The 60,948-nt window shown below is 42.4% G+C and overlaps 1 protein-coding gene across 2 annotated transcripts; it reads right to left on the reverse strand.

The window, feature by feature from the left end:
- Positions 1 to 29,412: 29,412 nt before the first annotated feature.
- Positions 29,413 to 58,112, reverse strand: bcl11bb (BCL11 transcription factor B b). 2 transcript variants are annotated; one of them, XM_029496089.1, is made up of 4 exons: positions 57,627 to 58,112; positions 57,194 to 57,506; positions 49,082 to 49,462; positions 29,413 to 33,071 (listed from the first exon to the last, which is right to left on the reverse strand). In XM_029496089.1, the coding sequence occupies exons 2-4, from the start codon at positions 57,255 to 57,257 to the stop codon at positions 31,006 to 31,008; spliced, it is 2,511 nt and encodes an 836-aa protein (XP_029351949.1). In that variant the 5' UTR covers positions 57,258 to 57,506; positions 57,627 to 58,112; the 3' UTR covers positions 29,413 to 31,005. The 2 variants fall into 2 exon arrangements, with proteins under 2 accessions (XP_029351949.1, XP_029351948.1); XM_029496088.1 differs by having other exon boundaries at positions 49,082 to 49,465; positions 57,627 to 58,111.
- Between the last annotated feature and the right edge of the window lie 2,836 nt (positions 58,113 to 60,948).

A 60,948-nucleotide genomic window follows, 5' to 3' on the forward strand; every position in this document is an offset into this window, starting at 1 on the left:
ATTCCTGACCTTTGCTTGCTTAAAACATGGATAATGACAACATCAGTCAAAATGATGCAAATTTGGAAAATAAGGATTTAAGACGTAATTTTGTTAGAGTAAACACAACTCATCCTTTTTTATCATTCATTCTCTAATCTTCTGCAGCACTTGCCCCACGCAGTGTCTAAATTGGCTTGGCTGTGATGATGCCCTTTGCAATGCAATCTCTCCAATTTGATGGCTTATCAAATTACTAACCCAAAGGAAATTAATGGTATCATCTGTGTCAAGTCATTGATGTAGTTTCACTTAGCCTGAAACACTATAGTCCTAATTGAATGATTAGATTCCTCTAGATTTTCTATCCATCTTTATACTAATTACAATTTAAAAGGAAATCCAAGTGCCTTCCATATCAATTTAACAAATAAAACCAGGTAAAAATGAAAGAAAAAAGATATTTCAATCACACAGAATTTAATAAAACATAATTGTAATTGGCTATAATTGGAGTGGAAGTGTTCTGAAGACAAGCATAGTTTCATGTTCTTAGATATATTTTATTTTAATGAGATGTAATAGATTTTGGAAAGAGCAGAGTAATAATAATAAAAAAAAAAAAAAACTAAATCTTGATGTGCCACTAGGGGGGGTGGTGATGCTTTTTGAGCCAGGCAAGCACATGGATTGGTATGCACTGAATGTGCATTCAAATGTTGTCTCTCATTCACACACACATGCAAGCAGATTTACTTTCCCACAAGAGAGAGAGAGAGAGAGAGAGAGAGAGAGAGTGAGAGAGAAGGAGGCTCAGTTTTAAGGCATCAAATAAAGAGGAAAAGTAGGAAAACGTGGTCACATGACTACCTACATGACTTCTACAGCTCTATCTCGACTAACTTTGGCGTTTAGTTTCACCCTCTGCCTGCTAATACCATAATCCCCCCATGGTGACCTCCTCCTCTCTGACCAGTTCTGACAGCTCCTGCTCGGCCACCTCTGCCCCGGCTCCTCCTCTCTGATCACTCAGCAAGAGTCCCCGCCATAACTGACTAATGACCCCATATCAATATTTGGCTGTGGTCACAGGCTTTCAGTACCGTTGTAATTTAAAGTGGATTAGTGTTCGCCTCAGCACGTTTCTTTTGGCAGCCAGCCAGAGGGACTAGCTTTTGATAACAGGTTCCTTCTTGAGTGTGTTTCTAGTGTAAGTGTGTATGTGTGTGTGTGTGCACATGTCTGCTTTGTGTGTGTTTGTCTGAACTACATAAGCTGCCCATTGCCCTACGGGACTGAAACACCAAAGCAGCAAAAAGGCTGCAGTTTTTGTTGATGAGGAGATGGGAAGACACACACAGAGGCGCTGGCTGTCTGACTTACTGCCCGAGCCTGTTCATGTGAAATGCTGAGGTCTTCATGCTTGTCTCCCACTGTGAACTACACATGCAGGTGGAGACAGCAACATCAAAAGACTCACTTTGAACACTTAAAAATGGCAAAAATTTGTGAATTATATATTTTCTGAGTCTGTTGAATATCTTCTTATGCATGACTTTATTTCTCTTGATCCGGGGGACCTGCGACACCCCCAGTTGGAGATCCATTGTTAATTCAGCAAAAATTAAGCATTCGTCTGTGTTCATTACTGTCACTGACATATTTCAACCGAATCGAGAGTCATGATTTTTTCCCTCCCGGTCTTTTTATGTCTGCACTGCTGTGTCTGATCAGACACAACCAGGTCCAGACTTGTCAGGATACAAAGTCTGTCTTTTTGCTGTACTGAACAAACCATGCAGCTCTACTGAGCCAATACCCAGACAGACAGAAAGACAAACGGGGAAAAAGACTCTGTCTGTGTCTTACCTTGTCCCTGCACCATTTTCTGCATGCAGAGTGTGGAGGCAGTGTTTATCTCGCTTGCTGGTGGAATGTTTGTGTAACTGAACGCTACGCTGATCGAGTTCAAATCACGGCAGGATAATTAAAACATGTTGATCCCTTCAGTCATGGGAAAGGGGCAGATTTATTAATGATACACTTACCACAGCCCGCGGACTCCGTGCACAGCTCAGAAATGGTAATATTGCATGGAATCGTTGGTTAGATTGTCATTTACCTGCAGGCCCGTGCCAGTGTGAGAGGTCTTTCATGTAAATGAATTTGTCTAGAGAATGAGAGAAATGAGAGACAGAGGGAGGAGTGAGAGATGAAATTAATAGCTCCAGGTCATGGGGATAATGATTTCTTCATGGACCCAGTCAGAGTCAAATGGCCTGGGCATCTCGTCTGTTTCTTTCTTTCTTTTTTTTTTTTTTTTTGAAAGGAGGAATGAATATAAGGGTGAACATTACATTGAACAGGGGCATTTACTGAATATGTAAACGCATTCGGTTTTATGACAGGACCTACATGCCAACAACGCTTCCAAATGACCCACTTTGTATTCACGCAATGTAAATTTGCCACTGCGTGGTTAAATCTCATTCATTGAGTGGTGCACCCATATGTTGAACAAGAGAACATGTAATTTGCTCATGATATCAAAATATTATGACATGTACGGGTGGAAAATGGCTTCCACAAAACTAATGAAGCCTACCTGGTCAAGTTCAGCCCAGCCAAACACGTTCGTCCCATTTCAGCCTGATTCAGTCAATTTCAGGCTTAACTACAAACTTACAAGTAGCCCACAGCAGACGTACCCCCTCCAGCATTAACTGTGAACAACACACACATAAAGATGCAGGTGTGTTTTTCCACCCATGCTCATTCATATCTGAATGGGGGTGGCCGCGTCAAAAGCTGCTGGTCAATCTCTTTGCACGTCTATTGTGAGGGGGGCAAGTCTGACAGAGTAAACCAGCATGGACACATGTGAACATAAAGGGCGTAGTGGGGGTGTGAGCAGGAGGGAGAGAGGAGGGGACAAGGAAAAAGGGCCCAGGCCAGGGCCTAATGGTGGGAACAGTGTGGAGGTGAAGCCGTCTTTTTGTTCGTTGTGGATAAAGGAGGCTTTTGAGAGGCAGTGCGTGTTTTTGTTCCACGGAGGGCCATCAAAGCTGCAGGCCATGCTTGTCCTGGGTTGCGTTGTTGGGGTTGGGGGGGGGCGGGACAGGAGTGTGGACACAGGCAGGAGACAGAGTTACTTGCTCCAGGGAGGGAAATATGCTACTGTGAGGGTGTTGGAAGGAGGACACCGTATCATCTGTCTATGAAGAAAAAAAAAAAAAAAAGAAAGAAGAGGGGGTAGATACAGAGTAAGACAGTGCTTTAGAAAGAGACAGATGGAAGGGGGGTGGGGGGGGGGTAGGGTGTAGAAAGTGAGACAGAAAGAAGGAAAGAGAGAGAGAGAAGGAGAGGCGTGAAGGTGCTTTATGAGGTACTTAGTGGCTCATGTATCCAAGTTGCTGTCATTTCAGGTCATCCATTGTAGTGTGTGCAGCTGTACACACCTGATTTCCCTTAAAATACTCCTGTTGTGTGATTTTCTACGATACACATCAGTTTTAAATCATCCAAATAACTGTGTGTGATTTTTGAACACAGCCTGCCAATTAAGAGGGGAATGAGCAACAATATCTTCCTGTGACAGTGACCTATTGTTCACCATGACGAAGAGAAAGCTTGGAGCGATGAGGGCTGAACTCTCAGTGCTCCCTGACCCGTCTGACCTTTCCAACAGTTCAACTTCCACAGACCAGCACTGATTGATCTGCCCTTAGGGCTCTTAAATTGCTCCCTGTCCATCCACTGACAGGGAACAAAAATCTGTCGTTCCTATACTGAAACCTGATCTTCATATAAACTCAGGAACATGACCTTCCATTCTCACTGCATCATCTTACACAGAGTCAGCACCTCAAGGCCTGAAAAGTGTGACTGCATTCAGTTTAAAACACGTGGATTTATTCATTTATTTTGCAACTGAGGAGAGTGAGTTATTTCTGTGCACAGCAAAACCAACACATTTTAAATTCATACATTCATTCATAAACACTGCAATCTTTTTTCTTTTTCTTTTTTTTTTGCTAAATTCTCTTTGTTCGTTCCTAACCAGGTTATTGACTTAATGCATGGAAATTAATCCATCTTTCCATTAGCAAAAAAAATTCTGTGACACTAATTAGAAATTCTTCCATTACATTACTTAGCTGTCCACTGAAAACACCCTTTTGCAGTAGGATTAAAATGATTCAGTGAATGGATTCGGCTGCCCCCCCAGTTATAGTACAATTACATGCTCTACATTGCACAACACCAACAAGCAGAAAGTCCTTAGAAGTGTCTTCTGTCACTTTTTGCTTTTAAGTCACCTTTCTCTTAATCGACCTCCTCTCCAGTCTTTTAGGTTCTGATTGTCAGACATCTAATCTCTAGAAAAAGTCCATTAAGGTGTTTAAGGTGTTTGACTGTAGAGCAGATGGTAACTGATGGCATCAGATGACATTTCAGAGTTGTGAAAAGGAGGAGAGATTTCTTTACGGACTGTATGGAGCTGATGAGATAACTGAATGGATTGCAGCTCTTTTGCTGAGGGAGCACTATATTCCATTGTCTGCTTTTGCAAAATCCAAATAAATAAATAAATAAATAAATAAATAAATAAATAAATAAGTTAATTAATTAATCAATTAAAAAAACATACATTGTTCCTTAGTTGCCATTTTGAGAATTTAAAACTATTTTGTATCATATAAGTAGGATTCAGAACTTTAATAGAAATTATCTGGTTCAATAATCAATGCAATCTGGGCTGGGCTGAGCTGTGCTGGGGTAGTTCTAGTGTTAATAGTTAGTCTCTGCACTGGAATGTCAGCAAAAATGAGCCAATGATGCCCTTTGCAATTGCACAAACCAAAGTTTTGTTTTCAGTCTTTACAGAACAACAATTATTGCTAAATATGATTACGAACAAGTTGATTTTGTTGAGGTTGTTGCTTAATAAATGGCTTGTCAAATACAAGGTGAGACCATCAGAGCAAGAATTGGCAGAACTAATTAGTCCACAATATGCTTTTCTACATTTTACATGGCAGTATATCACATTTTGATATACTGTCGCATGGCCAATTAGTGTCTCATAATGCTCAGTCAGGCACAGAGCTCAGGGTCAGAGGTCATGTTCACGCTAGTCTAGGAAATGACTGAGACAGGAGCAGAGGCAAAGGAAGCAGACAGACTATTTCAAAGCTCATTTTATTGAGATGGCTCAAAGATAACAGGAACCTCCATAATTATTAATATAAATAGCAATCAATACTGCAAAATGACAGATGATATCTCACATCAACACTGTCTAGATAGACTGTAGATTTAAAACTGACCTCCTCAAGGCATTGCTTATCTTACATTAGATTCTATCTTCAGATAGGTAATGCATAAATGTTCCTTGAAAAGACATTACCTTGCATACAATCATTTGAAAAAGGTAAATGAACTCTAATAATAGCCTTTATCTCAGCGCTAATTGCCATAATCCATAAATCATCCTCAAAGATTATATCACCTCAGGGCTGTCAAGTATCATAGATGCATGATAAAGCATTAAAATCAGTTAATCACCTCTGACAAAGAATAGAAAATGATTGAATAACTCCTCTTTAAAAGGGACTTTGATTGGATAGGCCTGGACACGCAGTGAGGGAGAAAAAAAGGCCAAGTATTTTGAGGCTTTAGAGAAGGGAGAGATCTGGAAGGTGCGTCGTCCAAAGCACAGCTCATATGGCACCGTTTGCAGATAGACAGTGAATGCATCACAATCGAGCCATCACACGCCAGTCAAGATTTCATACATTCTGCGCTGGTTCTGGTACCTACCAAGACCCTCCATTAGCCTGCCCATGTGTTTACATTCCAGGGGTCTGTTCACAAATGATTTGAATGTATTTTTTGCTGGCTACGGTTATTTATCACATGCAAAATGGGCTGGGACACGGTGATGTATGCTATCAGCAGTGACAATGATAACCAGGACAATAATTACACAAAGCCCAGCTCATCCATCACAGTCACTTATCACTTAAACAATCACGCATTAGCGAGAAGGAAGGGTGGAGTGGGAAGGGAGGATCCTGGATCAGTATTCACATTTGAAGTCAATCCTTTTTGGTTGCTCTTTAAACAGATTCCATGTTTGAAATATTGTCTATTAATTGTTATAAAGACAATCTGACCACAAGGTCCATTTGAAAGCTGCTCTGGAGCTTTCCATCATTTCCATCATCATTAGTTTGCTGAGAAGCACTTTAGAGATTTCTCTCTTGTGTTGGGGGTTGAAGTGAAGGCTCAAAGTACATTCCAGACCTTGGATAGAGTACTGGAGAGAAAAACACTATGATGTGAAACCATGAATATGCAAAGAAAAAATTAGGTAACGTTCATCGAACATCGGCTTTCTAGTTCTAATGGATGATAAGTCATTTAATTTACAGTTCGTAATGATGAGGATCATGTGATGCTATCAAAAAAACTTTTGGCATTTTGACTTAATTCATTTTGTGATTGGACCATTCTCAATTTGTTTAAGGTCAAGATAGTAGTTTGAAGCTTCACCTTTTGATTGTGAAGTGAACTTGGAGTGTCTTTCTCCTATTCCTTATTTGCTTTCTGAGCCTTAAGCATGATTTACTTATGAAGTCAAAAAAGTTGAATCTACAAAACATTTGGTTACAAATCAAAACAATAGTGAAACAAATAGTATATATATAGTAGTAGTATGTATGTACGTATATGTTATACTCACTATATCAGTACAGGGTTACACAACATGTAATTTAGCCGCATTATAGACTCGTTCATATTGTGTTTTGCTTTGGACAGAGTATTGGATGTCCCCAGCATGTCTGGGCTGACAGTGAACTTGAACCCTAAGGCTCCCGGAAAAAAGAGAGTACAGGGACAGCTTGAGCAGCATAGGGACGGAGCTTCCCCAGTACACAGAGGTCAAAGGGTACATAAACAATGAGAAGGCCCTCTGGGTTGGGCTGATGCACTCTTTAGGTAATGAGGTTGACACCTCCTGGAACGCATAACCTTTGAACCTTGAACTACGATTCATTTGCCTGTGGGAGAAAAGAAAAATTTCACTTGAGACGCTGGATACGCTCATGCCCATGGTGAAAAGGAGCTATAAGAGGAATTTGATCTTTAGCCCATTGTTTTGTACCGGGAAAGTTACTTTCATCAGTTTAATAGTTCTTTAACAATATAATATACAGTGGTTGTATGACCTGTTTAAGCATTTTGGTAAAAAAAAAAAAAAAAAAAATTATACTAAAAGGAGTGAAGAGCAAACATCTGCTGCATGCAGGAACCAAATGAAAAGCACTTTACACCAGTGTTTCAGTCCCTTGTTTATTGCTGTAGGATTGTGAATATGTTTCCTTTGAACATGATGGATCATTAAAGTAATGGTGTACTGTGGTTTTGTTCTTTTTTCGCTTAGATGTTTCTTCTTTTTAATACAAATTTTTATCTTTGTCTGTGTCTCTCCTGAGAGCTGCCATTGCTCTACTTACCAGGAAATACTTTCTAGATATGCAAATTTATAGTCATGAGAGGAATCTGTGTGTGTGTGTGAGTGTGTGTCTGTGCATGCATGTGAGCTGAAAAAGAGAGAACGAGATGCATGGCTGGAGATCTTGTAATACCAACCAAGTACAATCATTTAAGTAACTCATAGCAACACATGTTGTGTGTCTCTGGGCTTGGCCTACACTAAATGTGCGTTGGTGTGTCTTTGTGGGTGTATTTGTGCAGATACTTGCACACTGCACCTAGGAATCTTAATGGCATTGTGTCTTTGACACTGTGTGCTGTTTTGACTTCAAGGAATAGTTTGACCTTCAATCCCTTGAGAGGGATATTCACTTTCTTGTTGCGAGCTAAATAAACCAATCAATACCATTCCCATATCAGTGGGAATCTGTTAGCTTAGCTTTCCACAAAGACTAGAAGAAATTGAAAAGACAGTTATATGCTTTCTTGAAGAAAAAACGCGAGAATATTGATATCAGCCATGCCAACACCTATTATACCTATTTCCACACATTTTTTATACATTAGACAACCTGGCTGATTAGCATGTTTTTGTAGGAAATTATTTTATTGTTGGGGAAAGCCAGTAGCTATTTCATCCATTTCACTTGTCAGATTGTCAGCCCTTTTGAGTCATGTTTGCAGTTTGAGCTAATATACTTGTGGAAACACATAAAAGAGGCTGAGATGGTGGTGACGCCTCTGACAGTCGTCTCTGTGGCCAACACTACATTCACGGTGCAGAGCCTGAGAAAATCAGGGTAAAGTTTAAGGACAGTGGGTCAAATAAAAGGTACAGTTGCACTGTAACGAGTTATGTAACTCCTGGAGTTGATACAGAATAATTTTAATGTCGAGAGTACAGTAATGTCTCTCAATTACCAGTGACTTGACCCAGATTACAAAGTATCACTGCAGGTATGAAAATCCCCCCAGTTCATCATCTCGACACATCAGAGACCTCCCTTTCTTTCATGGTGTGTGGTCTCCTTCTGAGTTTGCTCAGCGCCTCTTTCTGAGACAGACTGCGTCACACAGGAGTGACACAGATAAATGTGTGTGGTGATTGTCAGCTGGGTCGCAGTGGTCATCTCCCTAGCTCGCCTATTCTTATAGCTTTCAAGTGTTTCTGACACACACCACCAAATGTGTGTCAAGTACAGTACACTGCCCTCTTGCTGCTGACCTGGAGTCATTGAAAGGACAAACCCCAGTATTCAGTGACATACATTATACCTATGTAAAGGAGTACTGCACAATTACATAAAACTTAGTTCTTTTGTGAATGCTGGCAGTAAAAATTTGCATTATAACAACATCCAGCGACCACTGTCACCACCTTCCACCGTCTTCATCGCTGTAAAATAGCCAACAATTTATATTATGTTGAAGTAAACCACATAAAATCACCAAGATGAGGAATCAGCTTTATATTTGATAGAAGAACCAAGAATATTTTGAGAAATGGTCTACACTTTGATATCCTAGGTATTTAAAGTAAACCTTGTGACTTTTACTTGCTTTAAATGGTAAAGTGGATCATCTTCACTGTGCCCTGCCAAGGCCGTGGTTATAGCCAGTCATTACAGCGAGGACCTCACTAAATCATTCAATCAGTGGAAGCAGCAGGTGGCGTGGACAAAGGGCAGGCATTTAATCAACACAATCCTCTGACCCACGCATAGCAGGAAGTAGGTTCATAGGAAATAATTACAATCCTCTCACCAGTGGGGTTCAGAGCATTAGGCTTAGGTCCAAAATGTCTCAAATTATGTGTTGGTAATTCAAGTGAATTAAGTGAAGTGATTTTTATTTATCCAAATCAGATCTTTGGTATTTCTGAAATTTGTCCTGGTGTAATGTAAAAACCAATGAACACTAACCCAACCCAATCTATACTATATAGCATTCATAGTGACCTTCTTTGTCTGCTCATAAAACTGGAATCTTCAGCTACCTCCCCCTTTTTGCCTTGATATGTCACCTGTTGAATAGCCTAGTCCGGTATGTTTCTGGCTCACATTTCCTGTCTGATGTTAAAGGAATTGTTTATTTTTGGATTATCCATATGTTCGCTGCCTTGCCAATAGTAAAATAGGCAGATTGACACCATTCTCGTCTCTATATGCTAAATATGGAGCTTGAGTGAGTGGGTGAAGCTGCACAGAAAGACTGCAAGCAGGAGCAATCAGGACTCTCCCATCAAATTAAGTTTGAAAATATGCCTACCATTGCACGGAAAGTAACATGTTTTATCTTGTTTGTTTATTGCAAACAAAAATGTTAAAACAAAAATAGGAACATTTACAGTGTGCGATTTCTCTTCATGGCCCATTGACTTCCTTAATCCTTCTTACTATGAAGTTGCCAAGCAACTAGGGGTCTGTTGCTGCTGTTTTTTTTTGACATGAAGAGATCCAAGCTAGCTGTTTACTTTTGCTTTAAGTCTTAAACTATGCTGAGATCCACTAATCACCCCCAGTCTGGCTCTAACTCCATATTCTGTATGTGTTCATTGACCCGCCACTCGCAAAAAAAGAAATTAGAAACGCCGAAAAAGATGAAAGATTATGATTATGTTTAAAAGATAAAACCAAGGGAATAGTATGAGCCTATGGATTATGTTACCTCGAGTGGCCCAGCATTATCAGTGACAAAAGAGTCTGTGACACTCTCGTCAGAAAGTCAATACCATGATAAACACTGCCCTTCACTTGAGCCCCGGTTCACCACTTTAGCAGCCAATTGCCTCGACAGTCATTACCTGACTAGTAAATCACCACAACCAGGATACAAGTAAATAACAGAACCCTTGAATGAATAACTCAGCAAAAGAGGTGAACAGCGGCAATAGGAAACGTGTTGTCATGTATTTTTACACAAACTCATTTTAAGTGGGACTGAGCATATGTTATAGAAAATGAGCCTGTAAAAGGTTTTTGTATTTCCCCCCCCCCCCAATGGCTCTAGTAGTGAGTGTCATTCAAGATGTGGCCTTTCCACACTCATAAAGAACACATAAAACACACATTGTGCTCTCGTAAAGCACTTACAGAGGTGAGATTTATGTGCTGGGGTCTGGATTTCCAAATAGAGACCAATGCTGTCTCTAAAATGTTTGTGATTTACACTGCAAACGTGTTGGCATGAATACCAATGTGATTGCTTAAAAACTGGGAGATGATGCCTGATTTGAATGAGCTGAGCAATTCCAAGTGTGCGGTAAAAGGAGGGTCCCCAGTTCAAGCCAACATTTCTCTGAAAACATGCAGGGTTCGCCACCCGGGAGCCCTTCTTCTGTCCCCATTGTCGCACTGAGAGGCAACCTTACTCCTCCCATTGGACAGGCTAAATGTGAGTGCCATCATGCATACAGTCATTATACACTCCTCTGCTCATACAAAACTAAATACTCTGCAGCTACAAAGAAAAGAAGTCAGCGCAGCTCAGACACACTGGTAGAATGAGCACAGGTGATCAGCTCTGCTTTAGCAGAGAAAAGACTCAGTTCCCTCTCCAGCAGGAGGTGTCACTAACTTTGCTAATGTGTCTTTAATGCGGCCTGTTACACCCTTGGATGTGGATATCAAAACGTTTAAATCGACCTGCTCACTGGAGGCAGAAGTGTGTCTTGTAAAATGAATTATTGATGCCGTGTGAGACTCCTCTCTGACTGGGAACAATGTAACTTGCGCTGGTGAATTCATCTGAGCGCTTTAAAATCAAGGTCTCGTAGTTCGCTTTCATGTTCTGACAACGGTTCAGTCTCCCAAGCCACTAGACAGTCCTTGATAGCCGGTGATGTCCAAGTCTTTCTGAGAAGCACCGCGGTCCTGTCGGGACAGAACACATTATTGTTGGGATACCTGCATAGTTGCATGATTGGTGTCAAATAAACATGGTGCTGAGCTACAGTGCTAGAGGTCTTTTTACCTGTAATTATGGCATGGCTAGCTTTCCACTGTGGGACGGCTGCCAGCTTGCTTTGGCTTTTATGGGGCTTCTGGTCCTTTCTTGTGGTTGTCATGCTGCAATTAAAACTGTCTCCAATCGCTGGGTGGCAAAAGGCGCTGAGACAGACTCTTGTCTCTCTCACACTTAGACACACATATGCATGTGTACTCATATACACACACACAAACACACTGTGGAGCCTCTGGCTGGGGGCGATGGGAAAGTGTATGATATAGGAAAAACATAGTTAATTACATTTGACAGGTATCTATTAAAGTGCATTCTTAGACCTTAGAGGCCTTCACACATCTAATGGAAACACACATTCAACTGCTGCCCATGAATAATAGGACTTCCATGCCAAAAGCTTTGGCTTTTTTTTCCTCTTTATCTCGCCAGCATCGAGTGTCTGTCAGCGAATAGACAAATCACCACTAATCAAACCCACAAAAGTATAAACCGAGGTCTCACACTGGTATTCAGACGCTTTTTAATTGGTTATTCAGGGATTCTTTTCACTTTTAAGTGAACGAGCACTTGAATCCCTCCTCCACAGAAGCACCAGCTCTCCTGTTTATTACAGACAATAGTAGTATGATTGTAATCGTGGCACTTTCCCCTGATTTTACAGTTAAAGAAACAACGTATGCATTGAAGATACACTTGAATTATGACCTGCAGGTGAAATGCCCAGATGCATGGGTATCTGTCCGACATGCTAGAACACTGCACGGTAAGGATAGTGGCTTGTCTGGATATGTATCTCTATCTTTCTCTCTTTGTCTGTCTTCCCGCCTACCTCTCTGTCTGGGTTGTGGGTTCACCCCGTCTGTCTCCCCATTCCTTACTGGTCTTTTATCTAATCTGCCTGGAGACTCTGTCACATCAGCTGTCTTCAAAATCCTATTTAGGTTCTTGACACAAAATATTCCAGACACCAACAAAGCAGACAGAAGGTTGACACTGGATGAAAATCATGAGGTACTAATTTGTCCAAATTGACGTAATTCATGTGGATACTGTAGTGGATAAATAACAAACTCAGATCCAATATCCGTCCTCGAGACATCGGTGCATTGACTAGTGTGCTTGAGATTTTAAAACTGAGACTAGATTAGCAGTGGAGGAGCAAAGCAAATGTTTAATGTCACTGGGGCAGTGGAGGAAAAGAAGGAGGAAAAGAACATTTTGGGAAGCTTAAGAACTGTAGAGGTCAACGTCCTGTAGACAAATCACCCATCACATCAAATAATAATTCCTAAAATGTTTGGCACGACTTCTTTTGGGCAGAAAAGATTGTCTGGTTAGAGAAATAACTGTGTTAAACATAGTTGGCTACCGTATTTATACACCTGGCTCCTCATGGGCCTGAAGGGAAATATTTGGTGTAACATGAAGTGCTATCAGACAAATGTGTGCATGCTCCTGGCTCTAGGCATTTTCTGTGAACCCTGGGAGATGTGTGCAATGAATGTTCAAAGTCTTGACAGATTTGTTTTTGCTTTTTCTGGATAGAGTAGATTGATTGATTTATTGCTTTATATGTCTGTTGATTAGTCTCAGATATATCAGATAGTGAACCACTAAGCTACTGCACCAAGTGGGTGTGCCAGAATTGTATTCTTCCTGATATACAGATTAGTCTGAACCACTTGATCTGTTCTCTGTATTTTCTGTTTCACTAAACAACCCCCCCCCCCACCACCACACACACACACACACACACACACACACACACACACACACACACACACACACACACAACTCCTCTCATTAGAAGGGCTCGAGGATCACACAAAGCTGAGGAGAGATTATGATGATAGTTTTCGAGCATGCCCCCCTTTGTCTCTGTCCACATTCTTCCAAAATGAAAGATGGCAATAATTTCCTCAGTGTGATGCCTCAAGTCTTTTCACATCCACCTTGAAGAGCAGGTCTGGTTCCCAGCCTAAGGCAATAGGCGCAGGTTTGTCTTTTGCAGCAATTACTGTCCATCTCAAGATGGCTGAAAAACAGGGAGTGCCCGTTTCTTCTGCAATGAAGGCTTTGGCATGTACAGGCCAAGCTTTTGTAGAACAACTGACAGTACAAGTTTTTTATGTATTAGTTATTGCTTCAAGCAGCCAGGCGGGATTCACTCTAAATATTTCCACAGGTCAGGCAGAAGGCGGTGTGTGGGTATTTAAAAATGGCTTGTACATCAAAGTGTGGCAATCTGAGAGTGACATGTGAGTCTGGAAAGTGCTAATAGCCTTCCCGTGCTGATTCCATCCAACCTCCTGCCAATGTCAGAATCCAGCTGAATTTGCTCTCCAAGATGTTCTTCTGAGGTGAAAGCCAGCAGTCAGTTGTAGCTCCACTGGTAGCCATTTCCGATGCTTTGGTAGCGTAGCATCAAAGTCACGGGGCACACATATATTCCGCAGGATTAGAGTAGCGTAAAAGGACAGCCCCAGCCCATTCACTGTTGGCACGGCCGCCACTGCCTCGGCACAAGTGAGTTTTTAATGCATTCCATTTAACTTTAATTACTCCAATCTCTGCGAGGGCACACAGGAAGAAAAGGCCCGGGCGTTTGTGCCGAGCAGATTACCCCACTGCCCTGCCAAGTCCGCGGCGCACTGCATCCTAAGATAGAATTCAAATTCAAATGTGGGCTAAAGAAAGTGCAGCTGTCACCCCTCTGGCCTGCGAAGCCCCAACCGGATCAAAGATGAGCTGTCCTCCTCCCCTGCCCGTGTAAAAATGAGCTGTCCTGGCCGTGCCAGTGTCTCGTCCCCCTGGGGCACCTAATCCTCCTCTCCTGACTCCACACTGACAGTCTGAATAAAGGCATTAAACCCCGCAAAATAATTACCAATTAAAACGGATGGAGAAGTCATCAGGTAGTGACTGGGGGGAGAGCAGGCAGAGGCGGCAGAGAGGGATGGAGCTGTGGTAGGTTTCTCTCCTCCCTGCCAAGAACAACCTGTATTTTCTCCTTTATGGGTTATGGTTTTGCAGTTCTGGATGAGTGAGTGACCTTACAGAGTGGTATCAGACCAGGAACAGACTTCTGAAAGCTTCTAGGATGTGGAGGAAAGTTTGTGTGAGACATCCTAACTGTACACAAGCCAGAAATCAGTGCAGGAGTTTTAGAAGCCCGTTGAATTAATTAGTAGTAGTTATTTTATCTTGGTTATTGCTGCGGCATAGACCTGAGATATTGTTGAAGTGCAGAGATCACTGGGAATGCCGTCATGTCTTTCAGCATATGGATACGTGTTGGCATGTTTGCAGGTACGCAAGAGTACATTTGAAAGTGCGGCTGTTTCTGGGTGTGAGCGCAAACCACATGTGGAGGTGCACAATGAACCTTATCTATTTGTGTGTTTACTGGCCACTGCGCTATAAATGAGCATGTGTGTGCATGTGCGTCTCTACCTGTAGAAGAGTGTTATGGGGGTGTTTGCAGACTAGCGTGCCATGAGGCCCCGGGCACTAATCCACCAGCGCCACACTGCCGAATCCAGGTAAAGTGATCCTAAAGCCTTCTTACCCCTCTCCCTCCTCTGTTCTCCTTACTCTCTTTTGAGCTCTGTCTATTAGCAGTGGTGGAGATCAGACTAGTGAATATCCACTCAAAAGACCAGTCTGGACCTGGACCCACATTTTGACAACTTAATCTCCTCTTTGACGGGAGGCAGAAAAGGAGCGAATTGCTGTTTGACAAAAGGGCGCTGACTTGACCATGCTCTTTTGAAATTCCTTCCTCTTGTATGGGAGACGACCTGTATTTCTCTGGCATAAACAGGAGACATAAACGAAAGACTACTACGCTATCGCTCACTTGTTTATCACCTCTGCGTGCTATCACCGACGGAAACGTACTTTTAAACCTAAATATTTGTCTGCGAGAATCTCTCTATCGTAGGACAGATGGGGAGCAACCATGAAATTCTACCTCAGCTCTAACGATCAATAAAAGAGACAGACTATAAATCAAGTTTATATTCAAATGTTTATCACTCTGTTTCATAACCCTGATTGAGCAAAGTGGGTCATTCCAGCAGCTCAATGTACTGGCTCCTTAGTCCAAAATTCACTGTAGCACTCCAGTGATTTTGATCACTTTTGACCTGGGGGGTGGTTTGCATTGCTGATATGACTTGCCTTTTGGTTTCAGTATATGTGCCAGAATCACCCTGGGCTAAGTACACTGGGCGTGTACACCACTGTGGACGTTACAGAATGCAACGTGCATACATGTGTATGTGGAAGTGTGTGAGAAGAGTGGAGAAGGATTTTTTTTTTTTTTTTTTTTTTTTTGGTCTATTCTTTGGAACCCATAATTAGACCTCAACTTATACTCCTAGGCAAACACATATTTTCTTTATGCATACGTAGTGTGCGCGTGTAAACTACATTTACCTTCAATATAAATGTAAAGGTGATCCCTTGTGGGTGTTTTCATCTCTCCTTTACTCTCTATGATTAAGCCAAGGATCAATTTAAATCTGTTCTTTTTTCATCTCAATATCCCACAATCATCATGTTATGGTCAAATTAGAATCTTGATTTACAAACTGAGCGTTGCTGTTCAGGGGCCAAATCGGCTCAAAGGTGCAGCTTTTATCGCAGAGTGTAGCCTTAGGTTTTTTAAGGCTTAAAATTTGATACCCTGATAAAACAGCTCTGCTGTATCCAGGTCTCCTTTTCAATGTTTTCAATATTTTCGCCTTTTCAAAACTTACATCAAATATTGTTGTGATTGCAGTGAAAAGGAAAATAAGCTATCATCATCACTTAACTAAGACTAATCCTCGTGGTTATCCTATTGTTCATCATCAAATACATATATTTCGGATTTTAACATATTAATTAAACACACACTTTGTTTGCACCTTTTAAGTGGCATTTTGCATATTTTGTAGTTTCAGAGCTTTGCTGTTAAGTGAATTGTCAGCTCCACTTCTTCTGAGCAACTCAATTATACACTCACACATTTAAAATGACTTAGGTTGACGCTCATAGCGGGAAGCCTTACACGCTGTAACCTTTTGTCTGTGATAAACGTTTGAAAAATAGTCTTGCCAGACAAACTGGTGGAGCAGCTTTTGTGCTACTGGGAAGTTGACATGTGAACGGGCTTACAAACTGTAACATGCTGTGGGCCTAACAGCCAGAAGAAGCGGCACTTTCAAGGACAACGATGAAATAATCTGTACAAAGGGATAGAGGGGTGGACAAAAACACAAGACAAGGAAAAAAAGAATGACAGATTAATTTAAACACAAGTAAAGTATTTACAGGTATCGTTTAAAAAAAAATCTAAAACAATGGCTTTAAAACACAGAGACAGATAAATGTTTGATTTATTTATTTATTGGTGTTTTTTAAGCAAATTGGAATCATTAGCAGGAACAGAATGAAATAACAATGGATGAGAAGTTAGTTACTAACCCTTATCCAGAGATGGACCCGTGGAGTACAGAATTGCATCACCAGAAAATAGATCAATATGATACTGACCACCTGGAATATCTTTGGTAAAGATTGCGATTAAGGTGGAGGTCTATATTTAAATCCGGCACTAAATTAGACAAATAGAAAGCTATGAATTACCCTAATTCTGTGTAACCAATTTAAATAACGTAGAAAGAGTTAAATGAATTTGATAGTTCAGGACATATTACTTCACAACATTTTTACCATCCAATGCAGATGTTATGTCATTTGGAACTGTCAAAAAGGGCAGTAACATATCCATAAACTAAATTTAAAACCAGACAGGATGTTGAAAGACGTGCTCTTTAACTGGCATTTCTCCAAAATCTTAGGCATGCATGGTAAAATAGATACTTTCAAAGTAAGCCTTGTCACCAGCCGTAAAAAGATGGAATCAAAAAATTATTTCCTTCCTGTAAGTTGGAGTCCAGCATGAAGCACCTAAAAACAAAAATGTGATAATCGAGTCAGCTTGAAGTGCTCAGGGAGATTAGTAAAGTTTGGCCTTAGATATCAGCAACAAATCACAATCCAACATCGACACACAGTGACTGAGAGTTTAAAAACTGCTCACATAGTTACTCACAGAAATGTTGTTCTACTAATGCTGGTTGGTGGTCAAAAACTTCAGAACAGCTTGTAGTTAACGTTTTGTTGCAGGAATACAACAGCCTTAGCCTGACAAAATTTTAGCAAGTCATTATCATGGGATCAGCTAAGACTATTTTCCAGTCCTGTCATCCATTAAGATTTAAAAGAAAGTACTCCAAAATCAAAGATGCCACTTAAGCAAACACATCGATGTGCTTAAAAGTGTTTTTGATGGAAGATGAGAAACTTTTTGACACGCTAAGGTCGAAGGACAATTTGATAATTTAAGGAGGGCGAGGATTTCTCTTTTCCCAAAAAGAAAGAGTTCTATATAAAAGAAAGAGAGGCCTTCTGGCCTTGTCAGCCATCATTATTTGAAACCCTACTTTGGTCTTAATGCATTTCTAGTCATCAGTCAGGGCACAATATGTCAAAATCCTCTTCAAAAGAGTACACACACATTGTTCAAGTAATTGCCCTGTGAAGGACAAACAACTAGCATGTAAAAAGGGATCATTATTTGGGTGCAATCACTGGCACGGATTTTCAGGCCTTCTCCTCTACCATTGTTGTAGAAGGCCATCTGATGTCGGAGTACCTCTCTGCCATAGTAGGAATTAAAGGCAGAGAGATATGCAAACAGCAAACAGCAGCACGGTGAGAGACGTGCGTGGACTTCAACACTCTTTAATCAAATCTGCTGCAACAATGATCATCTGTTAAAGACACGCTAATATGAGAATCACACTCTGCTCTGATCATATTGTTTCATACAGGGCGTGTTAATGTTAAGTTACACAAAACAATGTAACTGTCAGTAGTGTGGAAATTGGACACCTTTTGAAAAATACCATCCCCCTGGTTGTCAATCAAAATCTTGTAGATAGGACATTTTTTCCCATTTGCTCAGGTTTTTTAATTAATATGCATAGTTAATGAGCAGTTTTCTGTCAGACAGCAGTAAAACGGCAGCTTGCAGAAATAACTAAACCCACCATGCATGGGTGAGTGACATGTTGTTTTGTGAATTATCATTACGCTCACTCTCAAAGTTATTTCAAGGATGCACATGATACACGCTGGTGACCTTCCAACACCACTCATCTTACAACTGTTAAGGCCTCTGAGAAGACTTGTTGAGGCAGCATAAACCAAGTCAGGCTGCCAGACTTTACATTACAAAACCTTCCACACTGGTCCATCAGCAGTACAGTATTTGTGGCATGTTCGTTGTCTGGGCATTTCAGAACCTCGTGTGGATTATATAACTCCCCTAAGCAATGTGCATTTGCAAGAAGTGATACAATAACCAAAATCACAGTGCATGACAAATAGCTGCTGTTTTTCTGTATGAATTAAGCAAACAACAAGTTCATAAGCTGGTAGAAAGAAAGTCGTAGTTTACCTTGTTATTTCCAGTCTCTGCGCTAAGCAAAACTAACTGGTATTATCTTCTGATTTAACTCTTGGCAGGAAAGCAAATGAATAAAGTGTGGAACTGGTCTTTTAATGGGATACTAAAGCATTGATAAGATGTGTTTTGTACACCCCCGTCTGACTGATTAATATATTGAAGCTGGTGTGCTGAAAATATATTCATATGATATTATTAAATATTCAATATTATTCCATTTTTTTCAGGCAGGATTTCCTTCAGCATTGATTACACCATGAAGATTAATTAATTAGATGCTTGCAGTTATGATATGTAGTCTAACATAAAATCTGCGGTGCTGAGGTTGCAGGGTGGCTTTGGTCAATATGCTGATGCCACATCAAGCCTTGAAAATCTGGCCATGCATGCAGGAATTGGCCCCCGAAGCAGTTTTAATACTAAATAATCTGAGGTTTAGAAAATTGCACTAGTTCTTAAGTGGTATGCAGTCTGAGAATATATTAATAACAGCTCAAGAACTAGGGTGACTGTGCCGATGCAAAGTTTAATACCCGCACTGTGTCTGCCAAAACAGGAAAAGCAAGGGTAGAAAAAGGACACGTTTTTTGGCAGCCCTTCATCAAAAGCATAAAGCAGTGGCCACAAGGGGAGAAGTAAACAGATTAGAAGAGCTATTGACATTTCCCTGTAGCAAGGAAGGGGTGTCGAATGGCACCGAGGATGATGCCATGTACAGGCAGGCAGTCCCCCCTCTCATGTTTTATGTATCTGTGATCACAACTGATCGTGAGAGAAATTAATCAATAACAATGACACCAGGATGTGTGGATGACACATGCCACTGCCCACCCCCACCCGCCACCTTGTGCCACCATCACTCCCCTCCTCCTTCTCCTCCTCCTCCTCCTTGAACACCCCTTGCCACACTCCTCCATTCTCCACCCTCCTCCTTTCTCCTCACCCCATCCATTTTGATTCGGGGGCCTGTTGTTTGCCACATCTAGGTGAGGGATTTTTACATCCCCGGCGTGCTTGGAGGAACTCCATATGGCCGGGATCAAAGGTGTTGCTGGGTGCATGGTTCTGCTTGGTTGCCAGCCACCGCCGTTAATTAGAAAACAAGATCAGAGGCGGTATTAAAATCCAATTAAGCCCGTATGAACAGATTGCCAAGTGATGTTCACTAATGCATTACTGAGCACCATGCAAATTTTAGTGGCAGCATTTGGCTTTATGTTATGTGTTTGTGTCATTAAGAGCGTGTGTGTGTGTGTGTGTTTGGGAGTGTATCTGAGTGTGTGCGGGAGTGTGTCTATGCACGTGTCACTTGCTGGCTATCCAAGGCTCTGTGACATTGCCTGATCTTTTTCCTTGATACACAGCTCTAATCTCATATAAACAATCAGCCAAAGCTCTGCAGAACAACAAACACCTATCCACACAATAAGATTGAATGATATTGCTTCTTACAATTAAAGCATAATTGAGAATGCTGAATTATTGATCCATCATAATTGAGTTCTCTTCATTTGGTCTGTATGAGAAACTAATATGATGCACGGAAAAAATCCGGCAGATTTGGATAAATTGCTTCAGAGTATACAAAGATCTGTAGTGTTTCCATCTTGGTCTCACCGGCCACTCAAAGATAGAAAAAAAAAAGGGGGGGGGGGCAGGAGCTTTCCTTTTGAATCATTTTATAATATGAGGTGGCTGTCAGCATATAAAATTAAACCATGTTAAGGAATTGGATGAGGCACATTAAAATGCGTACATAAAATCATTCCGCACAATAAGTGCCAATTTAGTCCATGAGTTTCATTCGCCACAGCAGACAGACAGGGCATCTGTACCAAAGACTGACAAGTGGATGCAGCTGGTGGCCTATGGCCCGAAGCATCCACATTATCACAGACGAGGGCTGTTAATGTTGGGCTGAATGGATCCCCTTTTGAGATACAAAATAGCATTCTGATTAGAAAGCCAGGAAATACACATCTGAAGTGCCGGAAATTGTCACAATGCAGAACCAGGGCACATTTGGCACAGTCTCAAGCTGAGTATAGAGGAGTAAAGTCTTAATGAAGAGATGTGCCACCATCACACATATTTATATTTCTCATATAGACGTCCAGGTTGTCAGGGTTTTTGTGTGTGTGTGTGTTGTTCGGGTTATGAGTCAGTGTTTTCATTGAAATGTGATTATGGGATAAGGAACCGCTGCTACTTTTAGGTTTACATATAGGATTGAATCATATTTGTTTTAAGTTCAATGAGATTTAACGTTACTCTATAGACAGCCTCTTAGCCTTTTATGGTTGTGCCAGCAGCACAACTGTGATGTTTTTCTTTTTAACAAACTAAAACTGCTGCTGCTAGAAAGATGCTCACTAATTACCCGCTAACTCCAGGGCTCAGGTGCCCTCCCTGCATTTAACAGTGGCTGTGGTCAGAGTGGTGCAGTCATTGGACAGCAATGCAGCTGTTTATGACAACAATGGGAACATTTTTAAAGCTTGAAATTGCCTTTGTGCTTGATGTTTTCCTCCTTCCTTTCTGGTTGGTTTTAAGCATTGAATATCCAAATTCAATAAAGTTTTCTTTAAACTCAGATTTTCACTGTCGGCTTATTTCACCTAAGGTCATCAGTCTTACCAAAAGCTTGAACACAACCCAGCCTTGGTCTTGGTAGATTCTAACTGGCAGTCTTTCAGCTTGACTTGCAGGAGATTCAAAGAGAGGGTTCTCTGCTGGCAATTTTTTCACTGTATATTTATAGTAATTTAAAAATGTGCAATGAAATCGAATATGGATTACAAAGATACATTTTATCAAACAGGCATACCATCTAATAGTAACATTAATAGCTGCTTGGGCTGGTATTGTGCAATAGCACAAAGGCAAAAAAAAAAAAAAAAAAAAAGATTGTCTGGAGTTACACTTGTGCTTTTCCTGCTCTTGATCTTGATCTACAGTTCAATTGTATGCTTTAAAATTCAAAGTGCATAAAATTACACGCAGTGGGTATTTAGAATAATAGTCCTATGAAATCAACTGAACAACTTGGCTCTTTCACCGCTCTTATCCACAGTGATGCATTACCCATCTATAAGGTTTATTACTGAATTGGGATGCGAGAGCAATGCACCTCTGCTTTTCAAATCCAACCTCTGACATCAGAAATATGTATGCCACTTATTCATCCACTAATGCAATTTTTACATTAAATTTTGCCCAACATTCTCAAAAAAAAAAAAAAAAGTATTTACAAAAAAAAAAAAAAAGCCATGGGAGCTCAGAATTTTTATCATGCTGTGAATAAAGAGGCGTTCATAAACAAATCCCCACCAACTTGGGCAGGTCAAGATCTATAGTTTGGTTTGAGCTGTGGCTCCAACAGGGGTGAATCAATAAGCAATCTGTTACAGTGACATTGCCTGATGTCATTAATGGACAGTGGGCATCCTAATTCATATAACAAATCACCTCAGAAAGACTCTCCATTGATCTTTAATTAGAAGCAGCTGTTAATCACCTTTATGACTCTCCTCTGTGGCACTATAATGGTTTCTGCAGTGAAGCCACAGCAGCATCAGCATGGTGTGTTTACTGTCTGGATTTATGTACAAAGCACCACACTCTTAATGGATCCACTCAGGTTTCCAGAGAATCCCTGAAATATTTTGAATATTTTAGAATTACCCTTGTTTCTTCTTTCTTCTTACAATTCGTGCCTGGGAGAACAAGAGAAATACCACATCTTCGTCTCTGACTCTGCTTTTGTAATGACCCCAAATCCTCTTTTTTTTTTTCTTTTTCTTTTTCTTTTCCTTTTTTCTAATGGTCTTTTCAGGCATAGGGACATACAATGACCCACAAGAGAGAAATGGCAATTACCTCTAGTAAGGTGCCCACTTCACACACCTACCACAACACAGATGAACCCATCATAAAAGACCAGTGGAGAGGGACAAAAACAAGGGAGCTCTCCCCTGGTGACCCTTCAGCTTTCACAGTCTCCCCTCTTTTTCAGCTCAGCTATTAAGACATAAAGGGGTCAGTCCCCAGACAGCTCCATCCTTTATCCCTCCCTCACACACTCTTCTCCGCTCGTGCTCCCATCCCGCTCGCCACTGTGCATCGATATCAAGATTATTATTGCATTCAGAGAAAATGGCACCTTACCCAGGTTTTTGCAGCGGGACCTTTTACAGTGAAGGATTTAAAAAAAGAAAAGAAATTATTTTAATGATCAACTGTTCGTCCTTATTGGCAGCTGTTTTCACTTTAATCGTTCAGGTTCTGAAAGACCAGTTTGACATGTGACGTGGTAGCTACACGCTGCAAATCGTTTAATCGTTTCAGCGATTTGAAGCAGTGCTCGGAAACATATTGCATCAAGCATGGTGAAAAAAAAAGGGGGGGGGGAAATGAATATACATATTGCCATATGTTGTGATTTGGCATCTGGCATCCTCCTGTGCGAATTGATGTGAAGGTAGAATCTGGTTTGACTTAACCATGTGGCAAATGTGGCAAATGTAGGCCTAAACAAACATGCATTTCAGATGTCTGGCTGTAAAACCAGATAAAAAGGCACGGCTATATGAGGAAATAATTTGCTCATAAAACTCATAGAGCTTCATACTTGAGTGTTATTTCTTCAAGTGTTTTATGGCTCCCTCTTAAGATAATGAAACAGAAATAAAATCCCATGGGCAAAAGATCTAAGTTTTATTTACAGTCATTTATATCAGCATGAGGTCTTTTGATGAGATTTGGTCATTTATTGTCAAATATACCTATTTATCTGTCTACCCTCATGCAGTCAATTCCAAGTGCATAAAGAACAGCAAAGCCTTTATTCTCAGCAGAGATTTTTTTAATTCATTTGAATACCTTTGTGGTACGAAAACCATATCATTAAGCACACCACAGAAATAGAGGAGGCATCAGATTCCATTACCATGTACAACTGCTTAACTCTTGACTCTTTTTTTTTCCTCAGAATGTGCAGGATGTGTACAGACCAGTGTTGAAATCTACCCCCAGCCATTGCGAATGGCCCAATTGCCTTGTGATTAACGCACAATAAAAGAATGTGATGGCTTAAAGAAGCAGCAGGAAAAGCTGCCCAGTGAAAGATGGGTGTATGGCGCACTCTATAATTAAGCCAGTCTGCACTTGATGAAAGTAGATCACACTGGCGGGCCACGGCTTCACAGCCAGTTTGTTTTTACGACATAATTACAGTCCAAATCAAATGAGAAGATTTAATATTGCACCACGACAAGCATGTGTCCAATGTCAACAATGACACTGACCCCCCTGAGGCAAGGTGTGTGTGTGCCGGGGGGGGGGGGGGGCAGGTCAGGCGTCAGGAAGCCGACAGCAGAGAAGCTTCCCCACAGCGTGAGCTATCTACCTGTGTCTGGGCCCACCTGGGAGGTCTGACACCAATGGAATTACACTTGACAGTGGGACAGAGGCTAGGAGAGAGAGAGAGAGAGAGAGAGAGAGAGAGAGAGAGAGAGAGAGAGAGAGAGAGAGAAGACTGAGTCGCTGAAATAGAAGGAGGGGAGGAGAAGGGGGACAGAAAGTTTTATCTGAAGAGAATTGAATAGCAGCAGGTAAGGAAACAGGAGAGGTGAGTAATGACAACAGATAGAGACAGAAAAAAGGGGAACAGAAACAGCAGAGTCAAACATGCAGACGGTGAGGGTGTGGCCGGGGGCTGCAGATCAACAAACCTGTGTTTCCATGGCGAGGTGACGGCCGGCGCTTCAGTTGCTGTAGGGGGTGCAGCATGCTCAGCTGAAATTTGTCTAAGGAGTTCACATCAGAGTCAAGTCCATCCAGTATGCCATATAGTATTTTTGCAATTGATGCAAATAAAAAAAATAAAGGAAACTTTAGTATCTAAATGTCAAACAACATACTTTAAATTTCCTATACTTAAGGAATTGTCCGATTATACATGAGGCAGTTATAGGAACCCAAAGTTGTCATTTCTGTTCTCAGATGAGTGCAGTTTTGATTCCTGACAACGTGGTTGCACCCTAAAAGACCAAAACCTCCCACTGAGTGGCTTCAGTGTTTTTCCTCTTTCTGAAAAAGTCTGCATTTCCTGTCCTTTAGTTACACGCTTGACATGACCACAAAGCCTTTGTTCCTCGGGGTTGAATTCTCCGGAGGAGAGAATCTTCCACAGTCACAGTTGTTGAGTGACCACGCTCGACCACATTGCTCTCTGTCTCCTGACCACCTTCCTAAATTGCTCTTCCTGTTCTGCCCCTATCCATTCTTCCATCCACCCTTCCCTTACCTCCCTGCCTCTTTCCACCCCTTTTTCCCCCTTTTCCCAGGAGCAGCCAGCTGGGCTGGATTTACTCTGGTCACTGTGTCGCGGGGAGAAGCCCAGTCTGCTCGCTGGGCGGGCAGCGTCATTTAACTGTGTACTGGTCAGGGCCGTTAGATTAGTAACTGGATATCTACAGAGAGGCCAGTGGGGCCTGAGCCCTGTGATCCAGTGGAAAGTAGGGTCTGTGGTGGCCTTGTGGTTCTGTGTGGCCCAGGGCTTGAACCGCAATCCCTGCTGACACCCTGTTCCCCAAGGAGGTGGTTTTACTCCAAATCATGATTTCCCATCTCCTGCTCCGCGACTCTCTTACTGTGACTACAGGGCCTCTGCCCAGTGTTTTCTGGTGAAGAGGATATGGCACCTCCTCACCACTTGTGCTTGAGGCCACTTTTCTCCCAGGGAGCTGGGCACAGAAGCAGAGGCCTTCTGCTAAGCAAGCTTAAAAGAGGCCTTTTTAACCTCACATCATATGTGAACTCTGGCGGCAGAGAACTGGCTGGAATGGGTCTGTGTGGCCTTTGATTATACGGAGAGTAGCCCTGGATAATAAACAGTTAAGTGTGGGCATAAGGCTCTGCCAAAAATAAGTTGTATAATAAGATGTTAGCGGCGGTCACGATTTAAAATTCTGTAAGACAAATACACTTTATTCTCCAGCATGTGATATGTAGAATATAGAATATGAGTACTGTAATATACACTGCACGTGTTTTAAGTAGCTCTATGAAAAGTGCAAAGTTAACAGCAGAGCACCATTTCACAATATGAGTTTTTATAAGGTGTTTTTTTTTTTTTTACCTGTTTTGAATTTCCTGTTTTGAAATGCCAAAACCACCAAGAAGGATTGGAAACTGTGGGAATGAGACATTTTCTCAACAGGAATATTTCTGCTGACCAGAAGACCAGTATCACTACACTAACATGGCACCCAGATGTCAGCCTTCAAGCACAAAAAAAAAAAAAAAAAAAAACACTGTTGGGAAATTCACAATGAGATCCCTCCTATAAACATGGAATCCTCCAAACATGATCTGTGTGAGCAATTTGTAGCCACTTGTTTGATTATTTTCAGAATATTTTTGATGTAATCGTTATATTTCTGCGGTGAATCATGCATAATTTCGAGACACTGAGACACTCCACGCGTTGTGTGTGGCAAGAGTTGGCAAACGCTGAGAATTCCTCCTGATTTGACTTTCTCACACAAACCCGTCGTGCACAAGACTCTTTTCTTCACTCCTCTATCTCCATGCTTTTGTTCTGTCTCTTCCCTTGCTCCCATACGCGCAAACACGCTGATGTGCGCGCTCTTCCTGCTACGCTATCCAACAGCACTGGAGGCTCAAGCAAAGGCAGGCTTGACTTCCATTGGCTTGGTATCAAGAAATACCTGATGGGTCCCCATACTCATGCCAGGACTCATTTATGAAGCATGAGACTGTCAACCACTACCTTCAGAAATAAAAACCTAACACAATGCCAAATAACTGCAAGTTAGCAAAATTCCTCAGTGACAATAAAGCAGCCCATTTCTTAAATTTGAAGCATAAAAACAACTTTTATATCACACTAGAGTCATCCAAAATCCTCTGTTGTTTGTATTCCCTCTAATGACTAAAAGACAGAGAGTGGAGGCAGCTTTATTACACTGGACTTGTGTTATATTGCGCTGACTACATTCTGGGAACTTTTTTGTCAGTTTGTCAGTGATTGTTGAAGCAGCTTTAACGTCAGATGTTTTGAATGTTACCTAAAGGGCATTTATCATCTCCTTAAATGTCTCACAGGAATTTGGACAGCTTGCGAAATACTGCGTACTCGATGTCTTGACGAACCACCGACTTTATGTCGCAAAGCAGATCGCATCAGGGCAAACAAAAGTTTGTATGTTAAAGGGGTGCATCTTTATATAATCTGCTTTCTTCGATACATTTCCAATAATCCACTGTACAAAATTAGCAACAGGGTTCATGCATTATTTCGTGTTGGTATACATATGTTTTGTACACAGTCCCTGTTGATTGCCATGCTGGAATTAAAATGGCGGTTCCATGCCCTGAAGCCAACATCAGATTAGAGGTCACACTAAATTATTAGCAGGGTTTTATGAAGGTTTGAATACATTAGTGTTGATGGCATAGAAATGCATGCTCCAACTTGTGTGGGTTGTAGAGATGTAGCCTTTTCTCCTGGTTTACAGTGCACATGGTCTGAAATGCTGTTGTTATTTTTACTGAATCGACGACACATAATTATTCTGATGTACAGGTGTGATAGAAGAGGACTGGCACAGAACTTTGTTTTCACTTCAGGTAGTTACAGTATAACTGCTGACTGAATCCAGCAGTGTTGCCAATAGCTTTTGGAATATTATCTGTGATGGTAATATCTGCAACGAGGACAAAAAATAAATAATAATACTCAGAACGAAAAAGTTGTTTCAGTCATAGAGCAATTGCAACATTTATTGAATTGTTGGCTTTCTTGTATTGATTTTTCAACACATTACAAAAATACATATATGTTCAAAACAGCAGATGTGTACTGTTCTGAAATCACTTTTTTTCACAATGATGCACTCCCCTCAAAAAGAACAAGAAAACTATTTTGTACAAAGAGTGTATGTGAAAGTTGTGAAAAGTGAAATATGAAAATGTATTTAAAATTACAGCTGTAAGTGCCATCACAAACCTTCAGCCCACCATGGGGGAAAAGAACGGCAAAAAACACAATGTCCTATGGATCTCTTGTAGAATGGAAGTGGAAAAAGCATTCCCTCACAAACCATTGTTTTTCCCCTGCAGAAGGTTCCGCTTTGTGATCGTTCTTTTTTTTTTTTTTCTTTTTTTTTTTTTTTTAAACCATTTTAAAATCATGTCACATCGTTTTACATCCTTGAGGGATAGCTTCACCAAACCAACAACAGGAAAAAAAAAAAAAAAAAGAGACCAAAACTCAATAATGGCACCACTCTTCTTAGAAAAAAATATTAATAATCTGCCATGATTCTGCAATATTACATAAAAAAAAATCATCCCATACAGTGAACAAATACAGAAACATATCCATGAAGATAAAATCCCTCCACCAGGATAATCATACAAAACTGCTATGGCATTCAAAAACATTTGAAAGAACATTGGAGAAAACAATACTTTATTATCATTTTAAACACTTACACAGAGTATTTCATTAATGGCATACTTCAACACTGTAAACATATTGTAAGACTGAATGTCCATGTGTGATTTGGATCTCTGTCAAGGTTCAACTGTTCGTTGTTTCAATGTGATATATTTCATAGTTGTGTGGTTCATTCTGGCCTGAACTGAATTCTCCTGGGATGAATACACTGTGCATTTACAACAGGACTTAGATTTTTTGATTTTTTTTTTTTTCTTTTTTCATTATTTGCACTCATGCATCAACATGTGTAAGCAAGCTGAATGTAGCTCCTCAGCCAACCTTCCTCTCTGTGTTAATTCACTAAAATATATTGAACTGAATAGCTTATGGAGAGCTGCTGTGACCTTAACATGTCCTTTTTAAAGAAAATCACAAGAGAATGAATTTGCATTGAAGGTCCACTATATCCCCTTTTCTATAGAAAAAAATAGCACACATAAAACCTGACAATAGGCCAGCAAGGCAGGTCAAACTTTCAAGTTAAATGATTTTCGATGGACTGGGAATGGCAGTAGTAAAATAAAAGGTGTAATCTCAATCTCCTTTGATGTGGCTTCACTGTCTCCCTCCCTCCCACGCTTTTGCTCCTTCACTAATGGTCCATTATAAGATGTGGCCGATTGATGTGCATTTGGATACCAAAAAAAAAAAAAAAAAAAAAAAAAAGCCAACAACAACAAGAAACAACACTTTTCATATGCTTCCAATTTCATTTGAATGACTCTACTCCCTGGTCAAGGTCTTGCTCTCTCTCCTTCTATGTCTTTTTCACACTTCTTTCATTTCTCATTTCCAATCTTTCATTTTGCCATAAGAATAGCCCCTACTCAAGGTCGCCTGGCCAAGCCCTAGTGCAGATGTGCTCAAAATTATCATAACTCATATAGCCCCTCTTTCTTTTTTCTTCTTTTTTTTCTTTTTTGCACCAGATTCATTTCAGGATGAATGATGCAGAAAATAAAAACCGTAATCCCCAAAAGTCACGAACATGCACACTGTCTCAAAATCTGTTACTGGGAGTTAAACCCATATCACTTTGTGAGGCGAATGAACAGGCTTCCTTTTAAAAGCCACCCTAATGCATGAATCTGAGCTAGTCAACTGTGAAAAGACGGCAACGGAGAGAAGCTTAGAGCATGCTGCAGAGAGAAGAACACACACGCACACACGCACGCACGCTAACACATATTGATACGAATTTCATTTGAAACCGTTTTGTGGGTCCTAAGGGGACAAGGGAAGTCAACCTGGGTCAGAGAGGGAGAGACAGAGATGCAACTGCAGACACGAGAGGGAGATGGTGAAAGATCCAGAGAGTGTTACAATTGTTGAAGTAGCTTTTGCTTAACAAACTGCATTTGAGTAAGCACACGTTGAGGTGGAGGATTGGGGGGAGGTAATCAAGTGGTACTGATAAAGCAATAATGGATGGTACTTACACTTAGCATATACTGAAGATGATGCAAGCAGCTGGTCTTCTGATTGTTTAATTTTAGGCCATCGTTCATGTACAGTCGGGGGCTACTTTGACATATATATATAAAAAAAAGAATATATTTACAAACCATAAACTGGACTGTTCTCCTTCTCACATTAATCACAAGTAGTCTTAACTTATCCAACATATTAAATATGTTGCTTTAATCCTACATAGGGAATGTTCTGAGCATCAGTTAAGGGTACCTCCATTAAGTGCAACTGTTATTTATGTCCTCACTGATGCAAGGACAGCAATACAGTAACTACATTTTGATATTATTCACATGCCAATATTTTACTTTTTTAAAAAAAGGACAAATTCCCTGAATAAATTAAAAGTAACTTATCAGGTCAGTGCAGGATTTTTAATCCAGCATGATGTTTTATTGTCAGGCTGACATTCAGGGCTTTAGGCCTGCATGAGGAATGGATTGTAGTCCGCTGCTGCAGTTAATATAGAAAACAATTATTTTTTACTTTTAAAATTGAACTGCTTCACACAATTTTACTCTCACATGATAGTAGGTTTCCTTAAAGGAAAACAAAAAGAAAATTTGTATTAAGGGTGACTTCTTTCCAGTTATCGGATTTTAGAAAAAAGAAAAAGATTTTTTTTTCTGTTTTTAGCACATTTCAAAACTAACTCCATATGAAATCCCACAAAGATGTACCTGCACATGCCAAATATCATTACAAAAATCCAATAAATACAGAAATTATTGCACAGTAGAAAGGCTCCATGGATTCCTAACTGATAAAATCCTCACACAGTTTGCCAAGAAATACCAAGTTGGGCATTCCAGACAAGTTCTCATTAAAGTTTCCCTTTGTTTATATTCTCAGGTGGCAGTTTCTGACAAGAAAAAAAAAAGAACATCAATCAGTCTCAAAATTTTTTTTAAGAGAGAGATTATCCAGCCAAGCCCCATAGCTGAAGAAGTGGTTATAGAGAAATTTTGTGTGCACGTGTGTGTGTATGTGTGTGTGTGTGTGTGCGCGTTTGCCTGTGTACACTGTATGTAATGGTGGCTTAACCTCTGTCCGCCTGCTCCAGTTTGACCTCACTGGCCATCAAATGTTCACCATGCCATTTCTTCATGTGTTTCTCCAGTGTGCTATAGACACTGAAGGGCATGTGGCAGATGTCACAGCGGTACACCTCTTTTCCGAATTGCCCATGGGTCTTCATGTGGCGTGTCAGCTTGGAGCTCTGGGCGCAGGCGTAGCTGCACAGGTCACACTTATAGGGCCGTTCCCCTGTGTGGCTGCGTCGGTGCACTGTCAGGTTGCTGCAGTTCTTGAACACCTTCCCGCAGTACTCACAGGTGTCATTCCTCCTCTCCTTGGAGCTTGGGGGCCTCCCTGGTCCTGGTCCCCGCAAGAGGTGAGGGGTGCTGCTACCGCTGCGGCCAGATGCGCTCCCTCCTTCCATCAGCTCCCCTGGCGGGGTGGAGAAACGGAGACTACCTGTCTCTGAAGAGGAGTGCTCAGAGGAGGTGGCAAACGGCGACTGACGGGAGTCGGTGAATCCCAGAAAGGGTTCTCTGATGAAGTGGCGTGAAGCAGCATAACCAGCCAGGAGCTGAGAGTAGACATTCTCTGGGGAGATAAGGGGTATGGCTGGGGGAAGCTCCAGCTGTTCCTTCTCAATTTTGATCCTCTTGTTGTTGGAGGGACTTGGGCTGGTGATTGGGGTGGGTCGACGCTGGAACAGCCCAGGGAAGGAGTCTGCTTCAGATACACTAATTCTGCCATTCATCAGAGGCCTCTGATCCTCCTGCTCGTCTCGCTCTCTGTCCTGCTGCCTCTCATTCTCTCGTTCTCTCTCTGCTTCACCCCTCTCTCCACCATCTCCATTAGGTTGTCTCTCCAGGCTTCTCTTATTCGGGTTAAGTCTGAGGTGATTGTCCACGTGGTTGTATGGGTGCATGATTCCCACCCCTCCATTGTCATTCACCCGATCTCTGCCCAGAGGCTTCTCCTCGGGAGACTGTCTTGGGCCATTCTCTCTATTTGGGCCAAACTCCTGCGAGTCTTCACTTAAATTTGAATCTGGTCGACTTCCATTCCTAAGTTCTTCCTCCTCTTCCTCTTCCTCTTCTTCTTCTTCCTCCTCTTCCTCTTCTTCCTCCTCAATGTCCATCCCCATCCCTCTTGATTCTCCCTCTCTACTCTTCTCTTCACCTTCACCTCCCTCTCCTCTATTTCCTTCCTCGGGGGAGCCACTCATGGACCCAGTCTTGTTATGCATATGTGTCTTCATGTGCCTCTTGAGCTTGCTTGCCTGTGAACAGGCATGGTCACATAGATGACACTTGTATGGCCTCTCTCCTGTGTGACTACGCCTGTGGACGATCAGGTTGCTCTGGAATTTGAAAATTTTGCCACAGAACTCACAGGATTTGGCTTTCCCGGGGGCCTGATTCTGACCCTGGCTGTCAGGGGGGCTGGAGGAACCATGTCCCCCCTGAGAGGTGGGTGGCTGCGGGGCATAGGTGAGAAATGCTGGAGGCTTGGTGCCAGGCTGGAAAAGCGTAGGACTCAGCAGGCGGTGCATGGGTGGTACACGGTTGGGTGAGAGGGGGGGTGTGGGCCCTCCATTGTTGGTTGTGTTTCCCGCCAGTTCCCTCAGACGTCGGGAGAAGTCCATGGAGGGAGGCTCCATGGGGGTCATCCGCATCACCCTCTCAAAGGCACTGGGGTGCTGAGATAGCAGCCCCATCTCCTCTGGGCCTAGCCGCTCTAGAGGGGGTCTTGGAGGAGGAGGAGGGCTGACAAAGGGTGGTGTAGCAGGCAGCCGGGTCTCCATGTACCCCGGAGGAGGGGGATGTTCCCTGAGCAGGGGCGCAGCCATGCGGAGGAGGTGGAAGGGGTTGTTGGTGTCACCCAGGAAAGTGGGGAGGGGGGAACGGGGAAGGGCGTCAGCACCAGGGGGTGGAGGCAGAGCCATGCGGGGAGTGAGGGAGCAGTTGACTGGGTGGTTGTCCAGGTAGATGCGGATGCCATGAGTGTGCTGGGCATGCTGAAGCAGGAACCAGGCACTGGTGAAGGTCTGCTTACAGGTAGTGCAGATGTAGCTTGATGGCTCATCTTTATCTGTGGGCCAAGAGAGAAATACATCATTAATGCTGTTCAGAGCAAATCAAATATGCAAAGAAAAACATTTTATTCAAAATTTGAAATTGGCATATTACTTTACAGTGCCCACATTTTTAATAACATCTTTTGTGCAGGGATGTGAAGTTTGTTTCGTAAAATTAATTGTACAGTTCTATTAGCTTTCTGTGTGTGTCTGGGTGTGAGGGACTTCTATGGGCTTTGTCTGTGTGCATACAAAATTTGGAGTGTGTGTCTACAGGCTAATACAGATGGCAGGTACTGCCCTAAGGCCATGACACATTATGCTAATTCTAATGTCAGCTAGGCTTTAATACACAGATCCATCTCGTCTACTCTGTCATTTCCATATGGAGACAGGGGAGGCAGCCATGAAAAAAAAAAAAAAAAACACCAATGGGGAAAAAAGGAAATATGGGAGAGGGGGTTGGAGAGAGGGTGAGATGTGGCATTGGAGAGAAAGAGAGGTACACAAAGGGGCTGAAGCTGGAAAGGGGATGAAGATGATCTGTAAACAGTCAAGGCCCCTTCGGTCTTCAGTTAAATAAAACTCTGCATCACTGGTGTTATAACAAGCACAGTAATGATATCTGTTATACACACACGCACGCAAACTGACAAATTCCCCCTTTAAATGGCGTGACTTAATAATGTCAAATGAATCTATCAGTCAGCGTAGCATGGCCCCGTCAGCCTTCGTGTGATTCATATAAAGAGCTGGGTTTGGGATTCATCTAATTCAACGCAGGCAAGCACTGAAGAGGCATTTCCACAGTCTTGAGTTCGCTTGCGAGGCATCTGCATCTACTTTGTCGTCAGCTACCGCAAGCGGAGTCAAGTTGGTACGGTGGTCCCAAAGCCGAGAGCGAAAAGGGAGAAACAAAGACCAAGGAGTTACTCCTGCCCAAAGTCTTATGTGAACAAGAAAAGACCCCTTAAGATGGCTGACGGCCTCAGAGCCACCCATTGTCAAGGAATGTAAAACACACATGCGGACACTGATACATGCATGGCAGTATTTTCTTTTCATTTTTCTTCTCTGTCTCCCGCTTCTCTCTCAGCACACCTCGGCAGACTCACAAATTCACACTCAGACGCACACACTTGTACCGTGCAGAGCAGATGAGCGAAAGCTGATGTTGGATCAGTGTCTAGTACAGGAAGCTGATTTGGCGTTGTGATTGGTTTGGCTTTCCCCAGGGGAGACGGGGTCAGAAAAAGTTAATGAGGGGCTCATTTACTGATTCTGTCTGTTTTTCTCTGCTATTAGTGGGGCTCTGGTGCAGCCGTCACTCTCGCTGTTTGTGTGGGGTGGGACATGACCTGACTCCAGCTACTAACGTGTGCGCATGAGCACGTGGGTGTGCGTGTGTGCAGACACATATTTGAATGTAATTTTTAAGCATGAATGTGTATGCGTGTATGTGTGTGTGTATATGTGGGGCGAGTGGTGGGCTGCCTGCCCGTGTTTAGTTTGGCTGGGCTTCACACGACCGCTTGGCAGCAGAGAGCTGGACAGCTTAACAGCTTGGATGGGGAGAAGAGAGCAAGAGAGGGAAGCGAGGAGGAGGAGGAGAGAGGGTAAGAAGAGAGGTGGAGGGACTTTAAGGGCCAGGCATGCTTGAACACACACACATACACACACTGACACACACAGAGGCTATTTACATGTCCCAAGGGACTGAGAGGGGTCTATAGACTTGGGAGCTGTATAATCCCATCAACACAAGAGAATCGATATGAAGTGAAGATGTGAGATTGAGAGACCTACTGATGATCTCGCTAAATTCATCAATTTGCTCTTTCCTTTTTTTTTTCCTTCTTCGTCTGTATTTTGGTGTGCACACATGGCCTCATCAATACGACAAGATATCCAATCAGAGCCCCCACCGCCCCCACACTCCCCAACCCTCCACCGCCAACACCGCTACAGCAACACATTTGCATCTTGTCATATCTTACACAGCTGAGCCATATGTTGTTAAAGGAAGCGTGGCAGCTAATAGAGTGGCAGCTGATGGGTACTGCCTAATGATGGCATAAGACAAATTTTATCAACTTCCCAAACAAGCACACAAACAGGGGGAGGGGGCTGAAAGGACGGAGGAAGTGAGTGGAATAGCAAATCAAATAGATAGATAGATGAGGATATGGGATGAAGGATGCTCAAACATCTCTAGTTACAGGTATCAAGTTATCACCCGCAGCATCAGCTTCAGGTTTCTTCTGTTTGTCCAGATCTGGTTGCTGCAACAGAGAGGTGAACTGTGGACTCCAAATCCTGCCTTTAGGAATCTATATGATACTGTCACCGTGTTTGCGGCGATCCTCATTCAACTATTTCCTCTTTCTCTTTCATACCCGTTTGCCCACATGCTGGGGGAGTGTGAGTATTTGTCGCCGCTCAGTGCTCCAGCCAATAAAAGCCTTCATTAAAGAATCACGGTGAGCCGTGTCATGCTTCAGTTTGTGGTAATTACAGTCGTCTGCCTGACATGCAGGCAGGGACCCCTCCACCGCTGACCGCCAAGGTCAACTACCAGTTAGAACAGTTACATTCTCCTATCCACGCAATCATTGATGTTGGACCTAATCGTCCAATTTACTCTGGCACACCATATGCACACAGACACACATACTGACACATACTTCCACTGTTTCAGTGAATATGTGTTATGAGAGGTTAAATGAAATGGAGTCGCAGCAGGATGCTGTGATATGGCGCTGCATTACACACTGAATTGCTCTCCTTTTGGTCATTTTGTAAGCAATACCACTTGTAAATGCCACAGCGTGATGGGATTCACCTCCGCAAAACTCACTATCACTTATATTTCTGCCTAGGTGTCCAGACTTTTCCATGAAGCAGAGAAACAATACAAACCTGAGAGCAGCATACCGGGGGCAGCCTTTGCCCTGCCCTGTGCAGCAAAAGGAGGGATAAGGGCCAGGAGGCCTGGAGGAAGTTATTAAAACATTGGCACATGCGTGGAGCTGAGGTGGGCCAGTAATAATGCTCTCCTTCTCTCCTGGGTTGGTTTTTTTTTTTTTTTTACTAAACCACTGGGCCAATTAACCCAGTCTTCAGGGACTAAGATCTGAGCTTTACATCAGATTTTATTCTTTCCAGATTGCCTTTTATAGCCATTATTTTTCCTTAAAAGTACAAACAAAATGCCAGTGAATGAAAGGGAGCCATGGTATTGACTGTTTGCATATGGCCAGTGTAGGAATGGTGGTGTGAGCTTGGCAGGGCTGAAGTAGACATCAGGCGTATGGTGCAGACATGTGGATTTGGGTTTAATTGAGGAATTCACATATGCCACCCTACTGGCATGAGTCTGATTTACAGTTCGAAGCGTGAGTTCCTGCCATTTATATTACACTTATATATTGAGGGCCTTTATCAGATGTTCTAATCCAGAGGGATTTATAATATGACCACAGAAGAATAACTACAATCCACAAGCTCAGCCTTCGATAAGACGGGCAAACTGGGGCTTTGCAGCAGACAGTAGGGGATGGTAATGATGCCAAATTTTATCTCAGGGAAAAAAAAATATCTTAATTGAAAGTAAGTACAGTTGGAATGCTAGCCACCCAACTTCTCTAACACATTTAGAGTGAAGCATATTACATCCAGGGGGCAAAGTGTGGCGTGTGTAAAATAATGTTGCGTCAGTGTATAAGAAGGAGAAGACAGTGCAGGTCCTGGTTGTTAACAAGGAGGTGAGTCGGGAAGCAGAGGGTATGTTACTGGAAGTGTCACACCTGTGTGTGTATGTGTGTGTGTGAGCGTGTAACTACTGTATGTGTGTGTGTGCACTGCAGCATTCCTGGGGTTCAGGTTCGCTGTACTGCTCCGACATTCCATCAAGGGCGACAGAACACCACCGCGACAGATTTGCATACAGAACAAAGCCGCCCGCAGGCTAGGCCACTGGGACAGAAACCTGCCCCTGCAGCCCCTCCTCTCCTCTACTCCCTCCACGCACGCACGCACACTCTCACAAACACAGGCGTGCCCGCGCCAGTGCAGGTCCTGGGAGTACGCATGTGTGCACCTGTCAGGGGTTAGCTGACACCTCTGCTGCTGGCAAAGCAGCTCCTCATTAGCATGGCTGTGATCTAGGGGTCCCCAGGGGTCCCAGCCTCCTCTCCTCGCCCCCTGCCCCCCCACATACCCCCTTACACCTCTGCTCCTCTCCTCCTCCTCACATATCTCATCCATCCCGACTACTCCTCTTCCTCCTCCTTCTTCCATGCCCTGCTCCCCTCTGCTCTGATGGCTTGTTTGTCAAGAAGGGGGCTAATCAGGAGAGACACAGGGCCAGGCAGCTCAACTGTAAGTGTGTGTCTGTGTGTGTTTGTGTGTATGTATGTGTCTCACAGGGAATAGAGACCTTGGACTGTAAACTATGGCCTCAGCGAGCAGAAGCAGCTGACTGTCACACATATGTGGTAAAAGAAAGAGGGAGATGGAGAGACAGAAAGAAGGAGAGAGACTGTGGAGGGTGGCAGTAGCAGGCAGGGGGTAAGGCTCTCACACAGTGTGACTGGCTCCATGCTAACTCAAACCAGCTTTGGCCTGCTAACCATATACATGTGTGTGTGTGTGTGTGTGTGTGTGTGTGTGTGTGTGTGTCTGCAGCCAATATGACCAGCTGAAATGCCTGACAGCCCAAAAGAGGATTTAAAGAAACAGTGCTCCTTAATGTGTTTGTTGGATAGTGCACAAGTCTGAAAGCAAGGCTCAAAATATTTTCTCTTTGACTTCCGAACTTTATCCAACTCTTCCATTTTCTCTCTCTCCCAGTGTTCTTTCTATCCCATCTACACTGAGCACCTGCACTAGGTGTCTGTGTACTCCACCCTGACCCTCATGCCTCCTGGGATGCGGGTCAAATGAACAATAAAAAGGATCAGGTATCTCCAACAACTTGATCACAGGCACACACACACACACACACACACAGACACCAAGCAAGTCCAGCTGTACAACAATGCATGAGTGCAAGAGGCTCTCATGTGGCACGAACCAAGGGAGCATGTCACCGCCATGAGGCAAGCTATCCCAGCTAGGGCACAGGGGACACGCTGTGAAAAATAACTGGAAAGACCTCTCTGTCAGTAAAGAGCTACGACTTTTGGCTCAGCTTCTAGGACAAAGAGGGAGAAGGAGGGAGGGAGAAGAAGGGAGCGATATAGACAAAAAAAAAAAAAAGATAGAGGGAGAATGAAAAGAAATAGGGAGCTCCATAAAGTGCATTAGCTAAGCTCTCTGTGGCATTGCTCTGAGCCTGACTCATCGCCATCAACTCCTAACTGGTCCCAGCGCCTGTATACATATGTGTGTGTGTGTGTCTGGGGTCTGTACATGCTCTTGTGGGGTCTGCTGTCTATCATGCGACACTGACAAAGGGATGACACTCGGTCGTGCCTGTGGTTGTGAGAAGACGTAACAGAGAGGAGCAAGATGGTGGAGAGGATGAAAGAAGCAAGGGAGTGAGAGAAAATAAGAGAAAGAGGAGCTCAACAGAAAGAATCGCAGGCAGCTTGGGACCGGAGAAGTAGTGGTAGTGCTCTGTTTATCACCTGCATTTCCATTTTCAATAACAGCACAACACTGTTTTAATCTCTCTTTCCATCACCTAGCCATCATACCATGACACAGCAGGGAAAAGAAGCCACATAAAATGGAAAAGCAATGGTGCCATTACTAAGGGTACACACATGCTGAATTAAAAGAAAAATCTACCACTGAAAAGCAGAATATATAGTGGGGGATGACATTTTAGGTAAAGTGTCCCCAATGATGCAACAGATGAGATCGTAATGTTTGGATAGGTGATGGTATCAAAAGACAAAAATTCAAACTGCTTTGACAGTGAAATGGAGACTGACTTTGTGGACTCACACAATATTTGTTCGAGGTTTTACATCCAAATGAGCTCCAGTTATACCCCTCAGGGACTTTCACTTTGTCCAGAAAGTCAATTTCCTATTCAGTGGTAGTGAATAGGAAATTGACTTTGACATATGAGTGACATGCGAATTCTGTTTTGTAGGTTTATTAAATTTTTCATTGGATCAATCATTTTATACAAACAGTCCATGAAATGTGTTGTGTGTGTTTTGTTTTGTTTTTTTAGTTTGCCTTTTGTTTTTTCAGTTTTTTTGTTTTTGTTTTTTTAAGAAAAATGAAAGCGCGCCTGTATTTTTTCATCCTTGACGAATTGAATTAAACAAAAGCAAAGCGTTACACTCAGGGATTCAACCTTCATCGGTGGCTCTGATAAGCACTCGTCCTTTTGTAAATTCCTCCAAGGCTGCACCTTCCGCAGTGACATGTCAGACTTTATGTACTGTGTGTGAGCTACTGTGTGTGCCAGGGAGATGAAGAGTATAAAAAAAAAAAAGAAGAAAATGTCATGCTTTTGTGTCTCTTTGTGATGTATAGAATACTATATGCGTATATGGCAATGTGTGTGTACTATATACATATTGTCATATCCATATGCCAATGCTCAGTGTGTGTATCTCAGTCTACTATTCTGAGACAGGGTGCTATATTCTTTCAGCAGTAGTAATGGTCCCCAGCTGGCTTCTGCCCATTGGAGCCAAGCAGCCAGTCCCACTTAACTAGCAGCCCACAGGAAAATACCACTGTGGCCCTGAATGCAGCACACAAGCCCTTCCAACCCAATCAGCCTGCTATAAAACTTGCCCCTCGCATGCTTCAGAAACGCCATAGAAAAAGAGAGTGCCTGAACATTCTCGAGCTATTTCACCATTACTCCTCAATTCCTCCGGTATTTAATATTCAATTCTGGCTATTTGAAGTTTTGAGAGGGTTCAGGTTTTTTTTTCTCCTCATGCTCGAACACAGTGCGGAGGATGTGAGGTAGGAGAGAGTAGAGGGAGAGTTGCATCATTTGACACCATTTTGCAAGCCATCTAATTAGTGTTAGTTTACTAATCTCAAGCAACAAAAGGGGAGAGTGTTAAAAATATAAATGGACCAGCAATATTCATCTCTCTTTATTCAACTGCTCTGCTGGAACAGTGGAAACCCAAAGTGTAAAAAAACAAAACAAAAACAACAATAACTGTGGTTATTTGGGGAGGTATGACTATTCCTTGCTGCGGAGTAGTGATTTCCTGGATCTTGTCTCATCATTTTAACACCTTTTGTGCAGATTAAAAAAAAACAAAACAAGGTGGAATGTGTTAATTAGTGAGCTTTAGAGGTGCTAGCAGGCTGCCTTAGTAACCTGTGAAAAGAGCTGAGCTAGCCGTACCCCCCCCTTGTTTGAAGTCTGTGCTAAGCTAAGCTAACTGCCTGCCAGCTACAGCTTTGTATTGAGCATACAGACATGAAAGTGATCATCTAACACAATGCAAGAAAGCAAATATGCAAATTTCACAAAATCACTGCTAATTTGATCATCAAAAAGCTGAGATAATTTTAAAAAACGATACTGATAAAATATTTTTTCTACCTCCACCTGCTGACTACGACACATGAATACACTCTAACATAAAATGAATGTACAGAACATGATCTACCTTTGTGTTTTATGTACAATAAAAGCAAGACCTTCCCTCTTTTTTGGGTATCTGTAGGTCTTATCTGAAAGGACCAATCGTACCATGAAGGCCAGTGGCTCAGCTTTATTAATGGTCATGTCTCCAGGTGAATTCTGTTCTCTCTGTCTTATTGGTCCCAAAACCGGCCCAGGTGTGTCAAACTGCCTCTTGGCATGCAGCTAAGCTCAAACGTTCCACGCAGACCCATAAAACCATATAAAGACAGACATAGACTCCACCTATAGGTTCATCTCTCAACATACACACCTAGCACATATTTATGAGGTGACATGTGAGTGTGTGATGGGGTTGAGTTTGGCCCCTGGCCTCCCCCTGTGGGTTCTGTGCGGCCTCTCCCTCTGTCTCTTTCTCCCTCTCTCATTTCTCTCGTTCTCGTTTTCTTTCTCTGTCTTTCTGGCTGTTATCACGCTGATACATTTCCTGCTTCTGGCACAGCTCCTGCATAGCTTATGGTTAAAGAAAGCTTTCATCTATCCAGTGCCTTTAGGACACACACACATACACACAAACACACTCACACCCACATATATACAAGTGCTGGTACAGGCCAGCGTTGCCCCGCCAGACCACAGGCCCAGACAAGCTCCGCTGGCACCAATCACCCTGATAACATCTTAGGGTTTATTTCATTTTGGCTTGCTCTGTTCTGCTCTGGGAAAGACAGACACAGAGAAGAGGGCTTTCTGGAAAAAGTATGAATTACGCCAGTATAGCGGGAGAGCGTAGCCCCTTAACCTTGAGCAGTTAACTCCCCTGTCTGTAATGCCATCTATGGACATGACAGTGCAAGTCCTCTTTCATCCAAGGAACAGAGGAGAGCAGATGTTTCTTTCTTTTACTCTTAGCTGGCTGTACGGGTTTTATGAGGTAACGTGAATATAAAAAGTAACATGAGTTAATAAAAACATGTTTATATTGAATAAAACCAGGTGGAAAACTGTAAGCATCCCCCTCATTTAAAGGGTCCGTCTGTCCAAAATATTAAAGCATGCAGCCCCGTTCTTGTTTTCTTTTTTGCTCGGGTGTACTTGCCTTGCCTATCATACATTTCTGTGGTGCTCACAGCGATGGAAAAATGTGTTTGAAGTATTCAACATTAGCGTGTGTTTCCAGATAAAATATCACTGGTGCTGTGGATAATGCACAGACATTGCTGTAAACAGTTTTTACTGGAAACTTTATAGCAAAAATTTTTTTTTTGAAAAGCAGCCCCCATGAAAGTGTTGACACTGTGTTTTGTGGATCATTATTAGTAGTTACACGGCTGCGGTTACAGGAAAGAGATATTGCCATTAAATTTGAAAATTTTCGTTGCATTTTTGAGCACCACAAATGATTTTCACTTCATCTCTTTTGTGCTGGAGCAGAGACTGAAATCACCAGGATGGATATTTCAAAACCTCAGCACAAAGATAAGTTAGAACTTTTTTTCCCCTAAATTTGTGTGAGTTAATTCTCCATTTTGGGAATACATAGGTAGAGTGGACGTGAGAGCCGTATGAAGTCCGCTGATACTAGTGTTGCTTGTAAACTAGGTTCCTGTTATACCTCTGATTTATGGTTAAGTGACAAACCAACATAAAAGCGGCTTGTGTACATCATGTGTTTGTCTGTCTGGTGTTTTCGGAGTAATTGCTCAAGACAAATAAGTGGCTGAAATAAGGGGAATCGTAAGTGTACCATGAAAGGCTTTCAGTATCTCATGTGGTGAGGCAGCCTGTAAAAGAAAAAATACGGCCATAAATGCTGTCTCCTCATTTTGTTCTCCCACAATCCCACCCAATCAGAGCAGGAAGCTAATAAGATAAGAGGGAAGGAACAACAACAGTGTAGCAAGTATGATTACCCTTGTCTGACTGGCTAACAAGCGCCATCTCTTTTCCTTTTCACAAGTAGCAATGGTAGCCTCTTTCCCCCTGCCAAACGCAAACACATACTACTTTTCAACAGAAAAATGGGAGTGAACGCCTTGGTCAGAAAATCTTTCCATTTACTCTTGAAAGGGGCGTATTATACGTTATTCACTAATGTGTGGCAGATTGCACAAAAGCTGAACACACGCAGACACATGAGGACTTCATCTGCATGTCTGTCCTGAGGAGTGTTTCCACAGCAAGACAGAGGTATATAAACCGGTTAGCAAATTCTGAGTAAGGGTCTTACATGTGCGTGCATTTAAAAATATGCTTACACATTAGTTCCTTATGAAAGCACCTCTATTAGTCACCACTGATGAGAGCACATCTGTTATCAAATGTCCCCAACAGTGAGGAGAAGCCAGAGGTGGCTCAAAAACCGACAGCAGCAGTCAAATTACCTTGATTATAGCTATTTATGCAAAGAGCATAAACACATTCACAGATTCCCACTGACACAAGACAACTTATGGTCCATGGCAACAAGACCATGAAGTTCACATCAGCACTTCGTTCAAAGCACCACACAAAAAGGCAGCATGTTTGTGTTGAATACCAGAACGCCATCATCACTCTCCATGCATAGCAGGGACGGGGTGTGAGGTTTCTAATGCCTCTTAAGTAAGGCTGTTAAGGAGCAAAGAGTCCACACATCTGGAAGACACAGTCAGTCGGCACATGCTGAAAGTTAGTGGTGGCGCTCGCAGTCCAAATTAGTGGCGAGTTTTATTCCCCCGCTGTGGTAGGAAAATATCAAATCTGCTGCCATATGAGTGCCATAAAGCTGACTGTGGAGCGTTTGATGCCTTCATGTGGGAGCCTTTAAGCTGTGTGCGTATGTGCGCGTGTCTGTGAGTGCATGAGTGTGTTTGGTGGGAGATGCAGGCCTTAATGTGAGATGAGAGTCATTGTATGCATTCTTGCATGCACATATGTTTTGTGTGTGGGCATGTGTGTGAGTCTTATCTTTGTGTGTACTCCAGTATACCTTTTTCTGCATAAATATGTGGATGTGCGTGTCTTCCTATGTGTATGTCTATATGTGTGCGTTTGTGTGTGTGTGTCAGGTGGCTGTGGTGCATGTGTGTGCATGTGCAGCTGTGCAATTTTAGCGGCTCCCTTATAGACCTAGTTGACCCTGCTGAATAGAGCAGACAGACAGACACAAGCAGAGGCAGACGGCCCCTGGGGTGGTCCTGTCTGAGGTGCAGCATTATGGGCCAACAACACTAGGGGCCCATACATAGGCAAGACTAGATGTACTGTAATTGTATGCACTTACACACACACTCAGACACATGTGAACCCAAACGCTTAGACAGAGTCACAGAAATGGAGAATCAATGACTGCAAACGGGACTTATTTCATTATTTTACCACATTTCTCTGAGCGTAGGCAAAGTCTTTCATTTTCCTTTCATTTGTTTCCACGGGAGTAGCCGTCAGAGGCTAATCTTGTTTTTTCAATCTTTCACTAATTTGTTAGAAATTACACATTAAGGTTTATTGTCATCACATTGACAGAAAAAACACATCTCTGTGGGCTTAATCATTTACTTTTGAGATTTAGCCAGTTCTTGTCGATAAGCGACTGTGCAGAGGTGGCTGCAGTTATCCAGAGTGAGTCACATGCAGCTTTGTGCACAGCTCTTCCTGGATGTACAGTAAGTGGCAAAGTAGACTTGAGAATGTCGTCATAGACCAATGCATTAGTTGAATTTTTTTTTTTATTCTTGTTTTTAAGTGCATAAAAGGTTTCTTAAATTAAACTCCAACATGTTCACTGTTCTTTCAATTTAAAAGCAATCTGTGGTTTGTTAAGTATAGTAATCAATAATGTTGTATATTTGAAACATAATCAAATTGGCCAAACACAATTCACTCACTTCTCACTTTCTCTTTTCTCTTCACCACAACTTAAAAGGGGAAAAAAAGGGAATACACACACAAGGAAATACTGTATCATGAGTGTGATCACTTTTTTCAAGGGGGAAAGGAATTTACTCTCTTTTTTTCCCACAGAGGAATAAGAAAATATTTGCCACTCCAAGAAATTGGAAAACACAGACAAACACGCGCATAGACACAAATGAGAAATTGAAAATAGATGCAAATGCCTGACAGCAGACACAAGATAAATTCCTTGGCAAGCATTCAAAACACTCACGTTAGAAGACCCAAACACACACACACTGCACCAGAAACACAAGAACGCACACTAGACACACACATGCACACACGGGCGCAGGAGTGTACACACACCACCTACACAACTGCCACCATGTAACCCCTAATCACAACCCCAGAGCTTGGACATCAAATGAAGCAAGTTTTAAAAAAAAAATCATCAGGAGTAATTAACGCATTTTCATATGCAAATGTGATTAATGCAAAACTACAAAGTCATTATGCAAATTGACTTTTCCTTGAGCCTCTGTACAAATATTCGCAGCTCAAATCAGGGATCAGTCTCGCCATCTTTCTTTTTTTATCTCTACCCCTTTCCCTCTCCCTCTATCTCTCTCTCTCTCTCAGAGTAGAGATAATACGTAAGTAGCATGTGAAGTTATTTCTAACTCACGCAGTGTGTGTTTTCATGCGATGGGCCGGGGCTATGGCATTACGCTGCCTGCCTACTGATTACTGGCTGCTTGGCACTGGAGCGAGACAGGGAAGCCGGCGTACAGGGGAAGGTATGAATATGCAAAAGCCTGATTGCTTTTCATGATTAAAGCCTATTTAATATGGAAATGAGAGCAAGCCAGGTGATTAAAGGAGCATTGGGTGGTGGGGCAAAAAAAAAAAAAAAAAGATGGAAGGGGGGGAAACAGAGAGATGAGGAGAGAAGACACCTTCAAATCCACACTGGTGTAGAGGTGTGGAAACTGTGGTGTCACAGCTATTTAGTGGCACCAGCCGTGAAAGTGTCAAACGCTGCAGATTTCACCTCTTTGGGGACGAAGGTCAGTGTTACTTTTGATGCCTTCAGTGGGTTGCACTGTAGGTTATCATGTAGAAACTATTATTACTCATTCCAAGTCCCTTGTTACTCATTAGCTTGGGGACAAAAACTGATTTTGTCACTTTGAAATGCTCTTCTGCACTTTAACACACTTTCACACCTGCATATTTTTCGTGCATGCAGGTGTGACAGTTCTAAAGTTGCAAATTCTTATTCAAAGCCTTTCGAAATAAATCCACAGGCCCTTTGTTTCTGTTAAGAACGATGGTATCGGTATGAGCCTTGTCAGTTGCCTTACACCTACAAAAAAATGTAGAACTAGGAGTAAATCTTCAGCCTAATATAGTGATATGACTGTGCTGGCTGCAAACATGACAGCAAAGAGATCAGAAGTGGACAGCGAGAAAAACAGAGAGAGCTGTTTGAGGATGTCGCTGTCGTTCACATCGTCTCATGAAATATTTACTGTGTGATCTCTATACACAGTGTTTATGTGAGAGAGAAAGAGAGAGAGAGAGAGAGAGAGAGAGAGAGAGAAAGAGAGAGAGAGAGAGAGACAGTCAGATAGAGGGAGAGGTTGTCATGATGTGACTTCGCCCTTATGTACTGGATGTCTTAAAGTGCTCCAAGGGGGCCCGGCAGCCGTCCTGGGAGGAGTTCAAAGCAGGGCCAGGGTCGTCTTAGCATGGAAATGCTCCCCAAGCGACAACCTCTCGCTTGCCTGATGACACGCATCATTCTTCACAGACAGCACACGCACACACACTCTCATACACAAATTCATACAAAGCACACACACATATTAAGATACTGCTATAAAGCCCGCACATACACACAGAGAGTGCATGCATCAGCAAGAGAAACTCAGAAAAAAAAAAAAAAAACAGGGCACAGAAGGGCCATTTTTCACCTACGCGACGCGCATGAAAGAATGCGCCTGTGCTTGCATGGGTGTGCGTGAGTGTGTGAGCATGTTTGCACCTTTTGGGGTTGAATCTGCTAGCCTTGCAGCATGTTTGCATTTTAAGCAAGCAAGCTGACAGACAAAGAGGCCAGACAGGATGTTAGAAGACTCAGCCAGGTGAGAAAAAAAAACCAATCCAGAGGCTGTGAGGGTTCAGGGTTATGCATACAGTCCAAACCCAACGGTACATGTCTGTTTCTTATGTTTATGGAAGTTTGATACGTGCTGTCATTTTTTACGTGCTGCAGGTATTTGTGTGTGCCACAGCTGTAAAGTTCTCAGTCTATGCAACATATGCAGGCAAAGGGATGGTATGTGTGTGCGTGTGTGTGCGCGCGTGTGTGTGTGTGGGAGAGCGTGTTCCGCTAACACACTGGATTTAATTAGACCTAATAATGTAATCTAATTTGTTTGAAACTTGAGACTGCCTTGAGTGGCATCTAATGTGTTGAACAAAGCTCTCCTCCTCTCTTTCATTTGGGGTTTCGAGTGCTTTCATGTCCTGTTCTCTTAGTGATAAGACTGTCTGCCTGTCTGAGTGACTAACTGACTGCTGCTCCAACAGGCTGCCTCACTTACTGCTTCTGCCTGAATGCTTTCCCTCTGACCACCTCCCAGACAAAATGCCATGTGAGTCCATCTGATTGCATAAGCTTCAAAATGAGTTCCATGTTTTTTTATGCTTCTGCTGCAGCTTCCAAGGTGGCTTGCTGCTAACTTCAGCTGAAAAGCGAAATAACAACATTACTGTCTAAAATGCGTTGTTAGAGCGGCACCGTCAAATTATTAGGTGCTACATTTAGCATGAGGTCATCTCCTCAGAACATGCTTTTTATTTTCTGAAAAGGAGCAGTGACTTTCAAAACTGTGCTGTCAAATATTATTTGTGATCCGCTTAGTAGAAGTTGGTGACCACACACAGCTGCTGGCCACACACAGGAACTGTGCAGATGAGCCAGTTTCTGCAGCAATGACAAACTATCTCTACAGCAGCTTTGATTGTGAAATCAATAAAATGAGTGAATGTTAAAATCTACTATGCCAGGGCTTTTATTTTTTTATATAAAATATTTTGTAATATCTCACAGACCAGATAAATCTTAAAAACTCCCACAGTGAAAACTGAGTGAATGTGTGACATAGAAAACTAAATGAAAAGCTTCTCCTAATATATGAGTAAAACAAAAACTTAGAGCTCCTCTCTTGTATTCTTGCTGTTTTACATTTTGGCGAGTGAATGGATGTGATCAACAAAATATTGTCACTTATTGTAGGGATTTAAATCTAATAATAATAATAAAAAAAACTGCATCAGCTGTGAACTCGACAAATCAGAACCTTGTTGTCATGGCATCTTCATGAAGTCTACATTCCCACCATTTAAATACATTAATCTAGTCTACCATTGTGTGTGTGTAACCACTAAATTTGGATGTGCGCTGACAGTTGTGAGAGGTCTAATTAACCTTATAAAAACTGTCACTACCACATATGAGTCTATCCACATCTTGGGAAAGTGTACTGTTTATTTTGTTTTCTTCCTTATTTATCTTTGAAAACATCACATTTACAATTTAATAGTTCTCCCTTTAGAATTTATATAATACTTTTTATATGTCAGTTAAACACACTTTGTGGTGGTGACCAGTCTGCGTTAATCATATAATCTTTTTGTATGCGACTATAGCTTCTAACTTTTACTGTTGCTTTTTCTAACCAAGTCCCTCTCAGTCTGCTGGAGTTTGTGTAATCCTGGATAGCCTTTCCAGCTCTTGGATGTGATGGTGACTGTCTCGTCTGATAACTTTGAACTGGTTTCCCTGCAGCGCTGGCAGTTTCTAACCCAACCCCACCACCCCCTTGTCTTCCCCCAAACCACCCCCACCATCAACCCCCGCCCCCCCAGCCAGATGAACGGCCTTGCTGCTTTATTAATCCTCTTCTCCTCACCACGCACATAGATGAATTTTAATCAGCTTTCTTAACCTCTTTTTTTTTTTATATGCTGCAGAATTTCTTTACAAACGCTCAGATGTGCACTCACATGAGGGGGAAAAAAAACCCCATAACAAACACACACACGCACGCACATACACACTGGGGCGGCTCCTCTATCACCTTCTTCCTCGCCTTTCACAATTGGTTTCAGCTGAAGAAGTCCTTCAGGCCTGCCAATGTGTGTTTGTTTGGTGTGTGTGTGTGTGTGTGCGTGCGTGCGTGTGTGTGACGTTTTACTTAGAATGAAGCAGAATAGGCACACAGTGCAGCTCTCACTCACTAATGAAATCATCCCAGGCTACATTAATCCTTCCTGAAGGCCACTGTCAAAATAACAAGCAGCTGGGATTCTTTAAAGAGAGCTATCTGTCTTGGACAGGTGAGATGTGTGCATGTGTGTGTGTGAGTGTGTGTACTTAATGTTTTTGTATCTATGTGTGTGTTTAATAAAGGTACGCCTATACTGACAACAGAGCTCTCGTCAGACTGTGTTTACAATTGAGCTGCTCATTGATACAGTGTGTCTCAGTCTTCATACCTCCTCTTTCCTGTTTAGGGCAGATTCCCTTGGCTGGTGTCAGCCTCCTCTCCTCATCCTCTTCTCCTCCAGGGGTCACCTGGACACCCACCTCCACTGGAATGGACCCTCTACCCAGCTCCAGTGATCTGGCCCTGGGAGAAATGGGAATGCCTGTGATCCCGCCGCTCTCCCCAGGCTTGGAGAATGACCCGAGACTGCTCCCAGGGCCCCGACACAGACGGCGCTTGTGCTCAATGAAGATCAGAATATCGCCCAGAGGGAAGTTGGTCTGGCACTGACCGCAGGTCAGCAGATCATGCTCCCCAGGTACTGCCCTCCTAGGGCTGGGGGTGGATGGCTGTGGAGATGGAGATCCAGCCCCTGAATCATGATTGGCTTCTGCTGCAGGGAAGAGGAGAGGAGGGTAGAAGATGTGATATCAAAGGTGTTTCTTTTTTTTTCTTTTTTTTTTTTTCAAAAGATAAAAAGAAGAAAGGAACTTAGAGATAGACAGAGAAAAAACACAGTGAGGTTTAGTTATTCCTGATGACCTCACCCGATAAAGCCCCCTCTCCCTACCACACGAGGTGATCATTACGTTCACAACTGTGTCACTTTCATGGCATAAAATAATGCCGCAGTGAACCTGCTTCGCCTAGACAAACACCTGCGCAGCTTATCCGTGAGAGATCTGCGTGGGTGGGACCCAGCACATAAACTGTATGTATATGTACGTGTATCTGAGTGTGTATATCTGCCTGTGTGTTTGTGTGCGGCCAGGAAGCTATTCATCTCACAGTGCAGCCTGGGTTTCCGGTGAGGGCCCTCGCTGCACTGAGCTGTCATAGCTAGACGGCTGCCTTCACCACGTGGGAGCCCCAGCTTGTGCAGAACAAAGTGTAGCATAGTGGAGGCCACATCCACCAGAATATGTGTGTTTGGGTGTGGATGTGTGTGTGTGTGTGTGTGTGTGTGTGTGTGTGTGTGTGTGTGTGTTCATGTTTGTGTGCATCATAGAATAGGAGATAAGACAGAGAAAAGAAAAATGAGTCGGCTAGAGAAAAAAAGTAAGACGTCTGAGTGAGAATCTGCGTGTGTGTCTGTGTTTGTTTGTGCGCTCACGTGCGTGTGCATGTATGAAGCGGCACACAGGTGAGTTTGAACACTGTATTCTCCACAGACAGAAAATCTATAAAGCCAAACCCTGGGTCCTGTTAAGAGAGTAAATCTCATTCTTCACAGATCTGACACGGTCATTAATAACCATTACACATTCTTCCCTCCCTCCTCCCCTATGGCGGAGACTGACTCCCTCAGCTTAATGTAAATCCCTCATGGACAACCTGCGTTTTTTTAAAACACTGCCCTGATGTACCCATATGAAAATGTGTCCTCTTCTAAAAAGCCCAGAGGAAACCTGAAGCTCCAGAGACTTAAGGGGCTTCTGAGTGAGCGGGTACCCAGGGAGAGATGTTGATACCTGGGAGAGGAGCGTAGCAGCGCCAGCCCGTCTCTGCTGCTCCTCCACTTTGAGCACCTGCATCCCCCACCCCCTTTCTCTTTGCCTCACTCTCTTCCTTCCAAACATGACACCCCAATAATTGCAAAGATTACACAAAGAGGGTGTGTGCTGGTTTGTGCATGCCTGTGTCTAGCTGTGTAGTCATCAGAGCTGAGATCCTAACTCTCTTATCTCCCATATCAAACTGTCAGGGAGGTGTAACAACTCTAAACTCGCAATCACTGACTGTTAAACTCGGGCAAGTTTCTGGCTGAACGTTACACGCATTTTTCCCAAATTTAATATTTCAAGTACATCTTTGCAACTATGAATCGCCCCTCCTACACCACCACCCACACATGCACTCACATACACACGTTCCAGTCCACTCACTTCGCCCTGGAGTGATGATCCGATGCCAAATATCTTTTCTCTAAATGGCGATGGGTTCCTGGATGCCAGCCAAATAATTTCCATCTCATAATCTTTGGCGGCAAAGAAGGAACACAAACACATATTTACCTACAGTTCACAGCTTGTGACCGCAATTCACATGAAGCAATGTTCCTCTGTGCTCACATAAGCCCTGGAACTGTGCACGTGCCTGTATGTGTACATATGAGCAATGCATATAATTGGAGCTATGCAGGAAATATGTGTGCTAACAATATGGCGTGCTCTCGTTTCTGTCTCTAAAAGCTTGGCAGGTGGCATGAGAACCAATTCCTTGCGCGGCATACGTAGGAAAGAGGCAACATCAAGTCAAGGAGTTGACAAACGCTTGGCCATTTGAACTTGACTTTCTCCCCGTCAGAGGCAAAGACAAGTAGAATAGGGCCTGTTTGTTAACCTATGCATTTAGTAGCATGGCCTGGGGGCAGAAGGCAGTAAATTAGCAGGCGTTGGCACTGTCTGTATGCCACTTGAATATCAGTCGGACAGCTTCTGAAAACCGCACCCCTCTCTGAAACCCGCTCACTCTCTGTCCTGAGGCTCACCTGTGTGAGAAAAAAACACATGTACAAGAAGGAGCTGAGGGTGGAATGCTTTACGGGAAGAAAAAAAAAATGAAATGGAAAGAAAAAAAAAAAAAAAAAATCAACCCTGGACACAAATACATTCAAATGGAAACATACACATAAAAGAAAAACACACTAATGTATCCTATCATCGTGACAGACAGTGTCTAATTCCTCTGTATAAACTGCTATGTGAGAGGAACATGCTTGATAGGTAAGGGAGCATAGCAGACACGCTGTCAAACATGCCATCGTTGAGAAGGCGTGATGATAGCAATGAAACCCAGCTGTCTAACATGATACCACACCTTCTTTATTTCTCTGTATTAGTCTCTTTCTGTCTTTCTCTCACACACACAAATGCAGAGACGCGTTCACCCAATGACAGTCCTGCAACTCTGCCTTATCAAATGTGAGCTAAGTCAGGCAGCCTTAGAGCACCCCCTATCAGTTTGATGAGGAGAGAGTCAGTTAGTCACTCCACTGCTGCCGCTGCACACTGCCACTGCACAATGTGTACCAGATGGGAGACAGAGCTCAAGACAATGGGCCTCTTTCACCAATATTTCCATTTATATAAAAGGCAGAAAAATATTCTAATGCCAGGCAAGAAAGTTCTTAAGGCAGAAGCAGTGTTGTCAAACACGAGAATTGTTTCATTTGTAGATGAGTTTTTTTTTTTTTTTTTTTTAATTCCAAATACTGTGAATGTTTTCCATATAGTTCGGTGACAGACACAATGCAATTTAACTGTCACAAAAGATATACGATTCAGTACTTGCAAAGTTTTTCTCGGCAGGAGCCAGGTAGAACAAGTTAGGTAGGTAAACCATGCCAGAGTGCATACGTCCCCTGACATTAATTGCTCTTATAAATCCCTGAAATAACTAATTACTGTATATGTCCTTATACACTCCTATGTGTCTCTGATGACTCTTTTTGCTGCTCCATTGTGCCTGAGGTGAAGGTGAAGGCAAAGAAAAATTTACAACATGGTTTGACAAGTTCTGCGCTGTTTTGAGTTGAACAAGACCCGAGGAAAATGTAATTTTGCAGGATGTGAAACATTTGTTTTTATTTAATGATATGTTATGATATGATGAGATTCCCTCTAAGCGGCATAACTGAAAACCGTGAAACTAGTTTCTGTTGAAGTTCTGACCTTACACAACATTTTAATAGCAGCTGCACACTCTGTTCTGCTGGTAAACAGCAGAGTAAGGCCAGGGGCACTCGTATGACAGTCGACCACACTGTATGGGTTCAGACCTGTCTCTCTTTGTCTTTGTTTTCCCCCCTCAATCTGCTGAGCTGAAAACATGCATACACACACATACACACTCATACACACACGCACATACACACGTGTAAACCCCACAGGGATAGTCGGGTAAAATTCACGCTGTCATTGAAAATAAATGACACCAGCAACATTGCAGATGGTTGCAATCAAAAATTCAAACAACAAGCGGCCTCGCTTTGCCTATCCCTTTTTCTCGGCTGCGATTGCCAAGAAAAGCTGCAACAGTGTGCGTTGTGTAAAGCCAAGCCTGTGTGTTTCATTATCTTATCACCATTTAATCTGTGGCAGTCTCATCTCTTATCATAAATCTTAGATTATCAGCCTGAAAGTGAGCAAAATTCAGCTCTGCAGCTGACTGTGACCTGTCACTAAATCGCTACAAATGACTTGTCAGCTATGAGGCGTGACATTCGTTGGTGTAAATCAAATCTGCCAACAATTTTAGAGATATATTAACAATAGTAAACAGAGCTTCACAACATTGTAAAATTGATTAAATGTGCTGGATAATATAGGAAGAAAATCCGAGAACAGCCTGCAACGCCTCATAGTAAATCATAAATCGCTCACCAATTCTCTCCTTTGAGATTATCATCCGCTTACCACAACGTGTGTGAATATTTACTGTGGTGTTTCAGTGCGCACGGTGGGTTTCTGTCTTTGACAGCCATATGGTCTAAATAAAGAAGAAAACATTAGCTGTTTCACAAGTAGCATGCCAATCCTGAAAAAACACAGTGATCACCAGGCATTTCCATGGCTGGATCCAGAGAACTATTCGCTGTAATAATACTGATATTAGATTGCAAAAAATAACGGCTTCTGAGCAAGCGAGGCCTGTGATGCAAACGCCACCCTTGCCATTTTAAATGTGTTAGTAATTCATAAGGATATTCCCATGAAAGGTCTGACTTTGTCATGGATGTGACTCCAAGTTGAATCATTGAGTGAAGGAGCCTCAAAATGTCTGCAGGGGATGTTTGCCTTTTTCCCTGTGAAGATCTTCACTAAACAAAGGGTGAACTGTAAACAGAAGGTCAGTTTCTGCTCAGACAGAACTGCTGGCTACGTGTTACTTGTTGCTGCGCGAACATGTACACTTCGGACGCAGTATGCAGAGTGATGTTTGTGTAGATTTATAGTCTGTATGTGTGTCTGTCTGCCGTCCTTGGCGCATACTTGTGCATTGCAGACATTCATGACGGTCTACGTCCTTCTTGATGTCTGCCCTGGCAAGTTGACTTCCCATACATAGTCTTCCTCTAACCGCCTGTCCAGAAATATGCTGATATTCAGGTTCTCTGCACTCTCAAGTAGAGCATGACCCATAGGCCCGTGGCTGCAGGGCATAGAGCTGCTCTTTCCTCTTACACTGAGTAACCCCTGAGCTGATTGATATATGGTGGCACCCTGTTGAAACTTCATATTATTTACATGTATAAGAGATACCCTGTGAGAGGTCTGGACAGCTGATACTAAAATAGTGAGACCGAGGTGACCCTTCTATGTGGGTCTGAAGGGTATCTTAAATCCCTTTCTTAAACTTTCTCTACATGTAGCTACATACACAGGGCCCCCATTATATGTTGACTCAATAAAATTACAGTTTGGTTTTCCCCCAGCACTGCTCAGTTCCTCCAGCCTGAGGTGTGATCCTGGTCCTCTCCAGACCCACCCAGCTTAAGGAAACAGCCCAAAGCAACATGCAGAATCCAGACTGTGACTGACAGGTACATTAAACGCTTTCCATCCTTCACAACGAGAGCTGTGGTGTGAATAGGAAGATATCCTTTATGGATGGTAAACATAGGTGTTATGCGCAAACACACATACATCTTAGCTAACAGACGCGTTGTTCCTACAGAGGGAGGGAACGATTCGGGGAGTAAGAATTTTTATTTTATTTATTTTGTTTTATTTTATTTTGCAATTAAACATCTTGTTGATTTTACAGCCAACAACAAAAAAAATACTTGTAAGTCCTGTCCTTCCTTACTGTTGAACTTGTGACTCTCAGGTCATTATCCCTGCTTGTTGAGGCCACAGAATGTATCGTGTGAAAGAACAGGTAGGACAAGATTCAGGCCCTCCAGACAGCCCAGGTTTTCAGCATCCTACTGTACATGCTGTAATAGCCACCTTAGCACCTCACAGCACTGACTTGTGCATGATCGAACTGATCATCAAAGCACTCTCAGCGTCTGCAAACAATATAACTTTAGACAGTGTTTGACACTTTCAAGTCTCCACAGACAGGTCGGGGGTGATTAGATTAGAGGGCATTTCTAAAACTCGTCATTAAAAGCTTCAGGCAAGAGCAGATGCATCCTGCATGCTTCTGAATGTAACTTCGAGTCAAACAAGGATATTAAGAAATTTACAGCTAATTTGTGGCAACTCATTATCATTCTAATTATGGAACTATCTCCATTCAGCACCACAGGTTCAATGTTAAGAATATGCTAAGTGCACAGCAGGTGCAGTAAGGGTGCGTGTGACTAATATGCTATTGTGATGTCAAATAAAGTGACCCATGTCTGGAAGGAGAGGAGGCAAATATTTAACTGTTAGAGTCCAAATTTGTAGTCCCCTCAGGGCAAATGAGAATATGGAAAACGTTGCAATTATTTGTCACAATTCATGCAGGTAAATGTTAAACACACACGAGCCCGAGGTGAAACTGTAGTGATGTTAGAAATTTTGCCCAGAAAATATGAAAACATATTGCAGGGGATCAATTGCGTGCCCATCTTCATTAGGTGTCAGACAGTGACTGGGACAGCACAGAAAAATGAGACTCAGATCAATAGGGAGCTGGATCAATGTTTGTCATCTACCTAAAATTTGCTGAGGCTGCATCAGACTTTCTAAAGCAGAAAACAAACCCGCTGCTTGTAGAAAACAGTCCGCCCTGTACGTTTGAAATGATGGTAATGACTTAGACTGAGAAGTCATCAGGAGGAAAGTCAGTGGAGTGGCTGAGAAAGAAAGAGACGAAGTGAATGGGAGAAATGATTAGTCTAAATACTAAATGTGTCGGGTGGGACGGAATGCGCACAAGCCTTTTTCAGCACAAAACAGACCGGCCAAAGATTACATCATGAACTACTGCAATGAATTACCCAGATTAGGCCTCTATGAAATTGGATTTAGGCAAAGCAGAGCGCTGGGAGATGAAGGTTAGATTGATATAATCGATTAGAAATTGGATTATGTGACTTTTTAATCATATGCTCAAAAATAAAAAAAATAAAAACAAAAATAATAAAAAAAAATAAAAAAGACAGATGAAAAAAAAATCCTGTTTTAGATTTAATCTGTACAATTTAATCACATTTTTGTTCGCAACTCTGGAAGCATCAAACGAGTTCTGACCCTGCGTTTAAAATATCGCTGTAAGAAAAGTTCAGATTGATGTTGTCTTCTTGAACTCAATTTCGTGCACACTTGGTATGTTCTTAAAATGTTATCATAAAGTACAGATAGGCCTGTGTATACCAAGAGAATTAAACACGTCTGTGTGTATGTGTGTGTATGTGTGTGTGTGTGTGTGTGTGTTTGTATTTGATAGAAAGGGCAGGAGTGAAAGAGGAAGCGAGGGGATTATTATTTGAAATGAAAAACAATAAAATTAAGATGCAAATCACTTCGTGCAAAGTGACAAAATAAAAAAAACTGTTTTTAGAAATCACTGAAATGTTGAACAAAGTAGACAAAAACACAAAAAGCAGCAAATGTTACAATATGCTTAAAAAATAAAATAAAAAATCGCGTTGTTATGAAATGATGGATTACACACTCAGAGACGTGAAACACACGTGCTTGCACGTTCAATCGCACATAAACACACACACACACACACACTCTCTTTCTCTCTCTCTCTCTCGTTCACACACACACACACACACACACTTTGCCAGACAGTCCCACTGTTGTTGTCATTAGATCATCTCTCATTGAAAAGTCAGGAGAATACAAACGGCGCATTTTTTTTAAAATACTGAATTGTCTTAATAAAATATTAAAATGTAAAACTAGTCAGTGTAAACGATTGTCAAAACGAGCCACTTGTGTGTTTTCCACTTTATCACCTGCGAAATGTATTATTGTCCGTTAATACCTTCTTTGTTTGGTTCTTTTTCAAACACTGAAAACAAAGCATGAGCACCTTTTCATTTCCTTTTCCCTTCCACTAAATGCTCGGATTGAAATTCTCGTGAAAAATCGCAATTAATAACAATAACAAAGTACAAACCACTTGAATTATTTAGAAATGAAGTGAGGGGACTTGAAAGAATTGAGCTCACCTTGTATTGTCTCCCTGTGCGTCAACGATAAGTGCTGCGGGTTCACCTGCTTGCGGCGGGACATTGCCCCGGCATTTACTCTGGCATCGCCCGGTGAACTGCACTTGGAGTCGGCTTGGACCGTGGTGTCGGTCCTCTCTGGATCGCAGGAGACCAACTTTCCCTCCTCCTAATCCCTTCAGCTAATTCGCAGCCAGTCTTTAGCTGCAACTTGATGCGCGTTCGGAAGGTGAGGAGTCGGACGGCAGCGCGATAAGGACGGGAGACCAGTTTGTCCACAATGTCCGGCCAGCGCCTGCCTAGGACGCAACACCTGGATTGAGGGAGCCAAAGTGTGGTTTTTAGGAAGCAGTTGGCTGATGAGCTGATTTGTGCGCAGGTAGATAATTTTTTTCAATGATCTTTGTTAGATAAAAAATCCTGGACTGCCCACCTCTGCAGCGACCGTGGTGACAGATGAAGTACGTTGCGCTCCACCGGTGGTAGGTATTGGCTGTTATTTGGGTCCTCTCCCTCTTCCCTCTTTCTTAATTCTAATGATATGATTATATTAGTTGGGGTCAAATGGCTGCTGTTTATTCTAGGATTCCCTACAGTCCTCCGATGTCAGCAGTGGTACGCTAAAATGACCCTTTGGCACTGACTCTTCCTGCGCGTTTTGGCATCGATGCGCGGAACTGCAACTCTTGGCTCTGGTGGCAGTAGCCTCGCTGATTGAGAGAGGGAGCGTGTGTGTGTGTGTGTGTGTGTGTGTGTGTGTGTGTGTGTGTGTTCGTGTGTTCGTGTGTGTGTGTGTGAGAGCGAGAGAGAGAGAGCGCGCGCAAGAGCAGGCGGGCAGACAAGACACCTCCTCCTCCTCGTCCAACAAGCAGAGGTCCAATGTTTCCCAGTTCTCTACAGTGTCGAGGCTACTTTTGTTGACTCACACGACGAAAGGGGCTCTGTTTGGGGAGGACCCCGCGTTTGTGCGTGTGCGGGCTATATGCAGCCCGCGTGTGTGTGCACGCGGTTGGCGGTTGCCTTCGTGGAGTGGGATGGGATTCAAGTTCAAGTGAGTCCGTGACGTTTGCGCGTCAGACAGCGCAGACATGTGAGCAGGGCGGCGGACAACAACACACGGACACCGGGGGCTCAGCAAAGAGCCTCAAGCTCATAGCCGTTAGGAGGCAAAGACACTCTCTGCTTTCTGAATTCAGAGTTAAGTCACCACGCAAAAATGATCATTTATCGGCTCCAATGATCACTCAGTCCACCACAGCATGGTGCCCAACAGTCTCACCATCACCTCCTTATCACTCTGATTTTTCATCTATAGCCTTGATGGGCTTACTGCTTACTACAGCATGTTCATTTTTTAGAATAATACCAGCAGCTGTAGGTTTGTTTTAAAATACAACGGCACCTAGAATACACTGTCTGGGTTCAAAGGTCACCTTTAATTTGGATAATGAATAGTACTTTTTAGTTGTGGTATTCTGGGTTGTGTAAATGACTACACATTATTAATATGAATGCAAAGCACACCCATTTCCTCACATTGGATCAGAGGAGGTAAAACAGCATACTGCATCTTTGTTGTTTGGGTAATTTAAACATGTTGTGAGGCAACAGTACCCTCTGTTGGCACAGATTGGAGACATTACAAAGGTGTTTGAGGGGGTGATGTCTTAACACGGGCTTACTATACTTAATTCTTATTTTTAGAATGAAGCCTTGATTCAAATTCTAAGAGAGTCTTTGAAAAGCAGATCAGGTTCACTCAGTGGAAATTAATGGCACTAATGGGCAATCATGATTCACTGTACTCATTTAGATCAGTGTATGCACAGATAAGTGCTTGGTACAGGATATAGCTTAGCTAAGAACACACTCGTGGTTCTTCTTCTTCTTCTTTGTTAACCACACCATACATTTCACACATGTACTCTGCCGGAATTTATTGAAATACATTGTTGCCTAAAAATAAAAGGCTAATACGACCATTTAAAGTTGACACTATTTCCTAGTGGATCAGTAGAGAAGTGTGCAGCAATAGCAATACATTTTATAGTCTGCCATTAATAAAACATGGTGGGCAATTTTAAGAGCATTAGAAGTTTGATTGCTTCAGGGCAGGCCTGGGGGACTTTCAGGACAGTAATTATTTATATAAATGAAATGTCATCTCAGCTCTGGCTCAAGTAGACATAACCTCAGCAGACTCCACATGGAAACACTACAGCACAACAGCTATCTTTCACAGATAGGATGAGCATGTTGTTGAGCATATTGCTTTGACTGGAGCGCATAAATTCGGTATGTGATATTACGTGAAATGTCTTCTTCCTCGCATCAGGCCAATAGAGCAACAGCAGTTATGGACACATTGGATGCTGAAGGAAAACATTATCCTGAGTTCACACACACTCTCTTGCCATCCCTTCTGGCTGTGAGCAGCTCCTTGATCCTTACCCATGGGTTTCTCAATAATACATCAATGCCTCCATTATAGCTTGTATCTGCTGGCTCCGGGCAAAGGCAGTTTAAGCTGGGTTGCACAGGGCCAGCATACCACAAATACCCTGCTTGTGGACACAGAAAGGGTTTTAAGTCCAAAGTGTTGCCTCTAAGGAGACACGCATCTTGCGTGGTAAGTGCCATCACTGAACGCAAGATACCTGAACACACTGCAGGCCATCACCTACACAAAAGAGGATATGCAGAAATGAAAGCTTTGCCCAAGTAACAAGAAACGTTATGTTGACACGTTTGGAAGTTTGAAAGTGATTCCAGCCACTTATAATTTATGTAAAAACATAAAAATGAACCCAGGGACAAAGCTTAGGTCTTACACATAACTGGACAAAAGTACATGCAACTTTGCCGCCTCTGATTCTGGGTCACAACCTTTGTCACATCCTTTTATCTTCCATTTTTTATGTCTCACCCATTTGTATACGCTATAAAGAATACTAAAATAACATTAAAACCTTAAAATAGACCAACATATATTTAATGCAACTGTATATGGTGAAGGTGAAGTGTACAAACTGGTCAAAGCAGCCTTTTTGATGTGTTTAACCACAATGTGACAGGACTGACATAAACAATGAAAGGTCCACTCTAGGACAGCTCATGGTAATATGAATATTGCTCTGGGATTTGCTTATAGTCGGTGCTTCATTATGCAATGTTTAATATTAATAAAGAAAGTACAAGTATATATTATTCATAAGCTGATTTACTGTGGTGTGTGTGTGTATGTGTGTGTATGTGTAGACTTGAGTGACAGATTGAGATGCTCCCTTGCTACTGGCAATACAACTAGACAAGGCTCTTACTTTTCGACAGGACACATCCTGACAATTTCTCCCACAGTTAAGAGGATTTGTCCGAGTATGGGTGAATATATAATGCATGCAGATTCCAAATTTTAATTTAGAAGAAGTAAATGATTCAATGCTGGCTTTGCTCTGAAGAAGAGCTGGGAGAGGAACAAAGAGGGCATAAGATGTTACATACAGCCTACACGTAAACTGTAACCTCTGAGTCATTTAACTTAAAAATAGAAAGGAAAATATTAAACTTTTTTGAACAAATAAGGTTTTGTTATTTACCATAAAATCCTCAGTCATTAATGCTCAGCAAAAGTTACTCCTATAGTCCATTTATTTCTTTATTCTTTTTTTTTTACATAAAACTTACATTTATATAAAGAATATCAACATCTCCCATTGAGAGGTGTCTAAAAGAAACAAATTACTACTGTTTTAGTC

Source organism: Echeneis naucrates, chromosome 24, assembly GCF_900963305.1.
Source record: "Echeneis naucrates chromosome 24, fEcheNa1.1, whole genome shotgun sequence".
NCBI classification, from domain to species: domain Eukaryota; kingdom Metazoa; phylum Chordata; class Actinopteri; order Carangiformes; family Echeneidae; genus Echeneis; species Echeneis naucrates.

Coding starts and splice junctions, on each gene's coding strand:
- bcl11bb (XM_029496088.1), bottom strand. CDS start 57,257: ATGTCCCGCCGCAAGCAGGTGAACCCGCAGCACTTATCGTTGACGCAC. Junction 49,466..57,193: donor GCACAGGGAGACAATACAAG/GTGAGCTCAATT, acceptor TCTTCCCTGCAG/CAGAAGCCAATCATGATTCA. Junction 33,072..49,081: donor CCCTAAACAGGAAAGAGGAG/GTATGAAGACTG, acceptor CTTGGCCCACAG/ATAAAGATGAGCCATCAAGC.